Raw genomic sequence first — 72,089 nt, forward strand, 5'->3', positions numbered from 1 at the left:
CCACTATTACGAAACCGTAATAGTTTCCTCCTAGACTTTTAATCCTAGATGGCCCAAATAAATCCATATGAAGAAGCTCGAGAGGTCTCGTTGTTGAAACGATATTTTTGGATTTAAATGAGATCCTCGTTTGCTTCCCCTTTTGACAAGCATCACAAAGGTGATCCTTAGTGAACTTAATTTTGGGGAGACCTAGGACTAGATCTTTTGAGACTACTTTGTTTAGTAAGTCAAAGTTAACATGTGCTAAACGCCTATGCCATAACCATGAATCTTCACTCATTGTTACAAGGCATTTGTCACTTGTTAACGATACTTCATTTAAGTCAAGCGTATAGACATTGTTCACACGCAGGCCATTAAACATACTCTTCTTATCATCATTATGTACAATTTTGCAACAATCTTTTGAAAACGATACATTGTATCCTTTGTCAAATAATTGACTGATGCTAAGTAGATTGTGTTTAAGACCTTCGACAAGCAATACATCAGAAATAGTAGTGGAAGAAGGGTTACCTACACTACCTTTACCAAGTATTGCTCCACGGTTGTTGTCACCATAAGTTACATATCCCTTCTTCTTAGCCACGAAGTCAATGAAGAGTGATATGTCTCCTGACATATGCCTTGAGCATCCATTGTCGAGAACCCATCTTCTCTCGGTAGTCTCGAGGCATTGTACCTGTTTCTTCTTGTTCTTTTGATGAGCAGATAAACATAGGTTTGCATTCTCATCTTCATCACTAGAACTATCATCATCGGAGGAGTCGATATCGCTTTCCCAAGCTATGTATGCTCTCCTTGGCTTTGATGATTTCTTGTGTGATTTGTATGATTCCTTTTCCTTTGTCTTCTTGTTCATCGGACAGTCTGGTTTGTAATGACCCGGCTTTCCACAAGTATAGCACGACCCTCTAGTCATTTTACCTTTTGAGTCATCATTTTTAGAGTACCTAGATTGTTTCCGGAAGTTTACCAAGTTCTTCTCGGAGTGTTGGATGCCGTTCTTTCTCACGTAACAATTGTAGCGTTTAACGAACAGCCCCATATCTTCACTCTTGTCCTCTTCTTCTTCGTCGCTCGATGAATAATCACTTTGCTCTTTTGCTTGAGACTTTGAGGAGGAAGTCTTTAGAGCTATTGATTTCTTTTCACTCACCTTTGCTTTGTCCTTCTTTTCTTTCTTTTCGTGTTGTTATAGGCTCAAGAGTACTTGTTCGTGCTCTTGTAGTTTGCCAAATAATGTTGTCAAGTCTAATGTGGTAAGATCATTTGCTTCTTTGATGGCGGTCACTTTCGGCTGCCATTCCCTGTTAAGACATCTCAAGATCTTATTAGTAGCAACATCATTGGAAACAGGCCTACCAAGTGAGTGTAATCGATTGATGAGATGAATGAATCTCTTTTGCATGTCAGCAATGGTTTCCCCTTGCTCCATGAAAAAGAGATCAAAATCTTGTGTTAGTGTGTTGATTCTTGCCAACTTGACATCGTTCGTCCCCTCATGGGCAATTTGAAGTGAATCCCACATGGCCTTAGCAGTAGGACAATGGGATACACGATAGTATTCGTCTACACCTAATGAGGAGATTAGGATATTTTTGGCTTTCCAATCATAGTTGTATTTCTTTTCATCATCATCGGTCCATTGTGCTTCGGGCTTAGGCACTAATTCATTATTCTCATTGGTCATGGTTATTTGAATTGGACCATTGAGAATAACGTTCCATATTTTTCTATCTATGGAATTTATGTGCACCCGCATACAGTCTTTCCAATAACTATAATTTTCACCATTGAAAACGGGAGCTCTATTATAAGCCCCTTTAGGTTCGTTAGCCATTTTCTATCAAAGTTATATTTTAAAGCACGGAGTGAACCAGAGCTCTGATACCACTTGTTAGACTATGGCACGGATTTAGAAGGGGGGGTTGAATAGATCCCAATTAAAAACTTGAGTCGGCACTACCAATTTAAAATTGGTTTTGAAAATTAGTTTTAAGTGCGGAAGCGGCCGAGGAAAAATTTAGTCTAAAACGAACCGTTATTGGAAAACCGGATATGCGTTAAGCTAATGGATTAGAGATAAAGTGAAATACGAATCACTACACTATTTTCACAATCAATGATATGTTTCACTTACTAGGAATCCTAGTCCCAATGATCCAAATACCAAATCAAACTAGATGCAAACTTAAGACAACTTTGGTTTAGGCAAATTATCAAACACTTGGTGTGCATAAACACTCCAAGTGATATTTGTGTTGAGTAAGTAGTTCAAATTGATCTAGTACAATATACTATTATACTTAGGATTCAACAACAGTGTTTTAATCACTTACTCAATTAATATCAATGTTTGGTAAAATTGCTTAAACTAAAATCACTTAATTTTTAAGCTGAAAAACAATTATGTAGAAAATTAAAGAGACAGAGATTTGATGAGGCAGTTCCCCCGCCGTCCTCGCTTCGGGGTACGTCTGCCCTCAATTCTAAAATTAGAATTGAGATGATTTAATTAGATATCACCTGTAGAATTTAACCGTTTATACAAGGATTGCAAAGCAAGTAAACAACAGAACTCTTAATGTGTTGAATGCAGCTTCCTATCCTTGTTCCTTGATTCAAGATGAATCAAGACCTTCGATCGTTGTTGCTAGACCTCTGATTCCAGCCCCTTTGTTGAAGAACCTTCCGTTCTTCAAACCCTCGGCCCGGCTGATCTCAACCACAACGAATCGAACCCGAATCCTTCTCTTCAATATCACCGAATCCGCTACTAGACTGATGAAGACTTCCTCTTCTCAATCACCTTCGCTCAGCTGAATATTGATGAAGCAATTCGTCCAAAAACCCCCAAACACAAACCGGTCTTGGAGGACAAAACCCTAACAGTTTTATTCAAGAAAGAACCTACCACAAGCTTCAACCCGAACCGGATTCTCCAATCTCAGCTTCGAACCTTATCACCTTTAACCGATCACGAAGCACATCAAAAATGGTTGTGTGTAATTGATGTGTTGTGAGATGTTGAAGATGAAGATGATGAATCTTGGACACCTTTTTCACTCTTTCTTGTTTCCTTGAACACTTGAAATCAAATTGACAAATGTTAGTTGATAAAAGTGTTTTGACTTCTATTTATAGTAACTAGCAAACCAACCAAAAATAACAGCTTTTCAAACAGTGGAAAATACTCAGAAAACTGAGTTTACGCACGAGCGGTCGACCATAGGTAGGTGTGCGCTGACCCGTGGGAAATGCGCCGACCCCTATGGTCGACTCAAGGGTTTCATGCACTGACCCGTGGCTAGCATCACTATGCCATGCGCCGACCTGTGGTCGACTCAAGCAAGCATGCGCTGACCAGTCCCAATTGGTCTGAGTTATGCGCTGACCCGTGAGCTATGCGCCGACCCTTATGGTCGACTCAAGGCCTTTAAATATGCAAAAATTTGTATTTTGTGATTTTCATGCATTTCGTCATGATCACACTTTGTCCACATATGTTTTTAAGATTTATAACAGATTTAGATAAGCATAGGAAAGGATATGATAGGTGATGTGTTGCATTTGTTTGTAGACGTGCATGGTGGTCATTTGTCATCATCGAAACTTGCGATCGTATGTTGTCTGACACATTGCCTTTACAGTGTTTAATGAAATGAATTGATATGATTGAGTGCTATGTGGATGTTTATTCAATGTGTACATATATGTTGTGAAATGCAAGTATAATTATGAGAATTATTGGGCATATTTGTTGATGATTGTTGAGATGTGTAGTTCGGAGTGATAACCGTTATTAATGCATTTAAATGCATGGTTGTTTACAATCAGATATGGGGTTGTAAGCATTGTTGTATTGTTGTTGTTGCATTGCTTTATATTGACACACATCATCGTGTCATGTCGTTGAAATGAGCATGTATGCTAGTTGAAAAGGGGGACTAATGGCTTATCCTAAGCTCAGAAGGGGGGCTTGGAGCTCAGAAGGGGAGCTCATGGGTTCAGAAGGGGGGACCAGATTTTTTAGAGAGCCAAATATTGAGTTGAAACCATATGCATAGTGTCACGTTGTTTCATGAGTTGCATGGAATATATGTTTATATTATTGTGGAATATGTGTGAGATTGTGATGACATTAATTGTGTATTTGATGTATAATATGTTGTGTTTATCTACTCTTGCATTCTTTACGCCATTTTACATCGACGTTTATTTCTCACCCCATTTGCATTCTTTACACCTGAGTTAACTTCTGAAGATACTTAAGAATCTGAAGTTTCTGAAGATGAGTCAGAATCAAAAGAATATTCTGAAAGTGACTCTGAAGACGAGTCTGACTCTGAAGGTGAATTTGATTTTGATCCAGATTCTAATGATGATCCATAATATGGTGGTCAAGACTCTAGAGGAGGTCAAACTTCTGAAGATAGAGCTTCTGAAGGTGATCCAACTTCTAGAGGTGGTCAATCATCTGATATTGTTTCAGCATCTGAAGAAGATTCTAAACAAGTTCATAGGCCATAAAGAATCAGATAAATACCAAGGATATTTGCAGAGTTTGACATGTTACAAGATATTGAAGTAGACTTTGAGGGAGAAGTCATTCAGTGTGCCATGCTAGTAGACTCTGAACCAGTTAGTGTTGAATAAACACTCAAGAAGAAAGTGTGGCTAAAGGCCATGAAAGAGGAACTTGAGGCTATAGAAAGAAACAAAAGTCGGGAGTTGTCTGAGCTTCCAAAGGAGAAGAAAACCATCAATGTCATATGGGTTTTCAAGGTGAAACTGAAGCCAGATGGATCAATTGGAAAACATAAAGCAAGGTTAGTAGCAAGAGGATTTCTACAGAAACCTGGATTAGATTACTTTAAAGTGTTTGCGCCTGTTACTAGACATGAAACGATTAGATTGGTGATTGATATAGCTGCAAATAGAAATTGGCCTATGATGTATCTGGATGAGAAATCTGCATTTTTGAATGATCCATTATAAGAAGAGGTATATCTGTCACAACCTCCTGGATTTATGAAAAATAATCAGGAATGGATGGTGTACAGGTTACATAAAGCGTTGCATGGACTGAAACAAGCTCCTAGAGTTTGGAATATGAAAATTGATTCATTTTTTAAGCTCAAAGGATTCAAAAAGTGTGATATGGATTATGGCGTTTATGTTTAGCATACTTCTGAAGGGAATATGATTCTGGTGTGTCTTTATGTAGATGACATATTGTTGACAGAAAACTGTTCATATGAGATAATGAAGTTCAAGAAGGTGCTGGTGAATGAGTTTGAGATGACTGATATGGGAAATATGATATATTTTCTAGGGATGGATATTTTATACTCTGAGAGGTGTATAATTTTGCATCAGTTAAAGTATGAACTTGAACTTCTAAAGAGATTTGAGCTGACAAATTGCAAGACTGCAATCATACCTGCTGAAACGAATCACAAGTTGGATTTTGATGATGTAGATGCTACACCTTTTAAACAGTTGGTTGACTCATTGAGGTATTTCTGTAACACCAGATCTGTCATCTGTTATACAGTTGGAAGGTGAGTTGGTTTGTGAATAAACCAAAGTGGCCACATTACCAAGCTGTTGTCAAGATTATGAGGTACATTAAAGGGACTATGAAGTATGTAGTGTTATTCCCTTTTGGTGTTAAGTCTGAATCAGAACTGATGTGCTATTCAAATTCTAATTGGTGTGGAGACAGAGTTGACAGAAGAAGTACTTCAAGATATTTCTTAAAGTATCTGGGATGTCCTATCTCGTGGTGCTCCAAGAAGCAACCAGTGGTTTTATTGTCAACCCGTGAAGTTGAGTATATTGCAGGTGCTTTGTCTGCGTATCAAGCTATCTGTCTTATGAATTTGTTGCAGGATCTGAAGATTAAAGTGAACAAGCCGGTGAAGCTGATGATTGACAACAAATCTGACATAAGCCATGCCAAGAATCCAGTGCTGCATGGGAGAAGCAAGCATATTGACACGAAGTTTCATTTTTGGAAGAATCAAATTCACAATGAAGTGCTAGAAGTTATACACTGTAATACTCAGAAGCAACTTATAAATATGTCGACTAAAGCTGTGAAAACTGAACACTTTATCCATCTGAGGAATGAAATTGGAGTTGTAGAATTTAATTATCTAAATATGAATTAAGGGATGATGTTAAAAGTAATTCATATTCAAAAGTAATGTTCTGACTCAGAAATAAAAGCTTATGAGGTTGCTGTTCTAGAAGCGGTGTTTGGCTTCTAAATTGTAGTTGATTTTAAATTTTAGAAGGTGAACTGCTCAATTAGCTTAGATTAACAATTTAGCTTACGTGACATTATTGTTTGTGTATATAAACCAAACAAACATGTAACATAATTTAAAAAACAAAATGTGTGAATAAAGTTTATCTCTAAAAAGTTAGTTAGATCTATTTTCTCCCGCTTCTCTCTTCATCTTCATCATTAACCTTATGCACCAACAAATATAATAGTATTTATATTAGAGATTATGAATATTATTATCATTTGTAATTCATTATTTTGATAGTATTATGTAATAAGAATTGATTATAATATATGACATTTTTTTTTGCAGTTTTTATGAGATAGACATGTTTGTTTGTCATTCCTACTAAGACAAATCATATTCAAAATAATTAATGAAGTAAGGGGGTGGAAATAAATATTTAGGAAAAATGAAAATATTGGTATCAATTTAGATTTTTTTATATTTTTTATTTTAAGGATCATTGTACTATAACTCATGTTAAATAATTTATAAAATAAAAAGTTTGTGTTGAAAAAAAAGTAATAAAATCGTTATATATATATATATATATATATATAACTCTCAATTTATGCTTTTAAGAGATACTCCCTCGATCAGAAAAATAAAATAAAATTTTAGTCACTATTATAAACAAAATTATTATTTTCAACGCCTCCGGTATACAGTATAATTTGGCCAATTTGTTTTTAATTATTTTCTTTTATCTGAAGTTGTGTAGATATAGATATTATAATCCTCAATCGAAGAAAAAAAACTGGATTTTAAAGCTAAACCGCGTGATATCTGGTTTTTAACAAAAACCGGATTTAAACCAGTTCAGAAGTTGAGTTTTTATTTTTAAAAATGGTTTAGGATTAAGCATCACTCTACTCATCCGTTATCTCCTCCCAATCACCGTCGCGTTGTGTTCTCATCTTCTCAATGTCTTCTCTTCAATTCTTCTAATTTCTGAATTCTCCTTTTTTCAATCTCTTTCCTTTACATCAAGCTTCAATCTTTCACTCAACATGTCTCTATTCCTAAAAGCAATGCCATTGATGGTTCTTCGACCTAGACCATCCTTTTTCTTTCATTCTAGGGTTTCCACTACAATTCCAACGTTAGTTTCAACTACCAGAACCGTTTCTTCTCTTTCAGCTTCGATTCAACCACTTCCTTCTGCCTCTGAAACACTCACTTCCAATGCTAAACCACCACCACCGCTTTTACCCTTCAATGAATCGCTTCAATGGGTTACAAGGACTCATTTTTGTGGCGAATTGTCTTTGAATGATGTTGGTAAAAAGGTTCAGCTTTGTGGTTGGGTTGCACTTCATAGAGTCCACGGTGGACTCACTTTTCTTAATCTTAGAGACCATACCGGGATTGTTCAGGTACTCCCATTGCTGCTTATATGCTATTGTGTCTTACCCGTGTTAGTTCAAAACCGACACTAACACTTGTAATTACTTTCAGTTTACTCACTTTTTCAGATTATTGTTTGTTACATTAGATTCCATTTTATCATCCCGTGTTGACTACTTTTGTTTATAATTCAACATGGTGTATATTCTAATTAAGCTTGAAATTCAGGTTACAACACTTCCGGATGATTTTCCACTTGCACATTCTGTTATCAATGATCTCAGATTGGAGTATGTCGTTTCCATTGAAGGTGTCGTCAGGTCACGTCCGAATGAATCAATCAACAAGAAGATGAAAACAGGCTTCATCGAGGTATATGTTTCATTAATGAGAAGAAAGTGTAGGAGCATGATAATGCTTGTAGATTAACATTTAGATTCATTGTTCATAGTTTGAATATATCAATAGTGGCCTTCGAATATCTTGATTCAACTTCCAAATAAGTAATGTTTAATAAGAAGCACTAAGATATGCACAGCCAAGTTGGGAGCATATCATATTTCATTACACGTACATCTTCATATTCATGGACATGGTAGCTACCTAAACACTAAAGTAGTCCTTAATGCAGAGATTTGAAATATTGGGCTGAACATCAAAATCATGAGCAAAAAGGAGGATTAAGCTATTCATTTTAGTTACGATGCTTATGTCGTATTAGAGTGGGTTCCATATATATGGCTTGTATTTGCCTAATTATATGAACTGTTTCCGAACCATTTTTAACTAAATAAATTAAATTAAAATAGAAAATTTACTGATATACATTTTATTTTTCTCAAAATAATGATATGGACCAATAAAGGTGAATGAGACATGCCATTTGTGACATTAGAAATGAAAATATGTGGTTGCCAACAGTTGCATTGCCTATATCAATAGATTAAGCTGATAAACTTGTGTGACTATCTTTTATATGATCTGACTGTTGAGTTGTTGTACTTGTTGTACCATGCTTGTGCTTTCTTTTGTTAAAGTGATCCATCAAATAATTCTCTTATAGATGGGAAATTAAGGGTTGGTTGCAATATAGATTATAGTATGTAACTAACTCAATAGTAAGTTTTGATCATTCTTTTTATGTAAAAAATCTGGACTACAATCAAACACACTTTCAAAGCTCTTCAAAAAGAAAAAATCAACAATGTACAACTCTGAGTATGAGCAAAGATGGACTAAGTATGTTTGCTTACTATATCTATTAATAAACATGATAAGTAATCTGAAAAAATATTACTTGAAGCAGAATCTCACTTTTGCAACTGATATAAACCTCAATATCAATTAGTCAGCATGTATTATCATGCTGTTGTGTTAAATGTATCATAAACTATGGTTCCATACTCTATTGACATCTGTGTCAGATTTCCAAAGAGAAAAGGTAAATCATATTTTTTATGTCGCACAAAAATTTACGTAGAAAAGGTTTAGGATAGAGTCCAACTTTAAATTGAGGGTGTGTTAGTGTTGTCAAATATCGGCCATGGCGGTGGCGTTTTTTTTTTGGACAAATGCTGGGTCAATTTGTGAAGGATGGCGGCACCATTATGCTTTATGGTGGTTATGGCATATTTTGGCTTTCCGCCATGGATAACACTGGGGTGTGTGAATTAGTATAACAAATCATTGAAGTAGGAATCTGCCTTGTACACATGCCAATAGATGGAAACAAAGGAAATCACATAGCTTCTCTATACATATGATGTGGCAAGGAAAATGCACCTTTATATAGTAAAAAAGCAAAGAGAAAGCGTGTCATTGGTAATGATGTATCTAAGAGCGTATGGATGAGATATATATATATTTTTAAAATTATTGTTTTATTATCCATTGATGTTTTGACGGGAAAACTTGACTAGAGACATTATAAGATTATAATTTAGTATGATTTATTTGCTATTAGATTCGCCTCATTTTGGTTGTCTGATCCCCACCACAACAACAACTAAGCCTTATCCCACTAAGTGGAGTCGGCTACATGGATCAACTTTCATCATAATGATTTTTGTAGTTTGAAGTGTTAAGTTTATTTACTGTTTTCTTCGTGTCTATCAAAATTTCATATTCATCCTTGTGTTGCAGGTTGCTGCAAATGAGGTTCACGTGTTGAATTCTGTGAATTCAAAGTTACCATTCTTAGTTACTACATCAGATGATGCAAAAGATTCTCTTAAAGAGGAAATCCGTTTGAGGTAGTAGCCATCGATAGTTGCATGGTACTTGTAATCGCTTATATCTATATATATGTTTTATATTGGTCAGTTTCTCACGGAGGTCATAATCTCATTGTATTTAGATTTTTCCTAATAATGCTGTTGTCTGTGTTTATTTGTTATGAAGTTATTTATTTAGTAAATGTCATTTCAGACTTATCTTCAATTTTGATGGAAAAGAGAGAATTTTGTATGTGGGCTATCATGATTTTTCATAATATGATAGGCCACTGGTTTTGGGCCTAAGGCCAATAACCAAGCTGAATAGAAGAGTTAGGAAAAGAGATGCTGATGTGGCAGTTTATTAGGATGTGCAAGGATTTATAAGAAGGAGGTGAGAGTGAGAGGCTCATTCAGAAAAGTTGTTAGCATTCAGTTAGGAGAAAGTATTCTTTGGTTAGGATGTTGCTCACAATAGTAAGTGAGTTTTGCTTCATTTTCATACTCAATACAAACAGATTTTTCATTATGAATTCACGGGTTCCATGCATGGTCCGACCTGCCGGATTATTGAAAGGAGCTAGTGAAGATCCGGAGATGTTGCGACAATGATCAAACGATTGAATGTGCGGCTTACAAATGTGGAGGATTCTTGGCATCAAACTATGGAGGAATGCCGTCAAATCATAATAACAGAGTTCACAAAAATGTTAGATGGACCTTCTTTGGAAGGTGGTCATTCATCGTCATACGCTGACAATTTGATTTTCTAATCCAAGTTGACAATGAAGAAGAAGTAGATCCAGAGGGAAACAATTTTAACACTCAAACTCTCGGAACAGGTATCGTGAGAAAAGAAGTAATTCCGTTCCACACATGCGGCGCATTAATGACATCGGAAAAGACATAGGTTGCGAGCCAAATGCAACAGATGAGAGCAGAAGTATTGGTGGTGAACCCGACGAAGCTGGATGAAGGGATTAAACCAGTCACGTTGGAGAGGGAAATTGCGTGTAGATCATATAATTTGCTACCTCCATGTGAGCCGCCAGACTTCATCCAACCTGTGATGACTCCTAGTGAGCCAGAATTGCCCGTCACCGGTCTACCTGCTGCGGCGTCCATTAACTAGAACCAAATATCTTTCACAGGGATTTAGGGACGATAATGAATGAGTCACCATTGGACTTCATGTTCAAAGATCGAACTATGCTATATACAATCGAAAGAACCAACCACAACCATGGTTGTCGGGATCTCGCTCTAACTCCTGAAATCTTACGATCTTGCGCTCCGGCATTTGACTACCGATTTAAGTGTCACAAAGATCTTGTATTTGGCTAGAGCGTTGAACTCTTAGAGAAAGATCTTAAATTGTGAGATCTTGCGGCGATCCATTTTTTGTTTTGACATGCTTCACACATGTTTTGACCAAACCATTAAACAATTGGGTTTGACCCATAAATTAATCAGGTAATTAAGCCTAATGGATGTGCACATATATTTTAGGATTTTGGGATTGACAATGTTTCAAATGAACTGTTAAGAATTGCAAAATAAGGATTGCGAAAGTTGCGCGACAAATAAAAGTCATTGAAACTCTGAGAATTTTGTATCGATTAATCAAACAATGAATAAATTTCTAACCTTCATCTATCCTTTATATATATTCAAATCATCCTTCTATTCTTCTCATCTTTTTTATTCCTGCACTGCAATACTCTTCCTTCCTTAATCATGGTTCTCAAAATCGGGATCTCGATAAAGATCGTTAGGGTATAGAAAAAGCGTGAATCGTAGGATCGTAACACAGATCGTAAGATCCCAACAAATAGACAAATATATAGAAATAACTAGGAAAAATAACCTTAACAAAAAATTCTCATTAACTTAATCATCAATAGGAAATACTCGATCCAAAAAAACATAATTTCCTCGGACATAATATTCTCAATGGCAACTAAAACATAATTGTAAGGAAGGAAGAGTATTGCAGTCCAGGAATAGAAAAAATGAAAAGAATAGAAGGATGATTTGAATATATATAAAGGATAGATGAATGTTATAAATTTATTCATTGTTTGATTAATCAATATAAAATTCTCAGAGTTACAATGACTTTTGTTTGTCGTGCAACTTTCAAAATCCTTATTTTGCAATTCTTAACCGCTCATTTGAAACATTGCCAGTCCCAAAACCCTAAAATATATGTGCACACCCATTAGGCTTAATTACCCCATTAAGTTATGGGTCAAATCCAATAGTTTAATGGTTGGGTCAAAACATGTGTGAAGCAGGTCAACAAAAAATGGATCGTTGGGATTGCAAGATCTCACAATTTAAGATCTTTCTCTAAGAGTTCAACGCTCTAGCCAAATACAAGATCTTTGTGACACTTAAATCGGTAGTCAAATGCCGGAGCGCAAGATCATAAAATTTCAGGAGTTAGAGCGAGATCCCGACAACCATGCTTACAATTATGTTTTAGTTGCCATTGAGAATATTATGTCCGAGGAAATTATGTTTTTTTTTGGATCGAGTATTTGCTATTGATGATTAAGTTAATGAGAATTTTTTGTTAAGGTTATTTTTCCTAGTTATTTCTATATATTTGTCTATTTGTTGGGATCTTACGATCCGTGTTACGTTTCACGCTTTTTCTATACCCTAACGATCTTTACCGAGATCCCGATTTTGACAACCATGACCACAACTATTGAGAGCTATGAAGCAAGGACACCCCGAACACGACTCCGATACTGACACGGCAACACCGTTAATAATTTGAAAAAATGAATAAATTAAACGTAATCACAAGTGTTGGTGCAGGTGTCCGACACGAACACAGACACACCTTTTTCAGAGGGGTCGGTGCTACATAGATTGAGAGCCATTTTGGGCGTCTATTGGACACCATGCGACCTTCGTCGAAACCACGGGACGTCGGTCGACCTGTGACTGTATTATCACGGCGAGCCCTTTTGCCACCCATGCGGTTCGCAACCCACATCCTTCAGAGCAAGAACCACCGAACACCAGGTTGCAGGCAGAGGCTTATACCCGACCAACCTTCTTGCAGCAGGGGACAACTCCATCTCTGATGAGCCATCTTTTTTTGCATGCCAATCTGGTATGTTTTGATGCTGTTGCATTTGGGAAGTTTCCAAAGAAAATAGGGGCGGATTGGTACTCTTCTACCTCACAGGTCTGACATTAGATATAATGGACTGGGTGCAAGTTATTCTAATTTGTTGAGGAAAAAAATTAAGACTTGGAACAGAGCAGAGCCGCTGAAGCTTTCCCAAGTTGAGATTAACATTTGGGTCCAAGACCAAACAGAGTGGGGTTTGCAAAGGTGCCAGCTAAAGCTAATTCAGGAATTAATGAGTTGGGCCCGCATTAAAGCTGAGGAAATAGATGAGAAAATATGCGAAGCTATGGTTACAAGTTTTAGAGGCAAAAAGTTGGCTTCAGTTATGATGATGCTCATAAAAGTTCATGTTGCAATGGAAGAAAGGTTTGTTTTTATTTTCCTTCCTAATCATTCTGTTGACACATTCAAGGATATCCATGCTACCAAGGAGCTAAGATTGATTGCTGGCTCAAACAACACAATAATAAAGTCATGATAACTGCTTGTGATGCAGTTCAATCAGGGGCCATTAAACAATAATGGAAACATGCAAATAGATTTCAAAGATCTATATTAAAGAAAGGTTATGCCAAAGATCCTACTGTTGTGGCAAAGGAAGCATTTCTAAAGGCCTCTTATAAGAGTTTAGATGTGATTCTAGTTAATAAAGCAGGATGTAGACATGAGTATGAACCTTTGACGGATGCTTTGTCAAGGTATGAATATTTTCTTTGATAACATACTTGAGCTCATCCAACATCTTGAAGACACAGGTACAATTGAGTATAAACCAATCTGTTTGAAAAAGCTCATAACTCTTACTACAGCAAGAACAGAGGGAAATAAATAGCACCAGCACTATCTGTTATTCATATAAATTTTTTCCCAACAAAGGATGCAGTTCATGATTTATCATGCTTCTTGATATCATAGAAGAGATGCCCATGGATATATTGAATGCGTCAAATGCACTTGCATTTCTCTATGCTCAAGCTGTGGTTGCTGAAGTAGTGGCCTCTCTAAACATAGAAGAAATTCACTGCATGCTTCTTTCTTCCCAATTGCAATGGGAGTAAAACCATGTGGATGAGCTGATCGTTTGAAGTTGCCTCGTCTAGCTTCTAATCGTGGGATCCTGGTCCTGGGGCATGGACATGATTTGCAACTGTTACAACACATGAGGGGGTTCTTCAACAGTTAAATACTTCGGTTGTTTGCCGGCCACTACTTGCCTAATTTGATTTGATCTCTTGCAAGTTGTTCATGCTATGGTCATGCCACCAACTGTAAGTGACAAGAAGTATTCAACACATGAGTGTCCTTATCTTAGCCTTGGGGACAAGGCTATTTTTCTAGCGGACAGTAGTGATAGGACACTGGCATTGGGCCTAAGCCCAATAACCAAGCTGAATGGAAGAGTTAGGAAAAGAGCTACTGATGTGGCGTGGCAGTTGGTTAGGACGTGCAAGGGTTTATAGGGTTAAAGTGGTGAGAGTGGGAGGCTCATTCAGAAAAGTTGTTAGTATTCAGGTTGGAGAAAGTATTCTCTGGTTAGGAGCCTAGATCTGTTTAGGAGTTCTTGAGCTCCAGTTTATCTTTTCTTTCATCACTGTAAGTGAGCTTTGCTCCATTTTCATTCTCGATACAAACAGATTTTCCATTATGAATTCACAGGTTCCATCATAATATATATTCATTTTTATGTTATGTAAGCATATGAGAGAAATATTGCTTACAATTACTAATTTGCAGGTATCGATGTCTTGATCTAAGAAGGCAGCAAATGAATTTTAACATATTGCTGCGGCATAAAGTGGTTAAACTCATACGAAGACATCTAGAAGACATACATGGTTTTGTGGAGGTACTGTCCATTAGGTTCATCCCTTCCCTTGAGTTACCGAGTCTCTTGCACACCGTACTTTGGTAGTTGGTGTCCTGTGTTGATCTTTACCTTTTTTTTTGTTCACAAGGTAGATTGAAACTCCAATACTGTCGAGATCCACACCAGAAGGTGCCCGAGATTATTTAGTTCCATCAAGAGTCCAGGTATTAAGATTTATTCACCTATTGCATGAGATTCTAATTTTATTATATTTCTCTAATATATTTTGTTAGTCTTTCTTTCTCTTTGTTTAGTATGGCTTTTACTTACAATAAAGTAAATAAGTCAATACAACAGACTTGGAAAATATTGGTCTCGTCAATTGTTCAGTCAAGCAATTTAAATTTATCTTTTGCATAATCAGATCAATTAATTGTTCTTTCACCGTTCAATTAGATATTGCAATTTTGAAATTTGGACTTGATAGGATTTATGATCCCAACTTCCAAAGCTATTACCTATACCTCAATGGCATTAATGTAAAGCTTATGCAGGTTTCCATTGTGCATGCACGTCAGTAGACACATCATTGACCCTTTTCCTTATACTTAAGCGCAGAAAGCATCGTCCTTTGATATTTATGTGTTATGTTTTGACTGTAAAAATGACTGAAAAAACTAGTAATTTCCCATAAGTGAGTTATCTGTGTTATGCCACTGAATAGATTTATTTTATCGGGATAGCATCTTTGATGACTGGAGCATTGCTAAGATATAAAGCAATGTGATATTTTTTTCTATTTTTTTTTGCGAGATATGTAATTTATGTCATGTTTTGTTGATTCATTATCTCATAAATTATGAAGCCAGGAACATTCTACGCATTGCCTCAAAGCCCTCAGCTATTCAAACAAATGCTAATGGTTGCTGGTTTTGATAAATATTATCAAGTAGCAAGGTATGATATTCTTTTTATTGTCTAATGGTATCTTGGCTTATGTTATGGAGGATTTGTAAAATGCTTCCCCTTTTTCTGGAAAATGTGCATTTGCTTTGTGTGATTTACAATTAAAAATATTTGATGCAAGTTACCATGTTTGTTTTTGGATAAAATGCAATTTACTTTTTGCCAGATGTTTTCGAGATGAAGATTTAAGAGCTGATAGACAACCGGAGTTCACACAACTAGATATGGAAATGGCTTTTACTCCTTTAGAGGATATGTTGACTCTTAATGAAGAGTTGATCAGAAAGGTTAGTTTATATCATCTATAATCACACTTCTTTAACAGGTTAACTAAATTACTAAATTCATGTTATCAATAAATTAATTTTTTCGAAGTAATAATGAAGACATATATTAGATGATTTTTTTGGAATGGAAGAATAAGGTGTTAAAGCAGGTATTGATATTGGTTGAGAAATTATAAAGGATAACTAAAGAAACACGGATTTTTGTAATCTCGCTTATTTCAAGAAAAGACAAATGTTGAAATGGGAAACTGTTAATGTTGGTAAATCTGTTTAATAAAGATATTTTGTGGATGTGTTTGTTTTTATATAAAGAGAATTAAAAAAATTAAATAATGTATGTTAAAGCTATTTTGTAGGAGGGGAACAAATATTGTATGATTATTATGAATTTGTTTATCTCAGACTCGTTGCTTGGTGTAAAAATAGGAATTGTTTATTGCAGGTTTTTCTTGAAATTAAGGGTGTGGAATTACCAAATCCTTTCCCTAGGCTTACTTATGCTGAAGCAATGAATAGATATGGTTCGGACCGGCCAGATACCAGATTTGATCTCGAATTAAAAGATGTAATGCTCTTTATTTCACCTCCTCTTGGCACTTTTATTGTTTCTAGCATATGGTAGTTGCTTTGGTCATCTATTATGTGCTCACATTTTTTCATAACATAAAGCTTGCTGCAGTCCTGTGTTGGACATCACTGTTACTTTGTGTTTTAGTTTCGTATTGCAGTAACTTACCTATACTTGCTTCATCTTGCTGAGGTATAACTTCTCATTGTCTGCAGGTATCTGACATTTTCTCCGGGTCTTCCTTCAAGGTTTTCTCTGATTCCTTGGAGAGTGGAGGAATTATAAAAGTGTTGTGTGTACCTAATGGTGCAAAAAAGTATTCAAACTCAACTCTTAAGAAAGGTGATATTTACAATGAAGCATTCAAATCTGGTGCAAAGGGTTTACCTTTTCTCAAGATCACGGAGAATGGTAAATAGGGAATTCACTATCAATACTTAAGTGTATGATATTTTGAGACATGTTTGTATTCCATTGTTTATTGTGCAAACCTTTGGTTTTAGGGGATATTGAGGGAATTTCTGCTTTAGTATCAAGTATGGATCCTGCAACTAAAGATGATTTATTAAGGCGATGCTCTGCTGGACCGAATGATCTGATTTTATTTGCAGTTGGTCATCATGCATTTGTAAATAAAACTCTAGATCGTCTTAGAGTTTATGTGGCACATGAATTAGGTTTAATCGAACATGTAAGTTGGTATTTGCTTTTTAAAGGAAAATAAATGCTATGTATCTTGATTATTCATTTCACTTACACTATCTGGTTATTTTTGTTTGAATTTTAGGACAGACATTCAATTTTGTGGATTACCGACTTTCCAATGTTTGAGTGGAATGATTCAGAGCAGAGGCTTGAGGTCTGTTTTTTCTTTTAATATCTCATCTAACAATGTATTTCTCAATATATAATATGTCTGGGTTGAAAATTTTATGATTGTCATTACAGTTAATCTTGTTATATTTGTTATTATTCTTTTAATTATTCTTAATTACGGGCTAGTGCAGGCTCTTCATCATCCTTTCACCGCACCAAATCCTGAAGACATGAACGACCTTGCTACTGCTCGTGCGTTGGCATATGACATGGTTTACAATGGAGTGGAGGTAGTTGAGATTTAGTTTGGATTACTTTCCTCTCTTTAAGCTCTGAGATTGACAATTTTACGACTGATGTCTGCATAAATAACTAAAATATTATATTCTGTCAGATTGGTGGGGGAAGTTTGAGAATTTATAAACGCGACATACAACAAAAGGTTTTGGAGATTGTAGGCATCTCTATGGAGCAGGCTAGTAATTGCGATTCCATTCCTAGCCTTATTTATCTTTTTCATTTAGTTTCTCTCTTTTCATATTTAATAAACCAGCCGATGTTGGCTGTAAAAATTCCGACTAGAATCATGTTTTGTTTATTGGCTTATTGTGCTCCATTTGGTTTTCTGGCATTGCAGTGTTTCACGAGTTTAATTGTATATATATATATATATATATATATATATATATATATATATATATATATATATATATATATATATATATATTCATACATTTCATTTTGTGACAACTATGCTAATGTAAAACACAGTTTTGGCTTGTTTTTTCTTATAAAATCTGTTATACTCCCATTCTGGAAATAGGGCTCTGACTGATCTGAATCATGCATTATAACTTACTTTCAGGCTGAAGCAAAGTTTGGCTATCTTCTTGAAGCACTTGACATGGGGGCTCCGCCACATGGTATGTATATTTGTAAATCTTCTAAAATGTTTTATAGCAACAAGTATGTTTATGAATAAGACATCAATGACAAGTGCAAAAACTTAGCTTACCTAAGGACAAGGACAAATTATGTTTTTCTAAAAATAAAATCAATGACAATTATTTTATTTGATGGGTGCATTAATTAATTGAAATAATGTGACATCAAAGATTGAATGGTTGAGAATGCATATTAACAAAATTGTTTTGTTTTCCATTTAATGAAAAGTGCAAACTTACCATGTTGATTGGAAGATTTCATGTAAAGAGTACTTTTTATGTATGTTCAAGGTTTGTTGCAACTCTATGAGTTGTTTTATTGTGAGGTTATTGTTAACCTAAGTTCAGCACAACAATTTATACGAAAAAAAGAAAGATTAAAAAACTTGCGTTATGTAGAAGAACATTATCACACTATTCTAATAAATAGGTGTAATATGCAGTTTCCAATCATGTAGTTTATGGAAAATGCTAGTAATGCTTATTGGGTCTGAAATTTGATAGGTTATTAATATTTTTTTTCTTCATTATGTTGTATTAAATACCAAATTTTGATTAATTAGAGTCCTGTTACGAGAACACGAGGGTGTTTATTGATGGGGAGTTTGAGAGCGTCGAAAATGTCAATAGACTAAAAATTCATGATATAATATCCACCAAAGATCTTAATTATTGAGAATATGAATTACCTCTCTTATATACCTAATATTATCTCCACTTCTAATCAATGTGAGACTTAATCACTTACACTTGAATTTCAACAATCTCTCCCACAATTGTGAGTCACTTACATCACTAACCTTAATCCATACTAAGCCTAACCATGACTCTGATGTCACTTGTTGGATAGGGTGATAAAACGGGTATGCCTTGTCGGACATACCCGTTTTACCACACTTTTTGCTGGGAGGACCAAAGTTTTATGTTTGTTCCCCGGAAGAATAGATAAGAGATAAACAATAGTAACCCATATCAAGTCATGAAAGAACAAATGAAAGATAAACCAGGTAATCCATATCAAGTCATGGAACAAAGAGATAGAAAATGAACAAAGTAATCCATATCAAGTCATGGAAGGATAAATGAAGCAATAACAATCCATATCAAGTCATGGAAGAAAAGAAAAACAATAGCAATTCCATATCAAGTCATGGAAGAGAAATAAAGCAATAAAAATCCATATCAAGTCATTGAAGAGAAGATTAGAATACCTCACACAAACAAGAGATATAGGTGAATTATTAAGTCTAAACATGCTTTAGGACATCACAAATTATGACCAAATGGTCACAGATTAACAAATAGCAACAATCTCATTCGAACTAGTCATGAAAGAGGGAGCCAATGCTCAAACAAGTTGAGAAAACAAATTAAGCAAGCAACAAGTTTCCGAACCAAAATGAGTAGCAACATCACATCAAAATGAAAATAAAGACATGTGATTCAAATAAATAAAGTCTCCAGATCAAGAAGAAACTCAAACAAGCATTGAGCCCATGATACAAGCACCAAAATACACAATCATCATTGAGAGTTGTAAAGGGAAGTGACCACAAATGTGAGCAATTGATCATATAAAAATGAATGAGATCAAAAGCATATACATGATGTCAATATTCATAAATAAACCCAAGACATCACAAAGGAATCACATCAAAGCATACTCAAAGGTTGAGGCAAGTAATGATCAAAATCAAACCCTAGGCATGCTCCTAAAGGAAAATGCATTTCAAGCAAGCATAGATGAAGTATAATCATAGAAAAAATGGTATTAAGCCTCGTAAGTCAGAAATATATAACATATTAAACTCCACATACAAGTCACTCAAGCATCATGGATGAATCACACAAGCTATGCTCAGAGATAAGCCAAAAGATAGGCAAACAATCACACAAGTTCAAAGAAGCTTAAAAAAGAAGTAATCAAACAATGAAGGCTCACAAATGACATCAAGGGATGTGTAACTTGTGCAATAAATTCACTCAAGATGAGATTCAAGAGGAACAAGGGAAGTCATCCAAACTTCAAACACACATCAAACCCAAGTAACTTGATAAACAAGTAAAGATATCATCCTAGAAAAGGAATCCTTTATAAAAATTTAACAAGATAAACCAAGATTAAAAAAAGGGATGCTTATAGGTCATGGGACAATAAAAAAATCATTTTCAAAGCATCAAATACAACCTCAAAACCTCAAGTGGTATCAATAAGCAAGTAAACTCAAAGTTCAAGCATAACTAACAAATCCAAAAGTGGACATCATCAAAGTAAGAAATCATTTGCCCAATCAAATAAAATGACAAATTTAAATGAAGTTGAGACATGAATAATGAAAGTAGAACAACATAAAACCATACAAAAATGGATCCCAAGCTCCTAAGATCTTCACCATCTACTAAAACTCAAAACTAGGTTAAGAAAAGAAAAATATAGCTCTTAATGTGTCATCATGATGAATGGCAATGAAATACCATTCAAAGAATCATAAGAGTAAGGTATAAGGTTACCAAGACCAAGGAAATCATAAGTGCAGGCAAGAGGAAATAAAATCCATTGGACTCATAGTATTCAAATTGGAATGCACAAGACAAAATCCAACTATGGTCTCAAAAGCAAGCAATAAGTACTCAAGACAAGCAAGCAAAGAAACATCAAATGGAGATGCCCAAAATGGTTCTCATGGGTGAATATAGGACTCCTAAATGATGATGATGAGGTCAAGAGAGAATTGGAAAGAGAACCCTAATGGTTGCACAAGTGCATTCAAAATAATCTATTAAATGTAAAAGGCATCTCAAAGAAACAAGTATGCCTTGAATAACTCAAGAAAAATAGTTAGGAGCATACGAAAATTATGAAAAATTAGGCATAGAAAGATGAAATCAGAAGCTCAAAGTCTCCCAAAGATATACTCACAATAATGTGTAAAAGATGCCCAAACAAATCCATCATTCAAACAATGCACCACTAATTGATCACACTAAACAACTTTCAAGAATAGGTTAAAAAACAATCCAAAATTAATTATCCAAGCATCAAATGAAACCCAAATGACCTAAACATAAATGTCTACAAGTTTACAAAATATTGGATCAAAACTCAAATGGGAAAATTAAGTATCAAACTCTAACAAGTAAAACTAGTTTAATTAGACACATATAATTAAAAAAAAAATTTCAAAAATGAAATTAAAAAATATGGAAATTACATAACATTCAAAATATTAATCATGAATTAATTGAGAATTTTTGGCCAATGAAAAGTATTTTAAATAAAATAAAATAAAATAAAATAATATAAATAAGTAAAAATGGAAAGGGGACGCATTAGCAAAGTGGAAATGAACTAGGAAGGAGTTAATACGCAAATGGGCCCCCAAAAGTTGGGGGTGGAAAGAGTAAACGCACCAGGCCCACGATCCAAACCAATTAAAAATCAGATTTTTGAAGCGTGACAATGGAATAAATAAATAAAATGAACAAAAGTATGTGGAGAGGCTTCTCAGTAGCGGGTTTGTTTCCTCCATTGCAGCAAAGGTTGATGCTCTCAAACTATGACTATCTTTGGATTAACTTATTTGAACAGGATATATAAGTGCTTGTAAGATTATTTGAGAGAGTTATGTGGAGTAGCCAATAGTCATGTGGAGTAGATTACCTTAATTTTGCAATCCTTTGAATTAATTACCAACAATTTATAGTGGATTTCTTAGTTAAGTGGAATGTCCAGGATTTGAGTTCGTATGCGTATTTTATTTATGAATTTAATTTTATGTGTTATCAAAATGTAAAAAAAAATTATATAATCAAATTTTTTTAAAATTTATTTAACTATTGGTTTCACTCAAATAATACAATCAAAATTATACATAATTTATTTAACTATGCATTTGCTCAATAACTTTTTAGAGTTAGGATTTTGACAATAGTCTTATGGTCCTCACCACGTTTTCAATGGACAAAATTTCCGTGTTTAGTATGATGTTTGATGTGGTGTATATGATGTTGTCGTTCAGTTAAAATGGACGGTTGCATTGCATTGCCAGCCAAGCTAGAGGGGGTATCAAATGTTTCAATTTGCCTAAAAATTTACAACTAATCATCACTTCAAATATCTACAATAGCAACAAATAAAAAAGCATGATTATGGTCTTCACTCTACCACATAGTCTGGATTATTCTTCAAAATTACCATACCTTCAAGAATTGGTGATAGAGGTATATATCTGCATAAAAAGCAATTGTTAGTATTAGAAAGACAGACTTTTATAAAATTTCAAGGCATTGATGTATTACTTTTCTGTAGCTAGCTCTGCCATATCCCCGACAGCCAGGAGAACAGGGGTGGAATGGGTCCGAAAACCAGTGATTATCTTGGGACGACCAGCCTGTCCAACGCCAACTGCTTGACCAACTCGAACAGGCACCGTTAGAAGCTTCAAGTTGTTCATGCTATGGTCATGCCACCAACTGTAAGTGACAAGAAGTACTCAACACATGAGTGTCCTTATCTTAGCCTTGGGGACAAGGCTATTTTTCTAGCGGACAGTAGTGATAGGACAAGGCTATTTTTCTAGCGGACAGTAGTGATAGGACACTGGCATTGGGCCTAAGCCCAATAACCAAGCTGAATGGAAGAGTTAGGAAAAGAGCTACTGATGTGGCGTGGCAGTTGGTTAGGACGTGCAAGGGTTTATAGGGTTAAAGTGGTGAGACTGGGAGGCTCATTCAGAAAAGTTGTTAGTATTCAGGTTGGAGAAAGTATTCTCTGGTTAGGAGCCTAGATCTGTTTAGGAGTTCTTGAGCTCCAGTTTATCTTTTCTTTCATCACTGTAAGTGAGCTTTGCTCCATTTTCATTCTCGATACAAACAGATTTTCCATTATGAATTCACAGGTTCCATCATAATGTATATTCATTTTTATGTTATGTAAGCATATGAGAGAAATATTGCTTACAATTACTAATTTGCAGGTATTGATGTCTTGATCTAAGAAGGCAGCAAATGAATTTTAACATATTGCTGCGGCATAAAGTGGTTAAACTCATACGAAGACATCTAGAAGACATACATGGTTTTGTGGAGGTACTGTCCATTAGGTTCATCCCTTCCCTTGAGTTACCGAGTCTCTTGCACACCGTACTTTGGTAGTTGGTGTCCTGTGTTGATCTTTACCTTTTTTTTGTTCACAAGGTAGATTGAAACTCCAATACTGTCGAGATCTACACCAGAAGGTGCCCGAGATTATTTAGTTCCATCAAGAGTCCATGTATTAAGATTTATTCACCTATTGCATGAGATTCTAATTTTATTATATTTCTCTAATATATTTTGTTAGTCTTTCTTTCTCTTTGTTTAGTATGGCTTTTACTTACAATAAAGTAAATAAGTCAATACAACAGACTTGGAAAATATTGGTCTAGTCAATTGTTCAGTCAAGCAATTTAAATTTATCTTTTGCATAATCAGATCAATTAATTGTTCTTTTACCGTTCAATTAGATATTGCAATTTTGAAATTTGGACTTGATAGGATTTATGATCCCAACTTCCAAAGCTATTACCTATACCTCAATGGCATTAATGTAAAGCTTATGCAGGTTTCCATTGTGCATGCACGTCAGTAGACACATCATTGACCCTCTTCCTTATACTTAAGCGCAGAAAGCATCGTCCTTTGATATTTATGTGTTATGTTTTGACTGTAAAAATGACTGAAAAAACTAGTAATTTCCCATAAGTGAGTTATCTGTGTTATGCCACTGAATAAATTTATTTTATCGGGATAGCATCTTTGATGACTGGAGCATTGCTAAGATATAAAGCAATGTGATATTTTTTTCTATTTTTTTTGCGAGATATGTAATTTATGTCATGTTTTGTTGATTCGTTATCTCATAAATTATGAAGCCAGGAACATTCTACGCATTGCCTCAAAGCCCTCAGCTATTCAAACAAATGCTAATGGTTGCTGGTTTTGATAAATATTATCAAGTAGCAAGGTATGATATTCTTTTTATTGTCTAATGGTATCTTGACTTATGTTATGGAGGATTTGTAAAATGCTTCCCCTTTTTCTGGAAAATGTGCATTTGCTTTGTGTGATTTACAATTAAAAATATTTGATGCAAGTTACCATGTTTGTTTTTGGATAACATGCAATTTACTTTTTGCCAGATGTTTTCGAGATGAAGATTTAAGAGCTGATAGACAACCGGAGTTCACACAACTAGATATGAAAATGGCTTTTACTCCTTTAGAGGATATGTTGACTCTTAATGAAGAGTTGATCAGAAAGGTTAGTTTATATCATCTATAATCACACTTCTTTAACAGGTTAACTAAATTCATGTTATCAATAAATTAATTTTTTCGAAGTAATAATGAAGACATATATTAGATGATTTTTTTGGAATGGAAGAATAAGGTGTTAAAGCAGGTATTGATATTGGTTGAGAAATTATAAAGGATAACTAAAGAAACACAGATTTTTGTAATCTCGCTTATTTCAACAAAAGACAAATGTTGAAATGGGAAACTGTTAATGTTGGTAAATCTGTTTAATAAAGATCTTTTGTGGCTGTGTTTGTTTTTATATAAAGAGAATTAAAAAAATTAAATAATGTATGTTAAAGCTATTTTGTAGGAGGGAACAAATATTGTATGATTATTATGAATTTGTTTATCTCAGACTCGTTGCTTGGTGTAAAAATAGGAATTGTTTATTGCAGGTTTTTCTTGAAATTAAGGGTGTGGAATTACCAAATCCTTTCCCTAGGCTTACTTATGCTGAAGCAATGAATAGATATGGTTCGGACCGGCCAGATACCAGATTTGATCTCGAATTAAAAGATGTAATGCTCTTTATTTCACCTCCTCTTGGTACTTTTATGGTTTCTAGCATATGGTAGTTGCTTTGGTCATCTATTATGTGCTCACATTTTTTCATAACATAAAGCTTGCTGCAGTCCTGTGTTGGACATCACTGTTACTTTGTGTTTTAGTTTCGTATTGCAGTAACTTACCTATACTTGCTTCAACTTGCTGAGGTATAACTTCTCATTGTCTGCAGGTATCTGACATTTTCTCAGGGTCTTCCTTCAAGGTTTTCTCTGATTCCTTGGAGAGTGGAGGAATTATAAAAGTGTTGTGTGTACCTAATGGTGCAAAAAAGTATTCAAACTCAACTCTTAAGAAAGGTGATATTTACAATGAAGCATTCAAATCTGGTGCAAAGGGTTTACCTTTTCTCAAGATCACGGAGAATGGTAAATAGGCAATTCACTATCAATACTTAAGTGTATGATATTTTGAGACATGTTTGTATTCCATTGTTTATTGTGCAAACCTTTGGTTTTATCTGTATGATATAAATAAATTATATATATATATATATATATATATATATATATATATATATATATATATATATATATATATATATATATATATATATATATATATATATGTATATATGTATGTATGTATGTATGTATGTATGTATGTATGTATGTATATATATATATATATATATATATATATATATATATATATATATATATATATATATATATATATATATATATATATGTATGTATGTATGTATGTATGTGTGTATATGTATGTATGTATGTATATATGTATGTATGTATGTATGTATGTATATATGTATGTATGTATGTATGTATGTATATACATATGTATGTATGTATGTATGTATGTATATACATATGTATGTATGTATGTATGTATGTATGTATGTATGTATGTATGTATGTATGTATGTATGTACGTATGTATGTATGTATGTATGTACGTATGTACGTATGTATGTATGTACGTATGTACGTATGTATGTATGTACGTATGTATGTATGTATGTATGTACGTATGTACGTATGTACGTACGTATGTATGTATGTATGTACGTATGTACGTATGTATGTATGTATGTACGTATGTACGTATGTATGTATGTACGTATGTACGTATGTATGTATGTATGTATGTACGTATGTACGTATGTATGTATGTATGTATGTACGTACGTACGTACGTACGTATGTATGTATGTATGTATGTATGTATGTATGTATGTATGTATCTACGTATGTATGTATGTATGTATGTATGTATGTACGTACGTATGTACGTATGTACGTATGTACGTATGTACGTACGTATGTACGTACGTACGTATGTATGTATGTACGTACGTACGTACGTACGTACGTACGTACGTATGTACGTATGTACGTATGTACGTATGTACGTATGTATGTATGTATGTATGTATGTATGTAATGTATGTATTAATGTATGTATTAATGTATGTAATGTATGTATGTATGTATGTATGTATGTATGTAATGTATGTATGTATGTATGTATGTATGTATGTAATAGTTTTAATTTAATGATAAATAAAAATAGATTTGAATTTTAATGGTAACTCATTAAAATTCACGTTCCATTTATTCATTATTTATAAATAGTATTTATTTAGTAATTCACGTTTTTTTACTCAATAAAATTTATTTATAAGAGTAACATTTTTTTAAAAGCCCATAAGTTATAAAATAATTTTGGTTGATATAAGTAAGAATAATTTTGATTTTTTTTTAAATGATGAAAGTAAAAATAGAAATAGGTTTAAATTTTAATTCAATTATGTAACTAAAATTTAAATTAATTTTTATTTAAATTATTCATTATTTATAATAATATTTGTATTTAATAAATATTTAACAAGGTTAAATCCTAACTCTTCTCTCCTAAAGTATATGAAGGGATCCAAATATTTAGCAAGGTTAAATCCTAAAGTATAGGTAGGGATCCAAATATTTAGCAAGGTTAAACCCTAATCCATACCCTTATAAATACTTCATATGGCTCCAGCGAGAGGGGAAAAAAAAGGAGGCGAGATACAGCAGAAGAAGATACATAAGGCAAGGTAGAAGCAAGAAGATTCACGGGCAGGGAAAAGAGAAGCAACCATAAAACACTCATAGCCTAAATAAGAACAACACACATACAGTGAGCAAGCCAGAAGAATCAAATCTCCAGTAAGTGTTCATTAGGGAATTTGCATCCAGCATGATTACCTTGCAATACTCCTTAATTCATGCATGAATAATATTGATTTAATATATATATTGAGATGATGTATTCATGGTTTGGTGGAGGTTGATATTGCTTTATTCAAATATGCATCTGTTCTTGATATGTCATAGCATGTTGAAGAAATTTTGTTTGCATGATTAAAAAATTATATCTGCCATTTAATTATTATATGAGTGTTGTTTCTAGCATGATTATGTTTATTTTACATGCTGTTATTACATAATAATAATGATGATGATATAATGGTGATAATATAAATTCTTGGTTGTCTTTAACATGTATGTGTAAGGTTTATTTTATCATTATCACTTGCAGTAAAGAGAACTAATACATGAGTAAAATAATATAAGTTTCTTGATTTGTGCATGACTATTTTTATTATTGCATGATGATTACATATGATCTTATTTTATGTGTGTGATTTGATATAAGATGAAGTTACAGGTTTGTTGTATTCACATGAAAGAAACAACATGAGAAAAAAATAAAGTAACATGCCGTAAGAGAGAAAGCTGTAACATGCATGGTGGTGTTGTGTCAAAATGGAAAAATCTATGTAGAGTTAATATATATTTTAATGAAGGCGAATAAATAACGAATGAACCAACATGGCTCGTTGGTAGCTCCTCCCTCACTGCAACGTAGAGGTCATGGGTTTTCAGTGTTTTTACTATGTTTACTCCCTTTCCACTATAATTAATTCACCACTATTTTTCTATTATTAAAATAAAACCCATTAATTAATTTTCTAATTAATATATTATATTAGTTATTTAAACCAGGATATAATTTAATCTAGTTTATTAATTAAATTTTCATATATCACTTAATTAATTAAAATGGGCTATTTTGAATAATAAAAATCTAATTATATTTTTTTTTCTCTTTTCTTTTAAAATTTCTATCAATTTAGTCTAAGTTTTTCCATAAATTCATAAAAAAAAAGTTTCTATTATTATAGACTAAAAATATTCTTAATTCATTCTTAAAAAAAATTATTTCTTTCTTTTTAGTTTAATTATGTTTTATTATTTTGTATGCCCTTTTAATTTTGTACTCGTTAATTAAGATTTAGATATTTTATATCCCCTTTTAAATTATGTACCCCCATCCCGAAGCCATGTAATAGCGTAGTCTTATTTTTCGCACTTTAATTTTTTCGTACTGTGAATATAACTGTCTAGATGTATGCTAATAGGATTGCATGGAAAGATAAATAATCGAACTTAGATAAATTAATTCAAGATAATATATCCGAATCCAATCATTTCCACACTTGCATCTCTAGGGTAACCCTCTCTTTGTTGCCTTAAGATATTACGGTCATGTCCCGCGAATGTGGGGATACCCTTAGCAAATACCCTTTCGATTCAATCATCATCATCCCTAAACAGATAAGTCATAGTCCCTTCGATCAAAAGGTCAATGTCCCTACAAGATAAATCATAGTCCCTTGAACGTTGCCTTCGAATATATGACATTGTCCCTCGAACGTTGCCTTCGAATATATGACTTTGTCCCTTGATGACCCTTCGTTGTAGCCTACGATTAAATGATGATCGTCCCTTCGAGTGCTAAGGTATCCTTACAAATGTTGACTTCAATGACCAATCGACGACCCCACGATGTCCCTTTACATCCAAAGGATAAGACTACTTCTCAATAGTAAGGACAGTTTTACCCTCATAAGGATAGGAAATACCTATAAAGACCTTGGTTAGATATAACTCTTAAATGCTTGCTCACAGCTTAAAATACTTTTCACACCTCACATTTTTTAAAACATCTTTTAGAAAATCACCACTTGGTATACATTCGCACCAGAATCATCGCCGAGTTATATTTTTCTAAACATCTTTCAAAATCAAACGAGATAAACACTTTGTATACATTCATACAAGAATCATTACAAAGTTAAACTCTCCTTTCAAATTATTTTCTAAACACACCACATTTCTCAAACACTTTCTCAAACAAGGAAAACATAAGTGAGTTAAGCAATTAAGAGCCCATGGATAACCATGGATACAAAGGGTGCTAACACCTTCCCTTTGTATAATGTACCTCCCGAACTCAAAATCTAATCAAGGTCTTTCCTGTTCTTTTCCGTCTTTCCTTATTGGATAAAAGAAAAGTCGGTGACGACTCTTGCTATCCGCAACATAGCTTTTCAAAGCAAAACACAAAGTCAGTTCACCGTATCACAGATTTGTTGAGTTAACAATCTAATAAATAATTTGTTCAAGTGTGACAATTAATGCAAGTGAGTGTGATACACTTTGCCAAGAGTCTGCAACATCACTTGGTTAAACCAGATCTTGCTTTCTACGGGATTGTTTGACAATGATATTCCAATTCTTCCGCCCTAATACCTGTGAGATTGATAAATCATTCAGCTATCATTGTAGGCTTCCTGTACTTGACCTTGGTGCTGTTTAAAATCAACACATTCGTTTTTTATGAGCTTAGAAGTTCATTTGGGGATGTCAAGCTTATGATACATCAATGTAACTATTAACTTGTATGACTTAGCAAATATTATGACAATATAACGTGAATTTTCTTCTCTTTATTGTATATATCAACTATTTTAAGAGTCAATTTAGATCTTGATTTATGTGCTTTAAAATGCATTTGAGTCAGAATTTAATTAAGAATAATATTTAATTTCAATTGAATTAGTTTTTAAGTTGATAATTAAACTAATTTCGCATTTTAGATATACAGAATTATAAATTTACATTATATTTTCGGTCAAAATACCATGCAATAAGACATTACACATGATCTTTTTTTTCTAACATGTCAGTTACATCCCATGCCTTGTTAGAGAATGAAAGACAAAAATGCTGCTTCAAGGAATTTCTCTGTCCTTACAGCAATTACAGGTGGAGGTGGTGCATTTTCAACATGAGTAGACTATCTTCATGCCACCATAGTTATGAAAACATATATTTTAAAAAATCTGTAAAAAGATGTTTGAGTTCTCCCTTCACATATGAGATTCTCCTATTTTGCCTCAAAAATTTTAATCATAAAAAATAATAATATGGCAAGGATTTTCCAAAAATCACCACAAAATAGTAATAAATTTTAAAAACTTACTACATGATATTTAATAGGTTATTGATGGGCAAATTTTTTGAGAGGACAAAACCAATGAATCTTCATATTAAAATAGGACGAATTCAAACATCTTTTTATAGAGATTTTTCAAAATTCACCTATATAATAGGAGCAAAATATCTATTAATTCTATATTTAATATACTTCATTTATTACCATATATATATATATATATATATATATATATATATATATATATATATATATATATATATATATATATATATATATATTTTTTTTTTTTTTTGATATTTTACCTAAATTGAAAAAGATAATTAATTTTGTCTAAATAATGTAGACTATTCTCAAAAGTATAAAAAAAATGAAAACAAAAATATTTCTAAAAAAGTAAAATAATATAACAACCAAGTTAGAAATAGTTTTAAATTTGTTTATGGTGTCTTTTGATTTTATCGTCCTTAATTTTCTTTTCTTTTATTTTATTTAATTTAATAAATTTTTTTATTGCTTAAAAAATAAATTATATACAGTAAATAAACACATATTTTAAAAATAAATATGTACCATATTCCCAATAAAAACTTCACCTATGTATTAAACTATTTCATAAAAAAAGTACGAATGCATTAAAATGAGGAGAGGAATTAGGCGAATTTAGGGTGTGAATAAGAATATAGGAGTGTGCTAAGTATTTGGGCCGGCCCATAAATATTATTACACTTGTTATAATCAATACTATAAATACTCAAATGCAAGAGTAGAAATCAGGGTTCAGAAACTTTGATACCAATCATTCTACATCGCCGTAAAACAGTTGCTAGCTTCCAACAGTGCAAAGTAAAAGTAAAATCCAACTGAAATGGCTGCTTCTTTATTTTCCGTTACCTTAACCACCAAAATCACTTCTTCAACCCACCACAAATCCCATAATTCCCAAATTACCCATCTCCGATTCAAACCTTCCCCTATTCGTACCCTCCTTCACTTCGAACACAAACCAATTAGCCTCCGTACCAACGCCGTCTCAGTCCAATGCCTCTTCACCGGCCTCGTCGAAGAAATCGGCACCGTCAAGCAAATCGGAGCGTCCCCTGACGGCGGTTTCGACTTAAAGGTCAACGCAAAGACAGTTCTCGACGGCATCAATCTCGGCGACAGCATCGCCGTCAACGGCACATGTCTCACCGTGACAGAATTCGACACGAAAGCTTCCGATTTCACCGTCGGTTTAGCCCCGGAGACGCTGCGAAAAACTTCCCTTTCCGAATTGGAAGCCGGATCGCAGGTGAATCTCGAAAGGGCGGTGACTCCGGTTACTCGAATGGGCGGACATTTTGTGCAGGGTCACGTGGATGGCACGGGGGAGATTGTTTCTATGGTTCCTGAAGGGGATTCTCTGTGGGTGAAAGTTAGGGTTGAGAAGGAAATGCTGAAATACATTGTTCCCAAAGGATTTATTGCCGTGGATGGGACTAGTTTGACTGTGGTTGATGTTTTTGATGATGAAGTTTGTTTTAATTTCATGCTGGTTGCTTATACTCAGGAGAAGATTGTTGTTCCTTTGAAGAAAGTTGGTCAGAAGGTGAATCTTGAAGTTGATATTCTTGGGAAGTATGTGGAGAGGCTTCTCAGTAGCGGGTTTGTTTCCTCCATTGCAGCAAAGGTTGATGCTCTCAAACTATGACTATCTTTGGATTAACTTATTTGAACAGGATATATAAGTGCTTGTAAGATTATTTGAGAGAGTTATGTGGAGTAGCCAATAGTCATGTGGAGTAGATTACCTTAATTTTGCAATCCTTTGGATTAATTACCAACAATTTATAGTGGATTTCTTAGTTAAGTGGAATGTCCAGGATTTGAGTTCGTATGCGTATTTTATTTATGAATTTAATTTTATGTGTTATCAAAATGTAAAAAATTTCCGTGTTAAATGGACAAAATTTCCGTGTTCAGTATGATGTTTGATGTGGTGTATATGATGTTGTCGTTCAGTTAAAATGGACTGTTGCATTGCATTGCATTTCTTAGTTGTTAGTATTCAGGTTGGAGAAAGTATTCTCTGGTTAGGAGCCTAGATCTGTTTAGGAGTTCTTGAGCTCCAGTTTATCTTTTCTTTCATCACTGTAAGTGAGCTTTGCTCCATTTTCATTCTCGATACAAACAGATTTTCCATTATGAATTCACAGGTTCCATCATAATGTATATTCATTTTTATGTTATGTAAGCATATGAGAGAAATATTGCTTACAATTACTAATTTGCAGGTATCGATGTCTTGATCTAAGAAGGCAGCAAATGAATTGTAACATATTGCTGTGGCATAAAGTGGTTAAACTCATACGAAGACATCTAGAAGACATACATGGTTTTGTGGAGGTACTGTCTATTAGGTTCATCCCTTCCCTTGAGTTACCGAGTCTCTTGCACACCGTACTTTGGTAGTTGGTGTCCTGTGTTGATCTTTACCGTTTTTTTGTTCACAAGGTAGATTGAAACTCCAATACTGTCGAGATCCACACCAGAAGGTGCCCGAGATTATTTAGTTCCATCAAGAGTCCAGGTATTAAGATTTATTCACCTATTGCATGAGATTCTAATTTTATTATATTTCTCTAATATATTTTGTTAGTCTTTCTTTCTCTTTGTTTAGATCGTCTTAGAGTTTATGTGGCACATGAATTAGGTTTAATCGAACATGTAAGTTGGTATTTGCTTTTTAAAGGAAAATAAATGCTATGTATCTTGATTATTCATTTCACTTACACTATCTGGTTATTTTTGTTTGAATTTTAGGACAGACATTCAATTTTGTGGATTACCGACTTTCCAATGTTTGAGTGGAATGATTCAGAGCAGAGGCTTGAGGTCTGTTTTTTCTTTTAATATCTCATCTAACAATGTATTTCTCAATATATAATATGTCTGGGTTGAAAATTTTATGATTGTCATTACAGTTAATCTTGTTATATTTGTTATTATTCTTTTAATTATTCTTAATTACGGGCTAGTGCAGGCTCTTCATCATCCTTTCACCGCACCAAATCCTGAAGACATGAACGACCTTGCTACTGCTCGTGCGTTGGCATATGACATGGTTTACAATGGAGTGGAGGTAGTTGAGATTTAGTTTGGATTACTTTCCTCTCTTTAAGCTCTGAGATTGACAATTTTACGACTGATGTCTGCATAAATAACTAAAATATTATATTCTGTCAGATTGGTGGGGGAAGTTTGAGAATTTATAAACGCGACATACAACAAAAGGTTTTGGAGATTGTAGGCATCTCTATGGAGCAGGCTAGTAATTGCGATTCCATTCCTAGCCTTATTTATCTTTTTCATTTAGTTTCTCTCTTTTCATATTTAATAAACCAGCCGATGTTGGCTGTAAAAATTCCGACTAGAATCATGTTTTGTTTATTGGCTTATTGTGCTCCATTTGGTTTTCTGGCATTGCAGTGTTTCACGAGTTTAATTGTATATATATATATATATATTCATACATTTCATTTTGTGACAACTATGCTAATGTAAAACACAGTTTTGGCTTGTTTTTTCTTATAAAATCTGTTATACTCCCATTCTGGAAATAGGGCTCTGACTGATCTGAATCATGCATTAAAACTTATTTTCAGGCTGAAGCAAAGTTTGGCTATCTTCTTGAAGCACTTGACATGGGGGCTCCGCCACATGGTATGTATATTTGTAAATCTTCTAAAATGTTTTATAGCAACAAGTATGTTTATGAATAAGACATCAAACATTTAATATAAAGCAAACTTGTGTTGAGATCAGAGTTCCAGAAACAGAAAATAGTTCCACAATTTTATAATTTTATTGGTGGCGAATGTTGTCTCATTTGGCACTAAACTGGAAGTAAAACTGGAAGCATATATATGTAGAAACAGAATATATATATGTAGAAATGATGAAAATTACCTCCCCATTGTCACTAAACTGGAAGCATATATATGTAGAAACAGAATATATATATATATGTAGAAATGATGAAAATTACCTCCCCATTGTCACTAAACTGGAAGCATATATATGTAGAAACAGAATATATATATGTAGAAATGATGAAAATTACCTCCCCATTGTCACTAAACTGGAAGCATATATATGTAGAAACAGAATATATATATGTAGAAATGATGAAAATTACCTCCCCATTGTCACTAAACTGGAAGCATTCAATAAAAGTAACATCTAATATTAAGTTGCAATTTAGTTGCCGTATCTTTATTCGAACACTAGTATGTAAACACGCGGTGCACCTTATTCGAACACTAGTATGTAAACACGCGGTGCACCGATTGTTTCTCAATATGTTGAGCAGCTGATGATTGTTATTATAAATGAAACAAATGCAGGAGGCATAGCTTTTGGTTTGGACAGATTGGTTATGTTGCTGGCCGGGGCTAGTTCTATCAGGGATGTCATTGCTTTCCCAAAAACAACTACCGCGCAGTGTGCCCTCACAAGGTCACCATCCGAAGTAGATCTGCAGCAGCTGAAAGATCTTTCAATTACCACGTAGATAGGTATTCAGTCACCTCTTCATAGTTTCTGTTATTTATACCCATTTTTGTACTCTACCATGGAATAATTTATGTACATTTAAATAAATCAATGTGTAGTTTTACTAGGGGTACCATGTAAACCTAACATTTTCATGTTGAAACTTGTTATTTATGTTCAACTACTTTTGGCTTGTGTTCAATGGAAGATGAGGATAAGGAATATTCAAACTCATTACAGAGAAGAAGGTTACAAATATAACACATACGGTGAACATCACATCATCACAGAAAAATTCACAAATAAAACCAGTTCAACAAGACTTGGAGGACTTGTCAAAAAATGCTAGTTAGTCTTTGAAAACATCCTTTTTCTGTGGTCGGGTGTTGCGTTGTGTTATTCTTTTGGATTGTCAAGAGTGTTTGTTGGTTGTATTTTTAACTTTAGTTGATGTTGAATGCTTCTTATCTCAATCTCATATTTTTTATATTTATCATTTGCAATTCAAAATAAATGAATAATTTTATATTTATCATTTGCGATTCAAATAAATAAATAATAAGTTTGTTTAGGTTTACTTTTGGAACGATAAAACATAATTTTGAAGACTTAAAATTGATTTTTGGTATATTTAAATTTCTTGATCGAAATTAATTGTACTTTTAACTTAATTTTTTTTTTGACTTTTATATTAGAATTTATAGTTCAACCATTTTCATTCAAACATTTCTAAATATAAATAATTTTACAATTTTTTCTTCAGATGAATCAATTTATCTTAAACTCATTTTATTTTAAAGTTAAATTGTAATATGTTATCAGTGTAAGTAAGAGTCTTTGATAGGTTTTTAAAAGATCATTTTTACTTTATAATAATTTTTATGAGAATTTAGTTAAAATAAATTAGAAATTATTTTTATCATCTATTAAAAGTAGTAGTGAAGGGATGAAATATTTAAAAAATATATTTTTAATAGAAAATTATTTAAACTATTTAAAAAATATATCTTCTTTTAATGTTTTAAACAAAAATACACAATATTTTCTAAATCATTTTTAAAAACTGTAGTAACATACTTTAAATACTTTTATGAAATCACTTTTTGCATCTGTAGAATGAAACATATACTTTAAATCCTTTTATGAAACCACTTTTTGCAACTGTAAATGAAACATACACTAAATCCTTTTATGAGAGTAGACATATATCGACAAGGAGTTGTGAATTTGTGATTATATATTAAAACTTAGATTAAGATGATAAATCATAATTAAAACTTTTAAGTCAATACATAAATGTTGTTAGTAAGTCTTAATCACACTTTGCTTTTTCAAAATATAATTCAAAAAAAGAATACTACAGAATTGCTTATGACAAGTGCAAAAACTTAGCTTACCTAAGGACAAGGACAAATTATGTTTTTCTAAAAATAAAATTAATGACAATTATTTTATTTGATGGGTGCATTAATTAATTGAAATAATGTGACATCAAAGATTGAATGGTTGAGAATGCATATTAACAAAATTGTTTTGTTTTCCATTTAATGAAAAGTGCAAACTTACCATGTTGATTGGAAGATTTCATGTAAAGAGTACTTTTTATGTATGTTCAAGGTTTGTTGCAACTCTATGAGTTGTTTTATTGTGAGGTTATTGTTAACCTAAGTTCAGCACAACAATTTATACGAAAAAAAAGAAAGATTAAAAAACTTGCCTTATGTAGAAGAACATTATCACACTATTCTAATAAATAGGTGTAATATGCAGTTTCCAATCATGTAGTTTATGGAAAATGCTAGTAATGCTTATTGGGTCTGAAATTTGATAGGTTATTAATATTTTTTTTCTTCATTATGTTGTATTAAATACCAAATTTTGATTAATTAGAGTCCCGTTACGAGAGCACGAGGGTGTTTATTGATGGGGAGTTTGAGAGCGTCGAAAATGTCAATAGACTAAAAATTCATGATATAATATCCACCAAAGATCTTAATTATTGAGAATATGAATTACCTCTCTTATATACCTAATATTATCTCCACTTCTAATCAATGTGAGACTTAATCACTTACACTTGAATTTCAACAATCTCTCCCACAATTGTGAGTCACTTACATCACTAGCCTTAATCCATACTAAGCCTAACCATGACTCTGATATCACTTGTTGGATAGGGTGATAAAACGGGTATGCCTTGTCGGACATACCCGTTTTACCACACTTTTTGCTGGGAGGACCAAAGTTTTATGTTTGTTCCCCGGAAGAATAGATAAGAGATAAACAATAGTAACCCATATCAAGTCATGAAAGAACAAATGAAAGATAAACCAGGTAATCCATATCAAGTCATGGAACAAAGAGATAAAAAATGAACAAAGTAATCCATATCAAGTCATGGAAGGATAAATGAAGCAATAACAATCCATATCAAGTCATGGAAGAAAAGAAAAACAATAGCAATTCCATATCAAGTCATGGAAGAGAAATAAAGCAATAGAAATCCATATCAAGTCATTGAAGAGAAGATTAGAATACCTCACACAAACAAGAGATATAGGTGAATTATTAAGTCTAAACATGCTTTAGGACATCACAAATTATGACCAAATGGTCACAGATTAACAAATAGCAACAATCTCATTCGAACTAGTCATGAAAGAGGGAGCCAATGCTCAAACAAGTTGAGAAAACAAATTAAGCAAGCAACAAGTTTCCGAACCAAAATGAGTAGCAACATCACATCAAAATGAAAATAAAGACATGTGATTCAAATAAATAAAGTCTCCAGATCAAGAAGAAACTCAAACAAGCATTGAGCCCATGATACAAGCACCAAAATACACAATCATCATTGAGAGTTGTAAAGGGAAGTGACCACAAATGTGAGCAATTGATCATATAAAAATGAATGAGATCAAAAGCATATACATGATGTCAATATTCATAAATAAACCCAAGACATCACAAAGGAATCACATCAAAGCATACTCAAAGGTTGAGGCAAGTAATGATCAAAATCAAACCCTAGGCATGCTCCTAAAGGAAAATGCATTTCAAGCAAGCATAGATGAAGTATAATCATAGAAAAAATGGTATTAAGCCTCGTAAGTCAGAAATATATAACATATTAAACTCCACATACAAGTCACTCAAGCATCATGGATGAATCACACAAGCTATGCTCAGAGATAAGCCAAAAGATAGGCAAACAATCACACAAGTTCAAAGAAGCTTAAAAAAGAAGTAATCAAACAATGAAGGCTCACAAATGACATCAAGGGATGTGTAACTTGTGCAATAAATTCACTCAAGATGAGATTCAAGAGGAACAAGGGAAGTCATCCAAACTTCAAACACACATCAAACCCAAGTAACTTGATAAACAAGTAAAGATATCATCCTAGAAAAGGAATCCTTTATAAAAATTTAACAAGATAAACCAAGATTAAAAAAGGGATGCTTATAGGTCATGGGACAATAAAAAAATCATTTTCAAAGCATCAAATACAACCTCAAAACCTCAAGTGGTATCAATAAGCAAGTAAACTCAAAGTTCAAGCATAACTAACAAATCCAAAAGTGGACATCATCAAAGTAAGAAATCATTTGCCCAATCAAATAAAATGACAAATTTAAATGAAGTTGAGACATGAATAATGAAAGTAGAACAACATAAAACCATACAAAAATGGATCCCAAGCTCCTAAGATCTTCACCATCTACTAAAACTCAAAACTAGGTTAAGAAAAGAAAAATATAACTCTTAATGTGTCATCATGATGAATGGCAATGAAATACCATTCAAAGAATCATAAGAGTAAGGTATAAGGTTACCAAGACCAAGGAAATCATAAGTGCAGGCAAGAGGAAATAAAATCCATTGGACTCATAGTATTCAAATTGGAATGCACAAGACAAAATCCAACTATGGTCTCAAAAGCAAGCAAGAAGTACTCAAGACAAGCAAGCAAAGAAACATCAAATGGAGATGCCCAAAATGGTTCTCATGGGTGAATATAGGACTCCTAAATGATGATGATGAGGTCAAGAGAGAATTGGAAAGAGAACCCTAATGGTTGCACAAGTGCATTCAAAATAATCTATTAAATGTAAAAGGCATCTCAAAGAAACAAGTATGCCTTGAATAACTCAAGAAAAATAGTTAGGAGCATAAGAAAATTATGAAAAATTAGGCATAGAAAGATGAAATCACAAGCTCAAAGTCTCCCAAAGATATACTCACAATAATGTGTAAAAGATGCCCAAACAAATCCATCATTCAAACAATGCACCACTAATTGATCACACTAAACAACTTTCAAGAATAGGTTAAAAAACAATCCAAAATTAATTATCCAAGCATCAAATGAAACCCAAATGACCTAAACATAAATGTCTACAAGTTTACAAAATATTGGATCAAAACTCAAATGGGAAAATTAAGTATCAAACTCTAACAAGTAAAACTAGTTTAATTAGACACATATAATTAAAAAAAAAATTCAAAAATGAAATTAAAAAATATGGAAATTACATAACATTCAAAATATTAATCATGAATTAATTGAGAATTTTTGGCCAATGGAAAGTATTTTAAATAAAATAAAATAAAATAAAATAATATAAATAAGTAAAAATGGAAAGGGGACGCATTAGCAAAGTGGAAATGAACTAGGAAGGAGTTAATACGCAAATGGGCCCCAAAAGTTGGGGGTGGAAAGAGTAAACGCACCAGGCCCACGATCCAAACCAATTAAAAATCAGATTTTTGAAGCGTGACAATGGAATAAATAAATAAAATGAACAAAAATCATGTAACACGACATCAATTGGTCACTCCCTCACTTAAGTCATAAAAGGACAAAAACACACCCAGCCAATCACAATGTGCCAACCACTCGTCTTCAACCTCTGCTCATGCATACTTGAACCCTAATCCCAACCCCAACATGCTGACTTCCACCTCAAATAACTTCCTCGTCTCTCCTCCAAATCCCACAAGACTTGAACCAAAGTTGTAGTACGCGATGAGTACAATATCATAGTAACCTTGTTTTTTTAAAAATAAATGAAAGAACATGGAGAACAAAGTGCAATAACACACGGGTTCAAATTTTTAAACACCAAACATTAAAACTGAAAACAACAATTTGAGCCTAGCTCCAATGGTCTACTCAGCAGTAGACTCTCTAGATGCATGTGTATAACCCTAGGCATGGTCAATAACTAAACATGAGGAAGAGTAGTGTGAAGAAAACTTTACCTAGTGGAGAAGATCCATTATCTCTTAAACAGGATGGAGCTTCAGAAACCCCTCCAATGAAGCTTGGTGTTCTTCTGGAGGCCAAAATGAAGTTGGATGAATGGTGAAAGTGAGCTTCAAATGAAAAAAAATCCTCAAGCTTCAATGTTGCAGTCTTCAAGTTCTCTCTCTTCAGTGACCTCTCTCTCTCTCTCTCACACACACACACACACACACGCACACACACACACACAATTAGGTTAAGTATGGCTTATATATGATGCTTGTGATGAGGTGTGATGTTTTACAAGGTGAAAGAACCGTTAGAGGGCAAGTTTGGTAGTTTGTGCAAAGATTGAAGAGTGGGATGCAATATTGCGTTTTGGATGCAAAGTATGTATGCTTTGTGTCGTTTTAGGGAGCCTGAGGTGGATGGAAAGGCCTCAAGATTTGTGTCACTTGGAGGAAGTGGAGAGAGAAAAGGAGACAATAAAAAACATTTCCACTTTTGGCCAAGTTTGGACATGAGGTGCATGCCCACAATACGTGTGTTATTGGTCAATACAAGGCAAGAAGTGGTGTATTGTGGTTGTGTAGAATAACCCATGATGTAAACAAAGGTAACATCATGCACAAATCCAACAACAAGTGTGATAATGTAGATTAAATATCACTCATGTTCAAACTATTATAGTTTCATGGCCAAATGGAATGAATTAGGGCTCTTTGGAAAGAGGGAAATGAGAGGAAAAGGTTTGATATTGGAGGAAATTTGAAACAAAACCTTGGAACTCCTTCAAAAATGGGTACGAAAATGGTTGCTTGAAACTGCATGTCAAAATGTAAATTATAGGTCATATAGTGATTTTGAGGTCCTAACTTGCCATGTCCATAACTTGTTCCTTAAGCTACCAAATAGGAAAATACTTGAAGCAAAAGTGGAGAGGAGATAATGATCTACAACTCTTATGTTGAGGTCAGATCCAAATGAAGCTTGTAACCTTATGAAAATTGGACATGAAGTGGGTTGCTTGAGATGATCAAATACTTAGATTTTTTTTCACTAAGTTATAAACACAAATCAACAATCCAAGGTTATGACTTTAGAGGACGCTATCTTGAGTTGTGGCCAACCAATTGAGGTGTTCTTGGAACCAAAGAAAAGAGGAGACTTGACATTATAATTTTCATGTTGGAAGAACCTTGAGATGGAGTCTCTAACATCTCTTAAAACTGACATGAACATGCTTGGGAATCCTGACTTGGGATACTTAGAAATTTTCTAAGTATTGAGACAATTGAATGAATTTGAAATACCAAAGTTTCAATGACCATATCTTGAGCCATGATGATCCAAATACTCCAATTTTGGTACCTTCTTAAAGCTTGGAGAAAGGAGAACAAAATTCATGTTAAGACCAATTTGGTTTGGAGTCTTGATCATAGAGAATATTGGCCATGAAAGTAGCTTCTCACTAACTCCAAACTTGCCAAAAATAGCAAGTTTATAAAACCCTAATTTCCAATTTAGGTAACTTTCCATAATTCTTGATTTTTGATGAATCTCCTGACTTTTCTTGATCAAATTTCAACCATATACCATATTTGACTTGTGGAATATAATTTTGACCAAAGGAATCAAGAGTTGACTTTTTAACCAGCCCAAATTACTTTTCCATAATTGAATCAAAATATTGGTCATTTGAGCAATTGAACCTCTTATGAATGAAGTTGATGGCCAATCTCCTACTCATAGATACTTAGGGACACATAGAATACCATGGAATCAAGTCTTGCTCAAAAAATCAGAAATAAACTGATTTTATCACAAACCCTAATTTCAGTAAAAAAGGATAGGAGATAAGTGTACCACTTCACAAACCTTGATTCTTCTAGGGAAAATGGAGATAAACTTGAACAAATAGGTCTTGCATAACATAAAGATGAAGATGATTTAAAAAGTTTATGGCACGCTAGCTTAAGGACCAAGAGACAAAAAATGTAATCAACTTCCAATATCTTGTAATTCCCAATCAACTAATGAGGTGATGGGCCATTTGAGAGGTCTTAGGGTATAAGAAACCCCTTGTATCTTGGGTGATTTTGAAGTTGAGGACATCCCACCCTCCTTGTACTGATTGTCACTTCTCTTCCTTCTAAAGCTTGAAGAAGGTCATAAGAGAGATGCCTTAATCCCATAATCATAAGACTAATGATATGCATGAATGTATATGATGATAAAACATAAGCCAATTATGATTGAAAAGAAGACGGTAAATTTTGGGGGTACAACCGTCATACCCAAAATTTTACCCTGAGTTTTTCACTCACATCAGCATAACATAAATCGATCCATTTTGTCGTGCATTTTCATCCGTTAAAAGCATTTATCATGTTTTAGATGAAAAGTCAGAAGCTCTGGCATTTTATCTGGTCTTGATGATATTCATTCAGTTACTTTGTTTGATTAAGAAGTCATAAGACTTGATTTCTCAATCTCAATGCATTGTTTATATCCATTTGCAAAAAGAGATCAGAATGATATGGATCAAGTGTTAATAAGCCCTTTCCCATATGTACAAGACCTTGGGCAATCCGCACATGTAGAGACGAAAATCAATGGTTATCCATGCATACAACACATGTTTACTTTGACCATCTATTGGGAGCAAGGTCATAAGCTGTTTCACTGTTAAATAATAACATTAGCAAGGTGATAAAGTAAAGTGATGCCAATCCACTTTACCTTTGGATTTGATATACACAGTAGAGCAAGTGCCAGAGGAACTGCTCGACGAATATTCTGCTCTCCGTACTGTAGATGTTCCAATGATCGAATTGCTATCTCATGACCTAATTCTTCAGCCATTGCTACCATAGCAATTCCAAGCACTGCATGAGGACCCTGGTCCACTTCGTCTTCTTCAAGATGTTGTTGTGAACATTGACCCAAAAGATTTTGTACCTGCATGAAAGAAGCACCAGAAACTATAAGCACAAAACTGCATTTACAGTTTTCCTAAAAAAACTGCTGGTTATCTATAATAAGATTGTACCTTGAGAACATTCCTAGTTCCAGCATAGGCACAGGATAGCAGTGTCGTGTCCCAATACTTTCTCATTTTTACATCAAGAGTCTTTGAAAGTTCAGCAGTTGCCTCCATACTTTCCTATACAAAGCACAGTATGAAGATTGAATGCTACACCAGAGGGACTTTAACCTAACCTAATAGTTCTTATAAAAAAACCTAACTTAATAGCTAAACCCCTCCTAACAATCAAATCTTTTCAGAAATTAAATAAGATAGGTTATGAATCCTTTGCAAATGTAAGATAAAGCTACCTACAATAGACTCTGTCCCTTCTCTAGACTGTTAACATGGTGAGAGCTTTGATGAACCAGATTGCCCATTACAATAATTTGAAAAGACAAGAGGAAGGAAGAAAGAAACAACTGACACTGCCCAACATCTAATAACTTTTTTTCCAAGATAAAGAAGACCAAGGCCAAGAGGTAAAAGTCTTGTAAGAGGTTGTTCCAACTCTGCTTCAATACGGGCCATAAGTACAGATATGAGTGTTTCAGCAACTTCCTCATTGCAAGAACCCACATAAATCAAGCCCAATGAAATTGCAGTGAAAGCAGTCACAGAAATTGAATTTTCCTCATCAATGAGAATATCTGTCAATATGTGTCGTAGCTGAAGAAGCAAGAATAAAGCAAAATGTTTTACATTTGCAAGTAAAAACTCACATGTATTTCAACTAGTATAACTGAAACAAGATTTGTAAGAAAATGTATATAAACAGATCACCTTCTCATTTTTGGAACCTGCATATGCTATTCCCAATCCCATAATTGCACCAATCCTGACCGAGGAGCGTTCTTCTTTAACTGTGTGGTCTACTAGTGTCACAACGCGAAAAACAACCGGCGGAAAAAAAACAACACAGAGCCGCCACCGTGCGTTATTTATCCCAAAGGAGGGAAAGGAAACGCTCGAAGTAAACCTGAAAAAGGGGAAAGGAACGGTCTTACGACCAGAGATGCAGGGCACGGGAGTCGGTTACGCAAGGGGAAGGTATTAGCACCCCTCACGTCCGTCGTACTCGACGGGATCCACGCTCAAAAGAATAGGATAAGGTTGCTGATAAACTGCTCAAAGAATGCACACACACTGGAATAAACAGGTGAAAGAAGATGAAGGAAAAGGACTCGGCAGGATGTCGCATCCCGGGCCTACGTAGTTTGTCAGAAACAAACATTAGAGTCGACGTAGTTCGGGGAAGTGGGGAACATGCTCGCTAGGACATCGCATCCTATGCCTACGTATCTTATCTGGAATGAGAGTCAGAGCTACCGTAGTTCGGCTAACGCACGCTATCATACCCCAAAATTTGCCCGTTAACCGTGCAAGACATTTTTCAAGGCACTCCAACTCATTTTTCAAGACATTGATATTAAAGGAACAAAGACCCAGCACACAGGTGGCCAGATCCAGAAAATGACTTAAAATGGCTTGCTTGCTAGGCGAGCAAAATCATTCGCCTAGCGAACCCTTCGCTGCACCACTCGCCTAGCGAAGCTTGCGAATACCAGAAATTTTGGGCTTCATTCTGAGCCCATCAGGTCACAAAAATTATTATAAATACCAGAACTTCACACAGAGAAGGGGACGGAAAACGAGACAGAAACGGACGGACAGAAACCCTAGCAATCAAACCCTAACAGAGGTGTCATACCCCAAAATTTGCCCATTAATATTTCAAGACATTTTGCATGGCATTCCGACTCATATATAACACTGATCTTGAAGAAACAAAGGCCCAACTCACGGATGGCCCAATCCAGAAAATGGCCCAAACTGGCCTGTTCGCTACGCGCTCGCCTAGCGAAGCTGACAGACAACAAAAATTTCGGGCTTCATTCTGAGCCAAAAAAATAAAAAAATAAAAAAAAAATAAACGAGAAACGAAAAAAAAAAAAAAAACGAGAAACAAAAAAAAAAAAAAAAAAAAAAAAAGAGAATTTTTTTTAATTAATTAATTAATTAATTAATTAATTAATTAATTAATTTAATTAATTAAATAATTAAAATAAATAAATAAATAAAATATAACAAATTATTTTGGACTTGGGTCTCCCTCATTCCAAGCCCATTACCCACGAAGTTAGTCTATAAATACTGAAGTTTCAGTAGGGGAGTTACACTTGGAGTTACACTGGGAGATTCACTGGAAAAAAAAAAGAGGAGGAGAACAGAGAAGAACGAATAGAAGTTTTGGCATAGGAACCCTGCCTACCCGGAGAATTCAGAGTAAAGAAACCCTGAAGGCAGCCCATCTGCACCGAAGCCATCGCCGTCCAATTCCCGCTGCCTAACTTATTCCGATACTACAAGTGGTCAATCCCTTCAACCTTGAATTGGCAAACAGGTTTGCGTATCTCTATTGTTTATACTTTCAATTGGCCATATCTACATATATAATGCATCATGATTAAATGTTGATATATAATTTGCTTTCGTATGGGAATTTAAATATGCCTGAATACCCTGAATGTTTGATCATGTTATTCCTGTGATAAAATGCCATAAAATTCAAAGTTCCTAACGTGGGGCTGTTTTCAAATTCAAAATCCGTGGCCGCTCGCTAGCACCTCGCTAGGCGAGCCTGGGGCGAGTATTCGCCTGGCCTTCGCTAGGCGAGGCAGAGGCGAACGAGACAGTAGCTGACTTTTCTATTCTGTTTTTTTTTATGTTTTATCATAGCCATGCATTATTCATCCTATCCTATTTATTGTTGTGATATTTCTCCGGTGTAATCTTCGATTGCACCCTGATTTGGTGTTCTGACATGTTTCTTTTTTTTGAGTTTTGTAAAGGTTCACATATCCCAGGAAAAGGTTATTGGCTAGGTATTCCACTTTATTTGTGGGATACCCTTGTGGAGTTTCACCCTAAATTAATTTTTAATGTATTAATTTCTAATGTATTAATTTTTTTAATATATTATTTTTAATAATTTTAATGTGGAGTTTCATCCTAATTATATAATTAATTGTAAAACTTTGCCTTTGAATAAGTGATCTTGGACCTCTCTTTGTTGCCTTACGATTACGATATTACGGTCATGTCCCGCGAATGTGGGGATACCCTTAGCAAAGACCCTTCGGTTAAATCATCATAAAATAAATTATAGTCCCTCGGATGTTGCCTTCGAATATACAACTTTGTCCCTCGATGACCCTCCGATGTTGCCTACGGTTAAAAGATGATAGTCCCTTCGAATGCTAAGATATCCTCGTAACTGTTGCCTTCAATGACCTATCGATGACCCTACGATGACCCTTAAACATCCAAAGGATAAAACTACTTATTTCTCAATAATAAGGACAGTTTTACCCTCATAAGGATAGGAAATGCTCATAAAGACCTTGGGTCGGTATAACTCTTAATTGTTGGCTCACAATCTAAAAACAATTTTCACACCTCACACCTTTCAAAATATCTTTAGAAAATCACCACTTGGTATATATTCATACTAGAATCATTATCGAGTTATATTTTTCTAAACAATTTCCAAAACTAAACGAGATAACTACTTTGTATATATTCATACAAGAATCATTACAAAGTTAAATTCTCTTTTCAAAACAATTTTTCTAAACAATTCACAAACACTTTTTTTTTAAAAATAATATAAGTGATCGAGCAATTAAGAGCCCATGGATAACCATGGATACAAAGGGTGCTAACACCTTCCCTTTGTATAATGTACCTCCCGAACCCAAAATCTAAATTAAGGTCTTTCCTGTTCTTTTCCACCTTTCCTTATTGGATAAAAGAAAAGTCGGTGGTGACTCTTGCTAACCGCGACATTGCGATTAAAACCACAAAAAAGTCCAGTTCACCGTATGACAAGAGGCAATTGGCAAAACCCTGGAGGCGAACGAAGATAATTCAGCGTAAACCCCGGATACCCCGAAGGAAACTCATCTGCACAAAGGTTACCTTCGCCCAACTCAATCCGACACCTACCCTAAGGGTGATCTGCCAATTCAACGTTGCAATTCAATTGCAAACAGGTTTGCACTACCACTACCGCTTTATGCTCCCAATTTACATGTGATATTATGATTGAATTTATAAATATATCTTAGGTTTTGCATATGGATTTAAGTATGCAAGGATATCTTGAATGTTTAACCATGTAATTTTTGTAATGGATGTCATAGGGTTTGGAGCTTGCTGAAATCGTACTGTTATTAAACTCAAAACCCGCAGTCGTTCGCTAGCACATCGCTAAGCGAATATGTAGCGAGTGTTCGCCAAGCCTTCGCTAGGCGAGGCAGTAGAGAACATGACAGTCGCTGATTTTTTTTCTATTCTGTTCTGTGCTTATCTGACATGTTCTATCATAGCTGTGTATTATTTGCCTGACATTATTACTGCTGCGATTCCTTTGTTCGGTGCAACTATTGACCGCACCCCATTTGGTATTCTGACCTGTTTGCTGAATTTTGTGAGGGCTCGCATACTCCCGAAGAAGGTAGCTTGCTAGGTATTCCACTTTATTTGTGGGATACCCTTGTGGAGATTTATCCTAATTACCTAACTGATTACAAATGTTGCCTTTGAATATATGACCTTGGCCCTCTCTTTGTTGCCTTACGGTATTATGGTCATGTCCCATGAATGTGGAGAATATCTGTCAATATGTGTCGTAGCTGAAGAAGCAAGAATAAAGCAAAATGTTTTACATTTGCAAGTAAAAACTCACATGTATTTCAACTAGTATAACTGAAACAAGATTTGTAAGAAAATGTATATAAACAGATCACCTTCTCATTTTTGGAACCTGCATATGCTATTCCCAATCCCATAATTGCACCAATCCTGACCGAGGAGCGTTCTTCTTTAACTGTGTGGTCTACTAGTGTCGCAACGCGAAAAACAACCGGCGGAAAAAAAACAACACAGAGCCGTCACCGTGCGTTATTTATCCCAAAGGAGGGAAAGGAAACGCTCGAAGTAAACCTGAAAAAGGGGAAAGGAACTGTTCGCTGTGAATTTTGGCGAACAACCTCTGGTTTACCAAAACTTGTAGAATTGGGTTACTTACAGGATCAACCACACAAATCCTAGGACATGTGCAGATCTAGATGGTCTTGGAGATGTCTAGAATCACTTTCATATCTTTCATTTTTTGTTCTCTAAGTGTTTTACGTCGAAATATGTTGATTAAAACGTGAAGTGGATGTAAATTTAACAAGATAAAGTAAATGGCGGAAAATAACTGATGAAATGTAAAGTGTCGAAAAGTAGAAAGTACAGAAAGATAAATGACTGGAAAACATAAAAGAGATTTGTAAAGAACTTTAAACTTTATAAAATAAACTTTGAAGGAATTGGTGTTTGTTTACACATACATGTTCCAAATATGACTCTTTTCTCTCACACGGGTACTTTGAGTGTTTTCAGGAATTTTGTACAAGTAAATCTTCACACCTTTTTTCGATAACAACTACCCTATTTATATACAAATAACATAACTGTTACTAACGACCAAATCCTAAAACTGTGACACATGGCTTTCTTCCTTTCGCCAGATGCTTCCACGCGTCTTCTGCCAAACGTTACAACTTTTTAAATTCAAATTTACACTTTAAGTCGAAATGACGTCTTCCTTCAGGCTTTTTGTCGAATTATCAATATACTGCAATGTTCTCCATGTCTGTCAAAAGTACTTTTCTAGCTGCAAATATCTTGTCGAAATGACAGAACCTCCATTTTGTCGAAATGTCGAACCATACTTATTAATCAAATCGTTTTATCCCATGTCATCATTTGTCGAAAAAGTCATTTTATACACCAAATCTCATGGCGTCGAAAACGCACGTATACAAATTGCCCCCCAGCAAAGATGTTTCGACTGTTGTTCTGGAGAAACAGTCATTTGTTGTCAACCAGTGTTTTGATGCCATGTCATTTAATCTTCATTAAATGCAAGTCTGATAATCTCAATTTCCAATGCAGGTTCATCATTACACTTTTTCCACAATGTCACGTCTAGCCCACGTTCACAGCCTACTTCCATCATTTCTTCACATCATGGTCTCTTTTCAACTTCCACCTCTTTATCATTCCCATCAGAAATGGCCACGTGTCCCACTAACACCATTACCATCTAAAACGTTTCAACATCTTCTTCCTATAAATACCCATAAACCTTTTCTTTAAACCCTTTTCCGTTTCAGATCTCCTTTCCTCATACCCATTTCTCAAGCTTTTCACATTTTCTGAGAAATCTTCTTAAGTTTTTCTAGCAATGGCGCCTCAAAAACCCTCAAGCAGTAAACATTCCAAGAAGAAACAAGACTCAACTTTTCCTCCTGTGCATGATTTAAAAGGGCCAATGACCATCGGAAATCAACAGTATGTTCCGGAACCTCCAAATGAGAAAGAAAAAGACTGCATCTATAAATCTCAGGTACTAATCCCTGTTCTTATTTCTGGAAATTATCACGCTATGTTAGGTCCCCTTCCAAATCCAGAGATTAAACCAGAGCGTTTAAGAGAATTTTTTCCATCTTACTTTCACACAAAACCCATAGGCGCTGGAAGAAAACCTCAGCCTAAGGAGAAAGTTGTAGAACAAAAAGATGCATCGAGTTCGACGGATATTGGAGAGTTGGACTTAGCCTATTTGAATTATCCCAGGATATTTAGAACTTGCCCATGGTCGAAAGATCCTTCTGACTACGTATCTTGGTTAGATAAAATTGAAAAAGTTAAAGGGCCTTTTTGGAAAGAGGTAGGCATTTTCGACCTTATCCAGTTGTCGAGAGTAGGACCCAATATTTGTCCAAATATGCTTTTGGCTTCTCTCTACTTTTGGGATAGTACTTACAACACCTTTCACCTTCCTTGTGGGATGGTTACGCCTACCCTTTTCGACGCAGCAGCCATTGTTGGTCTTCATCCCAATGGTATAAATTTCGACCCTACTGTTTTAAATGAAGATACCATTGCTTTCGAGACTAGCCTTGCACCCTACTCCTTATTCATGTCCTATTATCACGATAAGAGTACTGCTGAAGTTTTAGATGTCGAACATATAGCTTTTCTAACACTGTGGCTATCCAAATATGTGTTCTGCTCTCGCTCTCTTCAAGTTGCCAAGAGATTTATCACCATAGCCAATCAACTTCATGCAGGCACGAAACTATGCTTGAGCGAAATGATTCTGGCGAACCTTTATGAATCTCTGAGTGAGAGCGTACATTTTTTAAAAAACACCAAAACTCAAGGGAAGATCAACTTATCAGGACCTTTCTGGCTCTTGCAATTATGGCTCAATGCCACGTTTGAAGCCAATCTTCCTGTAGCACCAGAAATAGATGAAGAAGAAGTACAAAATAGGACTGTCGAATGGCCAAGATTAGTGCTAATAACGCCAACTGATGAAGGAATCAGCCTTCGACAAGCTTTTAAAAGCTATGTTATGATGTTTGCTAAAAGTCATCAATTTACTTCGACCATGGCACCTTTTGCTGATAGAAAAATCGGACCTAAGTGGTTTACCCAACAACTGCCCTTGGAGATGCAAAAGGACGAAAATACATTTCTGAATGTTTGGGAATCGTTCTTAACCCCTAGGCTCCTTTTATCTTATCGTAACACCACTAAAAACCAAATCGCTTTGATAGTTTATCAACCCAACCTTGTTTCTAGACAGTTTGGTCTAATCCAAATCAAACCTCAACCTATATTCCCCAAAAAGGGGTCCATCATCTTTTATAACTCCCTTCACACTGAAGACGAAGGCAAAGAGCTGTCGAAGAAACTAGCTGATGATTCTCTCGACATTCGACCAGTTATTTTTCGACCATCATTCCTATGCACTCCTGAGTTTGATGAATGGTGGAAGGATTATTATTCCAACAAATTTTTCGACGTAACTGCTTTTGCTACACATTTGACAAATGCTTTCGCTTTTGTGCAGGATCGGACCAAAAAAGGTATTCAACGACATATTAAGGAAATACAGAAATTTCAAAAATATTTTGAAACTGCGTATAGACCTGATGATCTTAGTCGAACCATATGCGAAGCAGCGGCTGAATTAAAACGCAAATTGACAGAGAAGTTTAAAAAACTGTCATTGCCTTCCAATCTTTTACCAGAGGCGCGCTATGACCTGGCTTTCAATTGTCATCCACCAAAGTTTCCTCCTTTGCCAACTGCTGACTTTGGGGTGGCGTTTGGTTTTCCACTTCCAGACTGGTTCCTTTGTGGGGATTTTATGAAAATTCTTCGTCAAAAGTATCAAAAACCTGCTGAGCGTGTGGTTCCGACTAAGTATCATCTGGGCGAATATCCAAGACACCTTCATATTGGAATAGAACACGTTCGCGTGGAAGATCCCATTCTTGAAGGTGTTCACAGAAAAACATGATTTTTCCTTCTGTTATTCTAACTGTCTTATCATGTCTCTCTTATATTTGTTTCTGAATTTTCTTTCTTTCCTTAGCCGTGAAGATCCCTGCTAAGAAAGCTGCTGTCGAAGCGACGCCCAGTACTGCTAAGAAACCTTCGACAAAGGTACAAAACTTTTCTCTTCTTATTATTCATCTTCCCTTTCTCAAAACTAACTGGCTTTGGCCTGCATGACTAGGTAAGTCGAAAACCCCCAACCATCCAAAAGAGAAAGAGTGAAGAGGAGAAAGAAGAGGCTAAAGTCCCCAGTGAAGAGTCTGGTGACGAATCTCCAGAGTTAATCCCTCCCCCTCAGAAGAAGAAGAAACTCACGAAGGTCTCTTCCCAAAGATCTATCATTAAATCAACTAGGAAGGATTCTGCCAGTACTCCCCCTGCTAAACATCAGTCGAAAGATACGGAGAGTGGGAAATCCAGCTTTAATACTGAGATTCCTGAGGTAATTTTTTATTTCGACAACATACATTCGCCTTTTCTGCATCTTTTCTTCTAAATTTTAGAATTATTTTCAGGAACAAGTGGCTGTCAAAAGAACGTCTGAGAAAATTCGGGAGGAAACAGCCCTAGAAGAAGATATCCCCACAAGTGATCATGACATGCAAACTGTAGCAGAATTCGACACTACAGTGGGTGAAGCTTCTGAAGATGAATCTCCTCCTCATCCAGGGTTAAATGTTGCACCTCAGGGTGATGACATTGATATGGAGGTTGTGGTCGAAGATGATCCTGAAGATGGAGCTGCCAGAGATGGGGACAACCAGTCGAAACAAACAGAGGTTGAGCATGCTTCGACGCGAAACACTCCACCTGCTCCTGACCGGGCCCAAGGGAGTGGCAAATCAACTGGTTCGACCAGTTTCTCTCGCGAGGAGCTTGAAAATCTCAAAGTGCAAAGACCTTTGGAGTATCTGAAAGCCATGCTTAGCACCCGTTTTAATTTTCAGGATTCTTCGCAGAGTAGTTCGACCACTTCTGGGGCAACTTCTGAAGCACCATCACTTGGCAACCTCCTGACCAAAATCAAAACGAAAATCCTTGATGTCGATTTGTTTAAAGTCTTGGAAGAAAATTCCCTTGCTCAAATTGGTCTTAAGAAAATTTTGAAGCAAGTGAATGTCCTGGAAGCTTCTGCTGAGATTGGAAGTTTTGTGATGGAGCTGATGACTCTCATTGACTTGGCCACTGCAGATCTCCATCGTCAAAGGGATCTTACCAGTCATATCTCCTCCAAGTCTGAAACTCAAACTGCTGAATGGGATGCTGTTTCGACTTCGACTGACAAAGTTTCAAAATTGCAAAAGCTCTCTGAAACGTATGTCGAAGAAGTTGCTGCTTGCAATGACAATATTCAAAAATGGAAAACACAGATAGCAACACTTCAAGAAAAGATCTCTCTGTAGGTGTTTAATTGGCTGCATTGTATGGTAAAACACAAATGTCTTGACTGATGTCATGACATGTATATGTAACTACATTGTAGTTACTGCAGGACTAGCTAACACAGGATTATTGAATGCTGTGACATTCATACCTGTCAACAGATACTAAGGAACAGAAGCTCTGTTAGAACTTAGTATTCACTTGCAGTCTGGTTATCAAGGAAGAACCAGACCTGGCATAAGGCCTACTGATTGAATGTCAAACTGGATGTTGTGACATTCATCATTGACAGCAGCTACTGAAGATTGGGCAGAGTGGTGTTCTGCTATACTTCAGCATATTAGTTAGTTTGTTCTTCAAGAGAATTACAGAACTAACCTAAGGCCAACTGTGTAAATGTTAAGTTGGACACTTTGACATTTACTAATGTAAGCTGGTACTGTAGTATGGTCATATTAATCATGTACAGGTCAGCAGATTTGTACAGTCTGTTTTCTGGGAAAACAGACTCAGCATATGGACCTTGATGTCAAGCTGAATGTCGTGACATTCATGCCTGACAGCATATGCTAGATTGTAGGTTGTTCAGTTTTCTGTTACAGCTTTCTCAGGCTATTCTTTAGGAAGTCAACAGCTTAGAGAAAATCCAGGAAATCAACAACCAAGCTACATTCAATGAACCTAACAAATAGCCTATTTGTTAGCAACCTAAATATTGAATTTGAGGGAACGTATGTGACCTAAAATTCAGGAAAATACAGGTGCAAAAGCCCAGGTGCTGCAATATAAAAAGGAAGGCATTCCTCCATTCAGTTTCAGGGATTTTGAGGCGTGAAGATTTAGTGTGTCCATCTTACTTCACTGCTGTATTTTTGTGAGTCTAGAATTAGACGTATCTTGTAAGCCAAGTCATTATCAAATAGATGATTGCTTTGGCATAGGGTGTTCATTGAGTTGTAAGTGTTGTGTCACTCAAAGCTTTTAAGCGTGAGTGCTGTGTATCTTGGTTTAAGCTGTGAAGCATAACCAAGAGTTGTTTTTGAAGTGTGACTTCAAAGTGTTTTTAATATCACTGAGGTGATTGAGGGGGAGTGAGTAGGAACTCTGATCTTAGATTAAGATTGAAATTGCATTGGGTAGGGATTAAGTGATAAGTTGTAAACGGGTGAGTTTAGCTTTGAATTGATACTACTAATAGTGGATTTCCTCCCTGGCTTGGTAGCCCCCAGATGTAGGTCAAGTTGGACTGAACTGGGTGAACAATTACTTGTGTTATTTACTGCACTTACAATTAAGTTCTGCATAATCCCTGTCTGTGCAGAATTGGATGTCATAACAACCAGTGTGACATCCAAAGTCTGATAACTAGAATTTCAATTGGTATCAGAGCAGGCACCCTGCCTGTGAAGTTCTGGGTGAGATCTAGGGAAGTTACTTTCTAGTACCATGGACAAGGATTTAGGACACTCAAACAGACCACCCATGTTGGATGGATCTAATTATGATGACTGGAAGCCTCGCATGATAGCCTTCTTAAGGTCTCTAGACAGCAAAGTCTGGAGAGCTGTCAACAAGGGATGGGAACATCCAACGAGGACTGATGAAGATGGAGTCAGTGTGCAGATTCCTGAAGAAGATTGGGACAAGGAACAAGAGGCATTAGCTCTTGGAAATTCCAAAGCCTTGAATGCACTGTTCAATGGAATCACTAAGAACATCTTCAGGCTGGTGCACCATTGTGAACTAGCTAAGGAAGTTTGGGATACCCTCAAGGTAACTCATGAAGGTACTTCCAAGGTGAAGATGTCAAAACTTCAGATGCTGACAACCAAGTTTGAAAATCTGAGGATGAAAGAGGATGAGACTATTCATGACTTCCACATGAATATTCTTGAATTGCAAACACCTCTGGTGGACTAGGTGAGAAAATGACCGAAGAGAAACTTGTAAGAAAGATTCTCAGGTCCTTGCCTAAGAGGTTTGCTATGAAGGTCACTGCCATAGAGGAGGCTCAGGACATCAGCAATATGAAGGTAGATGAGCTCATTGGTTCTCTCCAAACCTTTGAAATGGGCTTAGGTGAGTATGCTGAGAAGAAGAAAAGCATAGCCTTTGTATCTAATGCTGAAGAGGAGGCAGAAGAAGGATATACTGGAGGTGATGAAAGTATATCAGAAGCCTTAGCCATGCTTGGAAGGCAATTCAACAAGTTCATGAAGAAGATTGATCAAAGAGGTAGACCCAATGTCAAGAACATCCCGTCTGACATTAAGAAAAGATCAACTTCTGAAGAAAAGTTCAACCATGGGAAGGGAATCCAGTGTCATGGTTGTGAAGGGTATGGACACGTCAGAGCTGAATGTCCTACTTACCTCAAATTGCAAAATAAGGGGCTAGCTATCACATGGTCTGAAGGAGATTCTGAAAGTGAATCTGAAGGAGAATCTGCCAAACATGTCACTGCACTAACTAGTGTGTGTGTCTCTGAAGATGACACAAGTGCAGATGAGCTGACCTTTGATGAACTTGCTGCAGCATATAAGAAGCTGTGTACCACCAGTGCAGAAGTACGTGCACAAGGTGAAAAGCAGAAGAAACTCATCAAGGAACTGGAAGATGAGAGACAGAAACAACTGTCTGCCATAGAAGGGCTGAATGATGAGATAGCCCTGCTGACCTCCAAGCTGAACCAGATGACCAAATCCATCAGAATGATGAATAAGGGAACTGACACCTTGGAAGAAATCCTAAAGGTGGGACAGCAGTCTGGAACCAAATCTGGGCTAGGATTTAGAAAAAGAGCTGAACACAAACGCCCAAAGGCTAAAGTTCAGAAGTTCAAGCAGATGTCAAAACCGATGTCTCAACATCGAGGAGCTAGGATGAATGATCATCAGAAGAGAATATTCCAGAATTGGAGGTGTCACCACTGTGGCAGGCTTGGACATATAAAAGCCTTCTGCTACTGGATTCATGGCTTCCCTAACAGAGCCTCACCTGTCAGACCTAAGCATAACACACGCAAGCGATGTGTTCCCATTAAGAAGCAACAATGGTATGCTAGGATAGCACACACTGCCCTAAGGGCTTCTTCCAGAGAAGACTGGTACTTTGACAGTGGATGCTCAAGACATATGACTGGTATGGAAAATCTACTGGTAGACATTCAACCTCACACCACCAGCTATGTGACTTTTGGTGATGGTGCCAAAGGAAAAATCAGAGGTGTGGGAAAACTGGACTGTTCTGGAGTGCCAAAACTGAACAATGTGCTGTTAGTAAGAGGACTAACTGCAAACCTCATCAGTATAAGTCAGCTGTGTGATCAAGGTTTTCATGTTCAGTTTACGAAGGAGCAGTGCATTGTGACAAATGGTGACAATCAGGAAGTTATGAGAGGAACCAGGTCCAAAGACAACTGCTATCTGTGGGAACCTGACCTCTCTAACTTTTCCACAACTTGCTCCTCAGCCAAGGAAGAACAGGAGGTGAAGCTGTGGCATAGAAGACTTGGCCATCTCCACTTACGTGGAATGAAGAAGATCATATCCAAGGAAGCAGTCAGAGGAATGCCAAAGCTTCTGATTGATGAAGGAAGAGTCTGTGGAGAATGCCAAGTGGGCAAGCAAACCAAGATGTCACACCCAAAGCTGGGACATTCCACAACCTCCAGAGTTCTGGAACTGCTGCACATGGACCTAATGGGACCTATGCAGGTGGAAAGTCTTGGAGGGAAGAAGTATGCCTACGTGGTGGTTGATGACCATTCCAGATACACGTGGATAAACTTCATCAGAGAGAAGTCAGATACATTTGATGTCTTCAAGGATCTGTGCATAAGACTTCAAAGAGAAAAGGACAGTTGTGTGGTCCGGATTAGAAGTGATCATGGCACTGAATTCAAGAATTCCAAGTTTGATGAGTTCTGCTCATCTGAAGGAATAAGCCATGAGTTCTCCTCCCCTATAACTCCTCAGCAGAATGGAATAGTTGAAAGAAAAAATAGAACTATTCAAGAATCTGCCAGAGCAATGATTCATGCAAAGAAGCTCCCTATGCACTTTTGGGCTGAAGCCATGAATACGGCGTGCTATGTTCGCAACAGAGTCACCTTGAGAAAAGGAACCTCCTCCACTCTGTATGAAATATGGAAGGGTAGAAAACCCACTGTGAAGTACTTTCATATTTTTGGAAGTAAATGCTACATTCTCACAGATCGTGAACAGAGAAGGAAGCTAGATCCCAAAAGTGATGAAGGCGTATTTCTGGGATACTCCACGAACAGCAGAGCCTATAGAGTGTTCAACTACAGGACCAATGTCCTGATGGAATCCATAAATGTCATTATGGATGATAAAGAGGAAGGAACCGATGTCATGGAGGATGTTGAAACATTCCTTGATAGTCCAACTGACAGTCCAGTCAAGCCTGAAGAAGTACAGGAACCTCCTCCTGAATGTGAAGTAGAAGCACCTACCAAAGTGCCATCTATCAGAATTCAGAAAGACCACCCTAAGGATCTTATCATAGGGGATCCCACCAGTGGTGTAACTACCAGGTCAAGGGGAATAAACTCAAATTCCTGCTTTGTTTCCAAGGTTGAACCAAAGAATGTGAAAGAAGCCCTGACTGATGAATACTGGATCATTGCCATGCAAGAGGAACTCGAGCAGTTCACAAGGCATGAAGTATGGGAGCTGGTTCCAAGACCTGAAGGGTCCAACATCATTGGTACCAAGTGGATCTACAAAAACAAATCTGATGAGAAAGGAGTAATTACTAGAAATAAAGCAAGACTAGTAGCTCAAGGATACACTCAAGTTGAAGGAGTAGACTTTGATGAGACATTTGCTCCTGTGGCTAGACTTGAGTCCATCAGATTGCTGTTGGGGGTAGCATGCATCCTGAAGTTTAAGCTATTTCAAATGGATGTGAAGAGTGCATTCTTGAATGGCTACCTGAATGAAGAAGTCTATGTGGAACAACCCAAAGGGTTTTGTGATCCTAACCAACCTGAGCATGTATACAAGCTGAAGAAAGCCTTGTATGGGTTGAAGCAAGCACCCAGAGCTTGGTATGAAAGGTTAACCGAATTTCTGACCACAAATGGATACAGAAAGGGTGGCATAGATAAAACCTTGTTTGTGAAGGATGAGGAAGGCAAAATCATGATAGCTCAAATCTATGTGGATGATATAGTCTTTGGTGGAATGTCAGAACAAATGGTTAAAAAATTTGTTCACCAGATGCAATCTGAGTTTGAAATGAGTCTAGTGGGAGAACTGACCTATTTCCTTGGAATGCAAGTAAACCAAATGGAGGACTCCATGTTTCTCTCCCAAAGCAAGTATGCCAAGAACATAGTTAAGAAGTTTGGTATGGATCATGCCAGGCACAAGAGGACTCCAGCTCCTACTCATCTGAAGTTAACCAAAGATGATGGAGGACCCAGTGTTGATCAATGCCTGTACAGAAGCATGATAGGTAGTCTGCTGTATCTAACTGCAAGTAGACCTGACATTTCCTATGCAGTTGGAGTGTGTGCCAGATATCAAGCAGAGCCCAAGGTGAGTCACTTGAATCAAGTCAAAAGGATCCTCAAGTACATCAATGGGACATGTGACTATGGGATGCTGTACTCACATGGGTCTGAGCCTGTCCTATAAATACCCATAAACCTTTTCTTTAAACCCTTTTCCGTTTCAGATCTCCTTTCCTCATACCCATTTCTCAAGCTTTTCACATTTTCTGAGAAATCTTCTTAAGTTTTTCTAGCAATGGCGCCTCAAAAACCCTCAAGCAGTAAACATTCCAAGAAGAAACAAGACTCAACTTTTCCTCCTGTGCATGATTTAAAAGGGCCAATGACCATCGGAAATCAACAGTATGTTCCGGAACCTCCAAATGAGAAAGAAAAAGACTGCATCTATAAATCTCAGGTACTAATCCCTGTTCTTATTTCTGGAAATTATCACGCTATGTTAGGTCCCCTTCCAAATCCAGAGATTAAACCAGAGCGTTTAAGAGAATTTTTTCCATCTTACTTTCACACAAAACCCATAGGCGCTGGAAGAAAACCTCAGCCTAAGGAGAAAGTTGTAGAACAAAAAGATGCATCGAGTTCGACGGATATTGGAGAGTTGGACTTAGCCTATTTGAATTATCCCAGGATATTTAGAACTTGCCCATGGTCGAAAGATCCTTCTGACTACGTATCTTGGTTAGATAAAATTGAAAAAGTTAAAGGGCCTTTTTGGAAAGAGGTAGGCATTTTCGACCTTATCCAGTTGTCGAGAGTAGGACCCAATATTTGTCCAAATATGCTTTTGGCTTCTCTCTACTTTTGGGATAGTACTTACAACACCTTTCACCTTCCTTGTGGGATGGTTACGCCTACCCTTTTCGACGCAGCAGCCGTTGTTGGTCTTCATCCCAATGGTATAGATTTCGACCCTACTGTTTTAAATGAAGATACCATTGCTTTCGAGACTAGCCTTGCACCCTACTCCTTATTCATGTCCTATTATCACGATAAGAGTACTGCTGAAGTTTTAGATGTCGAACATATAGCTTTTCTAACACTGTGGCTATCCAAATATGTGTTCTGCTCTCGCTCTCTTCAAGTTGCCAAGAGATTTATCACCATAGCCAATCAGCTTCATGCAGGCACGAAACTATGCTTGAGCGAAATGATTCTGGCGAACCTTTATGAATCTCTGAGTGAGAGCGTACATTTTTTAAAAAACACCAAAACTCAAGGGAAGATCAACTTATCAGGACCTTTCTGGCTCTTGCAATTATGGCTCAATGCCACGTTTGAAGCCAATCTTCCTGTAGCACCAGAAATAGATGAAGAAGAAGTACAAAATAGGACTGTCGAATGGCCAAGATTAGTGCTAATAACGCCAACTGATGAAGGAATCAGCCTTCGACAAGCTTTTAAAAGCTATGTTATGATGTTTGCTAAAAGTCATCAATTTACTTCGACCATGGCACCTTTTGCTGATAGAAAAATCGGACCTAAGTGGTTTACCCAACAACTGCCCTTGGAGATGCAAAAGGACGAAAATACATTTCTGAATGTTTGGGAATCGTTCTTAACCCCTAGGCTCCTTTTTTCTTATCGTAACACCACTAAAAACCAAATCGCTTTGATAGTTTATCAACCCAACCTTGTTTCTAGACAGTTTGGTCTAATCCAAATCAAACCTCAACCTATATTCCCCAAAAAGGGGTCCATCATCTTTTATAACTCCCTTCACACTGAAGACGAAGGCAAAGAGCTGTCGAAGAAACTAGCTGATGATTCTCTCGACATTCGACCAGTTATTTTTCGACCATCATTCCTATGCACTCCTGAGTTTGATGAATGGTGGAAGGATTATTATTCCAACAAATTTTTCGACGTAACTGCTTTTGCTACACATTTGACAAATGCTTTCGCTTTTGTGCAGGATTTGACAAATGCTTTCTAATGTATTAATTTTTTTAATATATTATTTTTAATAATTTTAATGTGGAGTTTCATCCTAATTATATAATTAATTGTAAAACTTTGCCTTTGAATAAGTGATCTTGGACCTCTCTTTGTTGCCTTACGATTACGATATTACGGTCATGTCCCGCGAATGTGGGGATACCCTTAGCAAAGACCCTTCGGTTAAATCATCATAAAATAAATTATAGTCCCTCGGATGTTGCCTTCGAATATACAACTTTGTCCCTCGATGACCCTCCGATGTTGCCTACGGTTAAAAGATGATAGTCCCTTCGACTGCTAAGATATCCTCGTAACTGTTGCCTTCAATGACCTATCGATGACCCTTAAACATCCAAAGGATAAAACTACTTATTTCTCAATAATAAGGACAGTTTTACCCTCATAAGGATAGGAAATGCTCATAAAGACCTTGGGTCGGTATAACTCTTAATTGTTGGCTCACAATCTAAAAACAATTTTCACACCTCACACCTTTCAAAATATCTTTAGAAAATCACCACTTGGTATATATTCATACTAGAATCATTACCGAGTTATATTTTTCTAAACAATTTCCAAAACTAAACGAGATAACTACTTTGTATATATTCATACAAGAATCATTACAAAGTTAAATTCTCTTTTCAAAACAATTTTCTAAACAATTCACAAACACTTTTTTTTTAAAAATAATATAAGTGATCGAGCAATTAAGAGCCCATGGATAACCATGGATACAAAGGGTGCTAACACCTTCCCTTTGTATAATGTACCTCCCGAACCCAAAATCTAAATTAAGGTCTTTCCTGTTCTTTTCCACCTTTCCTTATTGGATAAAAGAAAAGTCGGTGGCGACTCTTGCTAACCGCGACATTGCGATTAAAACCACAAAAAAGTCCAGTTCACCGTATGACAGAACTGGCGACTCTGCTGGGGAGCCTAAATATTTAAAAAGAGAGGTTACCTTAAAAACAAGATCACTTATTCAATTTGTCTGATTTATTTTTAAGGGATTGCTTGGGTATGTTATGCTTGAGTGAAAGATCCTACACCCGGATCTAGTGTACCTTAGGTAAGTAGCAAGAGATCATCGCGACTGTCCGGCGTATACTGGAATGGTCAAAATGATGGCTACGGTTAATGTGGCACTTTGGATGTCCTGATGTTCCTCATGTTAGTTGAGGAAATATTTGGCATTCGCGTGGTGTCATAAAAGCATTAACCAGACCTTTAGAACCCTAATTGACTCATCCTGGCCATTAGAAAGTAGTGAGATAACTGGCTTCGGTTCCGACTGGAGTTGGTTGAGACTCGATACTACACTCTTTGAGATTGGACTTTAGGGAAGCTTCGGTCAACCACTTGGTGTTGCACTGAAGTGGACTCAAGGAAAGGTCAATGATTTGAGATCCTTCTAGAACCCGGTTACTATTCTAAGACAGGTTGAACCAACCAAACTTCAGTGGGGAGGGTATTTACCTATGGAACTCACGCAAGCCTTAAAACCTAGGAATGATTGTTGTGTGACTTGCTTGTGCTTGTTATTTATCTAACAACATAACATCATAACATCATAACATCATGGCATTGTACTAACCATTTCAAGGATTTAGGGATTTAACTCTGCTAAAAAAAAACAAAAACAAAAGCAAAAACAAAAGAGAAAAGAAAAAAAAAAAGCTCTTTTTGTTAGTTTATGCAAAGTTAAATCCGAAAGTCCTTGAAAACATTTCATACATTGCATTGCATCGCATAACAGGTATTCTAAAGGATCAGTGTTCTCACGATTTTCCTATCAAACAGATTCCAGCAGATTCAAACAGATTGAACAATGGCTCTCGAACAAACTGTCAAAGATCTCCAGGCCCAGAATGCTCAATTCCAGGAAATGATGCTGAGCTTATCTAAGGGGCAGGAAGAACTGAAAGCTCTTTTGATGGAGAAGAAGAAGGACCAGAAACCTGTGGGTTACATCAACCCGGGGAGAAGGCTTAAGGGACAGGTTACAGGAGTCAAGATTAGAATTCCGAAGGATTCAGAAGAAGAGACCGAGAATGATTCGGAAGATGAGAATCCTAATCTCGTCAATTCTGAGGACGACGATGAAGATTATGAACATGAACAGTACTCTCCGAAGGATGATAAGTACAAGTTGCTGGAAGAACGTATGCTAGCTATGGAGGGGCAGAAAGTGCCCGGTCTGGATTTCGAAAACTTGGGTCTAGTCTCTGATGTGGTCATTCCCCGCAAATTCAAGGTTCCCATTTTCACTAAGTATGATGGTGCCTCTTGTCCTCAGATGCATCTAAGGGCTTATGTGAGAAAGATTCAGCCGCACACTACTGATAAGAAACTGTGGATCCATTTCTTCCAAGAGAGTCTGTCTGACACACAGTTAGAGTGGTATTATCAGCTTGAGAGCTCTAACATCCGCACATGGACTGATTTAGCAACAGCTTTCTACAAGCACTACCAGTATAATTCTGAGTTAGCGCCTACTCGGCTACAGCTACAAAATATGACTATGGGCTCTAAAGAAAGTTTCAAAGAATATGCTCAAAAGTGGAGAGATTTGGCTGGCAGAGTCAAACCCCCTATGACTGATCGAGAGTTAGTGGACATGTTCATGGGTACACTGACTGGCCCATTCTACAGCCATCTACTGGGAAGTTCCTCGTCAGGTTTCACTGAACTTATCTTGACAGGTGAACGGGTTGAAAGCGGCATTCGAAGTGGAAAGATACAGGCAGCTACTTCTGCAAGCACCAAAAAGTCCTATCAGGGAAAGAATGAATCAAATGCTGTGTACAGTGAGAGGAAGCATAACAAGAAGAATCGTGACCATACTATTGGGGCAGTTACAATTGCCGCACCGCCATCTCAGAACTTCCAACACAGACAAGACAGGTCGAGAAGACAGTTTACCAAGATCAATATGACTTTAACCCAAGCACTGCAGAGTATGTTAAAGGCCAATTTGATTACCCTCAGAGGCCCTCCTCCAAATCCCAACACTACTTCTCCTCGTTATAATCCCAACGCCAGGTGTGCCTATCACTCCGATAGCCCCGGGCATGATACGAATGATTGCTGGTTGTTGAAGAACAAGATTCAGGATATGATCGACGCTGGAGAAATTGAATTTGATCCTCCGGCGACCCCCAATGTCATCACAGCACCTATGCCTAATCATGACCAGAATGTTAATGTTGTGGACGACAATTCTCACGTTACTGACGTTGCTGATTTAGCATCTCCTCTCCTGATCGTTAAGAAGAATTTATTGCAAGCTGGTTTATTTCCAGGTTGTGTTGAAGATTGCGATCTCTGTGTACTCCGACCCAATGATTGTTTGAAGTTGAAGAACGGCATTCAACGGCTGATGGATGATCGTACAATTCTATTTGAAAGGGTTCCTAAGGTGGACAACTCTATTGAAGAGGTATCTGTGATTGCTAGGTCCAAAGCTCCAGTGAAGATTACCGCTACTAGAGTGCCTGTGAAGATTACCGCTGAGCCCAAAGGGCTCCCCTGATTATTACCGCACCTGGCCCCGTGCCATATTCCTCCAGCAAAGCTATTCCGTGGAACTATGGAGGCGACGTTTACATCCATGGCATAAAGCAAGTTGGTAGTTCTGCTAATCCTAATGATATTGTGGGGACTAGTAAAGTTACTCGAAGTGGAAGGATCTACTCCCCAGAAATCTCACCTCCCGCTCCCGAAATTCGAGGAAAAAGACCAGTCAATCCTCCTCAGTCAGAGACATCGGTCGAAGTTACTTCTGAAGATGTTGCCAAACAGGAAATGGAAGAGATGCTGAAAATCATCCGTAAGAGCGATTTTGATGTAGTGGAACAATTGGGGCATACTCCGTCTAAAATCTCAATGTTGTCCTTGTTATTATCCTCTGAATCCCATGCCAATGCATTGATGAAATTCTTGAAGACCGCTCATGTGCCTCAAGAAACATCCGTCGATCAATTCGAACATTATGTTGCTAATTTGACTGTTGACAATGGCCTAGGCTTTTCCGATGCTGACCTGACGCCAGCAGGAAAGAATCACAATAAAGCTCTGCATATCTCCATCGAGTGTGAGGGGATCACCCTGGCTCACGTGTTGATCGACAACGGCTCTTCCTTGAATGTGCTCCCGAAAGCTGTACTCGATAAATTTGACTACAAAGGCATTGAACTGAAACCTAGTGATGTTGTGGTGCGTGCTTACGATGGTGCGAAGAGTGTTGTCTATGGTGAAGTGGTTCTCCCTATCAAGATAGGACCTCAAGTCTTCAACACTACCTTTCACGTGATGGACATTCGTCCCGCCTACTCCTGCTTGTTGGGGCGCCCTTGGATCCATGGGGCAGGTGCGGTAGCTTCGTCGCTTCATCAAAAGCTGAAGTATCCAATAGCAGGCATGGTTGTCACTGTATGTGGAGAAGAAGAGTATATTGTCAGTAGTGTGCAAGCCTTCAAATACGTCGAGATGGATGGTGAATTCTTTGAGACTCCTTCTCAGTCATTTGAAGTGGTTCCTCCACCCAGTCCTGTCCTTAAGCCAACTCCCCTTGTGCCCAAGGTTGTTCGTGCTCCCCCTGTCATGATCTCTCTGAAAGATGCTCAAGCCGCGATTGAAAATGGTGATCGTGCTGGTTGGGGTCAACTGATCAATGTACCGTACAAGTCTGATAAAGCTGGCCTGGGGTTTAACTCTGGAAAGATAGTCAAAAATCAGATTAATGCTATGAAAGATGCTGATAGTGATTGCGACTTGGATAGCTGGATTTTCCCAACAATTGGTGACGGACTCAACAATTGGAAGACTGAAGACATTATCCCGATTTCCTTTAGTCAGGAGTAATTGTTATTGTTTATTCTAGAATTGCAAATTTTAATTTTCTTTTACAATCAAACTTCTTAAAGCATTGTGTCTATGCCCGAGGCACAATAGCTAATTTGTTAAGGGTTTTGTCATTTTCATAAGCATATTTATATTCAATAAATCAATGGACGTTTTGCATTCAAATATTGCGCTCTTTGTCTTTCCTATTATCTTTCAAACGAGCTATGTTTTCTTACACACACGCACGTAACGAATTGCAGATCCCTATCCACTCTGGATCCTGTTGATAATAGTTCTACTACTGTTCATTATGACTTTGAAAATCCGATCTACCGAGCCGAAGATGGAAGTGAGGAAGATTGTGAAGTACCTGAAGAACTTGCCAGAATGTTACTACAAGAAGAAAGGACTATACAGCCGCATGAGGAGTCAGTTGAGACTGTAAATCTGGGTACCGAGGTGGACAAGAGAGAAGTCAAAATAGGAGCAGGCTTGGAAATCAGTGTCAAAAGAAGATTGATTCAAATGCTACATGACTATGTGGAGATTTTTGCTTGGTCTTACGAAGACATGCCAGGGCTGGATACCGATATAGTAGTGCATCGTTTACCGACGAAGGAAGATTGTCGTCCTGTTAAGCAAAAGGTTCGTCGCATGCGTCCTGAAATGTCCGAGAAAATCAAGGCCGAAGTCATGAAACAATTCGATGCTGGTTTTCTGGCGGTTACTTCTTATCCTCAATGGGTTGCTAATGTGGTACCAGTGCCAAAGAAGGATGGTAAGGTGCGAATGTGTGTGGATTACAGAGATTTGAATAGAGCGAGTCCCAAGGATGATTTCCCACTGCCACACATTGATGTTCTGGTAGACAACACCGCTCAACACAAGGTATTCTCCTTCATGGATGGATTCTCGGGTTATAACCAGATCAAAATGGCACCTGAGGACATGGAGAAGACTACGTTTGTGACGCAATGGGGCACCTTCTGTTATAAAGTAATGCCGTTTGGTTTAAAGAACGCAGGAGCAACGTACCAGCGTGCTATGGTGGTTTTGTTCCATGACATGATCCATCATGAAATAGAAGTATATGTGGACGATATGATAGCCAGGTCTCATACTGAAGAAGAACATCTCGATCATTTATACAAACTGTTTGAGAGGCTGAAGAAATACAAGTTGAGATTGAACCCGAACAAATGCACCTTTGGAGTAAGATCTGGTAAACTCTTGGGCTTTATTGTCAGTGGTAAAGGTATTGAGGTCGACCCAGCCAAGGTGAGAGCTATTCAAGAGATGCCAGTTCCCCGTACGGATAAAGAAGTCAGAGGTTTCTTGGGACGTTTGAATTACATTGCCCGATTTATTTCCCATTTGACCGCTACTTGCAAACCCATCTTCAAGTTACTGAGAAAAAATCAAGAGATGATATGGAATGATGAATGTCAAGAAGCTTTCGACAAAATCAAGAAGTACCTCCAAGAACCTCCAATTCTGGTGCCACCAGTTGAGGGAAGACCTCTAATCATGTATTTAACCGTTTTAGAAAACTCAATGGGGTGCGTGTTGGGACAACATGACGAGTCCGGTCGAAAAGAGTATGCCATATACTACCTTAGCAAAAAGTTTACCGACTGTGAAACAAGATACTCACTGCTCGAGAAAACTTGCTGTGCTTTGGCCTGGGCTGCTCGCCGACTAAGACAGTATATGTTGAATCACACCACTTTGTTGATTTCTAAGATGGATCCTATCAAATACATATTTGAGAAACCCGCCCTCTCCGGAAGAATAGCAAGATGGCAGATGATTTTAACAGAGTATGATATCCAGTATACCACCCAAAAAGCAATCAAAGGAAGCGTGCTAGCTGATCATTTGGCTCATCAGGCCGTGAATGATTATCAGTCTATGAATTTTAAGTTCCCAGATGAGGATGTCATGCTTGTTACTGATTATGAAGAACCTGGACCGAATGAAGGACCCGAAGTGGGATCCCGATGGACTATGGTTTTTGATGGATCGTCTAACGCATTGGGCAACGGTATTGGCGTCGTGATCATTTCCCCCAAGGGTGGCCATACGCCTTTCACCGCTAGACTATGTTTTGAGTGTACCAACAATATGGCTGAGTATGAAGCATGTATTTTGGGACTCAGAGCTGCTATAGACCTGAGAATCAAGTTTTTGAGGGTGTATGGAGACTCAGCCTTAGTAATCAGTCAGGTCAAAGGAGAATGGGACACTAAACATCCGAACCTCATCCCCTATCGAGAGCAGGTGTTGACATTAATCCCATACTTTGAAGAGATCACATTCGAACATATTCCCCGAGAGGAGAACCAGTTGGCAGACGCATTGGCTACCATGTCATCTATGTTCAGAGTCAGATGGGACAATGAAGCTCCCCGGATTACCATTGAACGACTAGACGAACCAGCATATTGTTATGAACTTAACGCTGATGAAGTAGAAGAGAAGCCTTGGTTCCACGAGATAAAAAGATATTTAGAAGCTCAGGAATACCCTGAAGGGACATCCATCAATGACAGGAAATTTCTGAGGAAGTTCTCCGCTAAATTCTTTTTGAGTAATGGAATATTGTACAAACGTAACCATGATTCGACTTTGCTTCGCTGTGTGGATAGAAAGGAATCAGAGAAGATTATGGAAGACATGCACGACAGTATCTTTGGGACTCATTCTAGTGGACATACAATGGCCAAGAAGATTCTGAGGTCAGGGTATTATTGGTCTACCATGGAAACTGATTGCCACCATCACTCCATAACTTGTCATAAGTGCTAGATCTATGCGGATAAAGTACATGTGCCTCCTGCTCCATTAAACGTGTTGACCGCGCCGTGGCCCTTTGCAATGTGGGGCATTGATATGATTGGCGAGATTAAACCTACCGCCTCTAATGGACATCGTTTCATCCTTGTTGCTATTGATTACTTCACAAAATGGGTGGAGGCAGCCTCATTTGCTTCTGTTACTAAGAATGTGGTGGCACGATTCATCAAGAACAGCCTCATCTGCCGATACGGCATCCCTGAGAGAATTATCACTGACAATGGCACTAATTTGAACAACAAGATGATTACTGAACTCTGCACGCAGTTCAAAATAAAACACCATAACTCTTCTCCGTACCGGCCAAAGATGAACGGCGCTGTAGAAGCGGCTAATAAGAATATTAAGAAGATTATACAAAAGATGACGGTAACATACAAAGACTGGCATGAGATGTTACCATTTGCTCTTCATGGTTATCGTACTTCCGTGCGAACTTCGACAGGGGCAACTCCTTTCTCTTTAGTCTACGGAATGGAAGCCGTTTTACCAGTGGAAGTTCAGATTCCCTCTCTAAGGATCATGAAAGAGGCGGGCTTAGACGAGGACGAATGGATTCAGACTCGACTCGATCAGATAAATTTGATGGATGAGAAGAGACTTGCGGCTGTATGTCACGGGCAGATATATCAGAAGCGCATGACTAGGGCATTCAACAAAAAGGTCAAGAGACAAGTGTATCAAATTGGCGACTTGGTAATCAAACGCATCATCCTACCACAAACTGACCCCAGAGGCAAATGGACTCCCACATACGAAGGGCCATTTGTAGTTAAGAAGGTATTCTCAGGTGGAGCCATGATACTCGCTACAATGGATGGTGAAGACTTCCCACATCCCGTGAACGCGGACATAGTTAAAAAATACTACGCATAAAAGAGACCCGCTAGATCGACGTATCTAGGCAAAAGTAAGGGCATCCCGGCGAACCAAAAGGGTTCGGGCAAAAATTAGGGATATATAAAAAAAATGTACACCCGGCAAGTCGAAAACCTGAAAAGGCGGCTTGGGCAAAAAAGGGTATCCTGGTGGACTGAAAACCTGAAAAGGCGGTCCAGGCAAAAATTAGGGATTAAAGCGTATGACTATGTCCCGTTCTCAGTCAACTTTTATCCAAGTTCGAGGGACTGACCAAGCCAATCACTTCTATCCGACAGCAAGGGATGAGATGCTCGAAGACATAATGACAGTAGTAGGCTTAAAATCAATAGGACTTCTTCCACATAGCTTTCTCTTTGTTTTCGACAATTTCCTCTTACTAGGATTTCTGTCTCCTTGTACACAAATTGCCTGTTTATAGGCCTCCTTTCAAAATCAATACAACCCTCTTTCAAAAAAAAGATGCTTTTGTTTTTACTTTTCTGTTTTGGTTGCGTAAATGTCCATTGATTTAATTTGAATTAATATGTGCATTTGAATATGACTGATGTTTACCAAAAATACATGCATAGAATAGCAATAGCAATTACTACCCAACTTCAGGATCAAGGAAAAGGTCTAATCATGCTTCCAATGAATCCGTTACCAATTCTCTTCCCCAGCAAGCCTGTTTTTTTTTTTCCTCAGAAAATGGCAGTATCCCCAGGCACAGCCAGTTACTCCCCAACAGAGGTCGGCGTCACCAGACAGATTGATCATCTCATCCATCCCCAGCCAGGCTCTGTTGAATATTTCCACCATCAGACAGAAATCAAGCATCCCCAGCCGAGAAAGGGTCATCGACACAAATGTCTCAAATCAGTAGATGGGGATTTATTTTCCCCAGTAGAATCCCCAAGCAGAACTTCTCATACGCATAACTCATTCGTTACATCCTTTCACAGCATACGCATGCATACAACATTCACATTTATTTTAGCATAACACGAAACATCTCATGCATCATGACATAGCATGAAGCTAACTTTTTCTTTGCAGGTTAATTATCCTCCTGATATAGTCAAAGTAGAAGGTTCATTCAGACAGACACCTTTATCAATCACATTCAAGATTCAGATACATATTTCAAATACAGTTCATGGGAACATTCATTCTGACAACACTTCGATATCCTCCTAACGATGGCATCTCTAAGCCCATCCCAGACATTTATTGCAAGTACAACATATACAGGTTATCAGATACAGCCTAACGTACGGTTCATTCTGATTCAGCCCAACATATGACTTCTTCAGCAACTCCAATGCGGTCTAACGTACGACCCATTTGGACCTTCAAATCCTCAGATGCTGCCTAGCGTACGGTACATTCAGGGGTGTAGTCTAGCGTACGACTACTTTCTTTTTCAGATGCAGCCTAACGGACGGCTCATTCTACAACTCGGATACGATCTAACATACGATCCATTCTGAACTTCAACAACCCCAACGCGGTCTAACGTACGACCCGTTTGGATCTTACAACCCTCAGATGCTACCTAACGTACGGTACATTTCTGAAGTGTAGTCTGGCGTACGACTACCGCTTTCATCATCAGATGCGGCCTAACAGACGACTCATTCTGCGACGGTCTAACGTACGACCCGTTCGGATGTCCATCCCCTCAGATGCTACCTAACATACGGTACATTTCTGAAGTGTAGTCTAACGTACGACTACCCCTTTCATCATCAGATCCTACCTAACATACGGTACATTTCTGAAGTGTAGTCTAACGTACGACTACCCCTTTCGTCATCAGATTCAGCCTAACGTACGGCTCATTCTGCAACTCAGATACGATCTAGCGTATGGTCCATTCTGATCCTTTATCCCCAACAGCATATGACACACTCCGACTCCCTAGCGAAGTCGGCAGCCTAATGAATGACTCATTATACGGTCTAACGTACGACCCAGTGTGGCACCCATGTCTTCAAATTGGCCTAATATACGGCGCGATCTGAAGCTTTCGTCATCAAACCTCCCGGATGGCATCTTTAAGCCCATCTCCATCAAGACCAACTGTCGATTCTCAAGTGCAAATTTTTGGGGCATTCTAGTGTTCAATAATCTTCCACCTCCAGACCACGAATGGCGTATACACCATTCTAACTCTCTCGGTCCAAGAATATTGAACAGGGGCAGCTGTCATACCCCAAAATTTGCCCATTAATATTTCAAGACATTTTGCAAGGCATTCCGACTCATATATAACACTGATCTTGAAGAAACAAAGGCCCAGCTCACGGATGGCCCAATCCAGAAAATGGCCCAAACTGGCCTGTTCGCTACGCGCTCGCCTAGCGAAGCTGACAGACAACAAAAATTTCGGGCTTCATTCTGAGCCAAAAAAAAAAAAAAAAAAAAAACGAGAAACGAAAAAAAAAAAAAAAAAAAAAACAAAGAAAAAGTTCAAAAATTTCGGGCTTCATTCTGAGCCAAAATGAAGTTGGATGAATGGTGAAAGTGAGCTTCAAATGAAAAAAAATCCTCAAGCTTCAATGTTGCAGTCTTCAAGTTCTCTCTCTTCAGTGACCTCTCTCTCTCTCTCTCTCTCACACACACACACACACGCACACACACACACACAATTAGGTTAAGTATGGCTTATATATGATGCTTGTGATGAGGTGTGATGTTTTACAAGGTGAAAGAACCGTTAGAGGGCAAGTTTGGTAGTTTGTGCAAAGATTGAAGAGTGGGATGCAATATTGC

General features: G+C 36.7%; 2 protein-coding genes across 27 annotated transcripts; both read left to right on the plus strand.

The window, feature by feature from the left end:
* The first annotated feature begins 7,162 nt into the window (after positions 1-7,162).
* On the plus strand, positions 7,163-35,616 carry LOC127083144 (aspartate--tRNA ligase, chloroplastic/mitochondrial). 25 transcript variants are annotated; one of them, XR_007788320.1, is made up of 18 exons: positions 7,163-7,681; positions 7,881-8,024; positions 9,795-9,904; positions 14,751-14,862; positions 14,976-15,047; positions 15,689-15,780; positions 15,956-16,076; positions 16,519-16,641; positions 16,860-17,055; positions 17,148-17,335; positions 17,432-17,503; positions 17,652-17,750; positions 17,855-17,935; positions 18,326-18,383; positions 22,714-22,879; positions 23,381-23,492; positions 33,108-33,179; positions 33,270-33,317. XR_007788320.1 is itself a non-coding variant. In XM_051023390.1 (16 exons), exons 1-15 carry the CDS (start codon positions 7,316-7,318, stop codon positions 35,160-35,162), a joined length of 2,001 nt encoding a protein of 666 aa, XP_050879347.1. In that variant the 5' UTR covers positions 7,164-7,315; the 3' UTR covers positions 35,163-35,166; positions 35,352-35,616. The 25 variants fall into 25 exon arrangements, 10 of the variants coding, with proteins under 10 accessions (XP_050879349.1, XP_050879347.1, XP_050879345.1 ...); XR_007788316.1 differs by having other exon boundaries at positions 22,714-23,239; positions 33,104-33,179; positions 33,270-33,316; XR_007788319.1 differs by having other exon boundaries at positions 33,104-33,179; positions 33,270-33,316.
* On the plus strand, positions 31,386-33,174 carry LOC127083147 (riboflavin synthase). 2 transcript variants are annotated; one of them, XM_051023395.1, is made up of 3 exons: positions 31,386-32,279; positions 32,884-32,995; positions 33,104-33,174. In XM_051023395.1, exons 1-2 carry the CDS (start codon positions 31,476-31,478, stop codon positions 32,896-32,898), a joined length of 819 nt encoding a protein of 272 aa, XP_050879352.1. In that variant the 5' UTR covers positions 31,386-31,475; the 3' UTR covers positions 32,899-32,995; positions 33,104-33,174. The 2 variants fall into 2 exon arrangements, with proteins under 2 accessions (XP_050879352.1, XP_050879353.1); XM_051023396.1 differs by having other exon boundaries at positions 33,108-33,168.
* Positions 35,617-72,089: the final 36,473 nt, after the last annotated feature.

The sequence above is a fragment of the Lathyrus oleraceus genome, chromosome 5, assembly GCF_024323335.1.
Source record: "Lathyrus oleraceus cultivar Zhongwan6 chromosome 5, CAAS_Psat_ZW6_1.0, whole genome shotgun sequence".
NCBI lineage: Eukaryota > Viridiplantae > Streptophyta > Magnoliopsida > Fabales > Fabaceae > Lathyrus > Lathyrus oleraceus.

Coding starts and splice junctions, on each gene's coding strand:
- LOC127083144 (XM_051023385.1), top strand. CDS start 7,316: ATGTCTCTATTCCTAAAAGCAATGCCATTGATGGTTCTTCGACCTAGA. Junction 9,905..14,750: donor AAAGAGGAAATCCGTTTGAG/GTAGTAGCCATC, acceptor ACTAATTTGCAG/GTATCGATGTCTTGATCTAA. Junction 17,504..17,651: donor ATTCAGAGCAGAGGCTTGAG/GTCTGTTTTTTC, acceptor GGGCTAGTGCAG/GCTCTTCATCATCCTTTCAC.
- LOC127083147 (XM_051023395.1), top strand. CDS start 31,476: ATGGCTGCTTCTTTATTTTCCGTTACCTTAACCACCAAAATCACTTCT.